A 60948-nucleotide genomic window follows, 5' to 3' on the forward strand; every position below is an offset into this window, starting at 1 on the left:
CAAGATAATACTGCAGAAATATACAGTGTTAAAATTCAAAGGAATGGCAATTGAAATCACAAAATCTAAAAGCTACAGCCAACCAATGTTGTGAGAAAACAAATGCCATGAGAAGATGCTGTCAACTGGATAAAGAAACCAAGCTTACCTACTGAATGATATTGCATTTTCTTAATTGGATTATACTTAGTTTCCACCGTGATTAATTCAGATACAGCACAATAAAGGAAGAAAGCAGGTATGCACTTTATTTTTTGTGTTTAAATAAAGATCATTTTTACTGTTTGTTAGATTTGTAGAATCTGTTTATTTCTCATACAATTTAACACTCAGTTAAGTTACTAACCACAGGTTACAATTTTTATTTCCTGATCATATCTGCTGTTATTAGAAGATCTAACACCAATTCACATGAAAATACCAAAGATTTACTCCAGTTGACAAGCTGCTCCTTCAATAATTATGCAACATTCTTGGATAATAAATCCTAACTTTATGTCAGACTGTCTATTCCTGACACCAGCCATGCTGAGCAGTTACTTTCTTGAAATATTTTAGAAGAAAAATCAATATCCCTTTTTGCATTACCTCTTTAGTATGTATATGAGTTAATATATGTCAAATTACAATCACTCATTTAGTGACAAGAACTACAAATGCATATTCCCAACTTCTTAACTAATAGGCAGTTGAAGGTTTGACAACATCAAAGGTATCAGTTTTCCTTTATGCCTGGAAGGATCAGTTTCTATGAGAACACAGATCCCTCGCCCATGATTAACAGAGGGCAATATGACATCAATGTTAATACACTGTCTCATGGCCAGAAACTAACCCTGATTTCTAGGTGAACTTTTCTAGCTTCAACAGCTTATTTTCCTGGTTAGAAAAACACTAACTGTACTAAGAATCAACAGCCTTCTGCCATGGTGTCTGCCATTCCACCTACTAGTATTGCAACTCCTCCTGGCAGAGTTAGTCCTCAAGAGGCATCTCATACACCTGGTTTCTGGTGACTCCAACTAATATTGTTGGCTTAGCATTAGTGGTTGTTGATTATCTCAGTCACTATCAACATATCCAGACCATATTTAATGGTCATCCTCTAACAGGCAGAAGTAACTATGGGAGACAACTTGGTAAGATTTTTTTACATTTTACACACACAGGCTTAAAGTCATGGTCTCTAGACTCCATCACAGTTTCGGCTAGCAAGAAATCCTCCTTCAATAGCTTTTTTTCAGCTGGATCCCCTAGAGTCAACACAATATTTTAGCCCTCAACACAACAACATGGGTGATACAACAGTAGAATGAACGTCAACTAACTTCTGTTAAAAATACTCACAATATAAATCCATGTGAGCATTATCATTTTTATATAAAAGTGAGGCTTCACTTCCAAATAATCTAAAGTGGACGATTTATTACTTTCGAAAGAACATGAAATCAGATTTTCTTAATTTTCATGGGAGGACTTGTCCATGTAGAAATATGATTGGTAAACATATCTACCTCTAATTCATATAAATATTACCATAAATGCTACACATTCTAAAGACAAACCACAGGAACATTTGTTCTAATTAATCACGACTCCAGTCTCATGAGTTATATCGCTAAATCCAACATGCTAAGTAGGGTACAATCTTTGAATGTTTATATTGACACCAATAGAAGATTGGAAGATTCATTTTATTCCATGAACTAAGATGACCTGCAAGGGATATTTCAGGGAAGTGATGAAGAAGAACTCGTGATCTAATTGGTATTGTATCAGTGCCAGGCTGTTCTTGAAATTCATAGTAATCATACTCTTCAGTTTATAGGGATGAATAAACCAAAACGGTTTTGAATATGGCAACTAATGTGACAGTCAATGCGATATGAAGTCACAGTACAGCAGAATTTATCAGAACTTCTTTATGACATAGTTTAGCATTTCGTAGACATCCTGATGTAATTTTTTTTGTTTGCAAGACACCACAAACTCACATATTAACACATTTTACTAACGTAATATTCCCAAACGAACCTGAGCTTTCATAACTGACATTAGTATAAATAGTGACACCAGCTTTACATCACACTTTACCAAATACAAATTTTGTAAGGGAAATATCAAAGTGAATGAAGCGTAACTCATGGTATAACATTATTGATAAAGAGAAAAACTGTGTGCGATTTCATAAAATTCCAAGTTTCTGTGATTAGTTTCATGAGTTTACTAAGTATATAAAGAAATAAAAGCCTGCTGTTAAGAAACCGTTTTGAAGAACGCGTTTTATTTTTCGCACGAATCTCGCACTATGTAAAACTTTCTATTCCAATTGGTGACAGTAAATGAGCTAAAAAAGATTTAACTTTCTGTTGTTTTCTTCAGTGTATGTTCCAGTAGAAAACCTCACTTGCACTCGAGGATACCGAAGAGATGCTAACAGGTGTTGTAAGTATATATTACACACAATAACGTCAATAGTTTCCATTAAACACAAAAAGATGTAAAACTTTTAATATCATGTAGTTTTGATACAATAAATTTGTTTTTTGATAATAAACTCGTTGATAGAACTATAAAAGTTAACACTGAGTAAATAAATGCCTAGCTATGTACGTTTAACTGTTTTAGATCCATGTCCTCCTGGTCACAATGACAATGGATTACAAACTTACTGCCTAACGTGCCCAGGAGGGACTTATATGGCACATTTTACTTCTGACGCCTGTATACCTTGTCCTGGAGATGAAATTACTTATGAAGAAGGAGCTGATAATAAAGATCTTTGTAGAAGTAATGGAGTAAAACGGTTTACGGTTTTCTTTTATTGTTTCTTTAAAATTTAAAAATGTTCCTTTTTGTTAAAACACATTGTTATAGTTAGACACTTCTTCATAACTTCCATAGTTTGTAGTGTATTAAAAAGCTTTGCATTTTTTGGAAAAGCTTTTTCAGGAGGTAGCAACAATTGTTGTGACGATTTAGTATGTTAATATTTTTGTCAGAATTTTATATTTATTATTACGTATTATTTCCTCTCTTCTTTGAATTATAACATCACGTAGACATTCTATGTACCTAATATTATAACTAAAGTGAAAGTTATTATCGAAACATATATAAACAGAGCTAGTTTGTTTTTGAATTTTGCGCAAAGCTTCACGAGGGCTGAAAAGGCGAGCATGTTTGGTGCGACAGAGATTCGAACCCGCGACCTCGGATTACTAGTCTAACGCCTTAACCCACCTTTCCATGCCGGGCCTCTAAAGAGAGGTTTTCCAAAGTTTGGTTTTAAGAGAAAGATTCCTAACACTATAAAGAAAACGTTTATTCAGAAATACTATGTTTACATAATTGTATTAAGTTATACGACTGAATGTTACTTGGCACAACTATTTTCATATTACGGTCACGGGATCGAACCCCGCCACACCAAACATGCTCGCTTTTTCAGTGATAGTGTTATAAAGTGAAGGCCAATCCCTCTATTACAAAGAAAATAGAGTAGATCAAATGTTTGCCTTGGGCGGTCATAACTAATTGCCTTCTCTCTGGTCTTACACTGCTAAAGTAGGGATGGCTAGCGCATATAGTTCTCGTGTAACTTTGTTTGAAATTGAAAAACAAACAAACTTTACTAGTAATGTATTATGGGTTTCTACCAAGAAGAAAATAGTGGTACAAGTTAGGGATTTTAATATAACGGTTAATCCCTTTTTAGGGTTTTAAGATGGGCTCAAATATTCAGACAAATAGTATTGAATAACTGTGTTTCCTCAAGTATATTATTTCAAAATTAGGAACAGCAAGCGCTGGAAGTCATCTCGCAGCTTTTTGCGAAATTGAACAACAAACAAACAAACATATTGGTATCTCTATCACACACCTGTGTGCTTCACGTCATTACTAAAAAGACCTACAGATATTTAATTAAAATGCTATGTCTACCAAAACAGCTTCCCGCTTGTACAGCAGTACGTCTACGGATTTACAGCGCTAAAATCAGGGGTTAGATTCAACTCGGATAGCTCGATGTGGCTGTTAGAATAAAATATACACACACTCTCAAATCTTCACTTCAGTATACACTGCATACAGTATTTTGTTTTTGAAATAACATAAAAGTAATTTGTCAAAATAAAAACAAATGTTTTAATATAGGATTATAATAATATTTGATCATCAAAACGTTAACAGTTCTGAATAAAAGAATTGTTACCAAGTTAGCGAAAAACGTCGTGATCAGTGGCTACAGCGTTCAATGTTTGTCATCGAAATGCTGTTGTTATTCACATATAAAATTCACACTGAATATCCAGTAAAGAAAACTTTGTAAAATTTCTGTCAATATTTTTGTGCTGTAAAGAAAACTTATCAGACAGTGGATACGATTCATTACATATAAACAAATTAAATATCATAATAAGTGAAAGAAACTAATTATAAAGTTTGAAACGGTAAGTGAATAGCAATCAATCAAAGATGGTTTGTTTGATTTCTGTTATATATCCTTACACCTTTTGTGAGTCGAAGTTAATATAACTAAGTGTTTCACATTGAGTTGTATAATAAGTTAAATATATTGAAGAGAATGGTGAGATATTTGTTGTCTAGTCTAAAAAGTGTTTGGAAAACCAGTTGGATTCTTGTTATATTGTCTAACAAAATAAATGTGATGGAAAACTAGCTGATTTCCTGTTATATAACTATATATTTCTCTTTATAACATAAGTATAAAATACACACTTATTTATATATCAGGGAGAATGATTTGATGAAACTGTGTCTTGGTGATTATCTTAATTGGATTGTAAATAGTGTGCTGTTAATAGTACCAAATAGGATTTAAATCAGTTAGTTGGTTTTTCGCTGTATAATTTATAAAAATGAGTACAGATGTCCTGAGCTTGTTCGATACCTGTTGGAAACAAGTTAAACTCACTAGACGGAACTTTGATAAACAGTTTGTTTGTTTGTTTTGGAATTTCGCACAAAGCTACTCGAGGGCTATCTGTGCTAGCCGTCCCTAATTTAGCAGTGTAAGACTAGAGGGAAGGCAGCTAGTCATCACCACCCACCGCCAACTCTTGGGCTACTCTTTACCAACGAAAAGTGGGATTGACCATCACATTATAACGCCCTCACGGCTGGGAGGGCGAGCATGTTTGGCGCGACTCGGGCGCGAACCCGCGACCCTCAGATTACGAAGCGCACGCCTTAACGCGCTAGGCCATGCCAGGCCCTAAAATTTGTGTGTGTGTTTGTGTGTTTTTCGTATAGCAAAGCCACGAAGGGCTATCTGCTCAGCCCACCGAGGGGAATCGAAACCCTGATTTTAGCGTTGTAAATCCGGAGACATACCGCTGTACTAGCGGTGGGCTTGATAAACAGATATGACAGACTATTATGACATGGTAGTTCTACAAAATACCCTTTGGTGATACTACGACGTCATCATATTTCACAATTTAAAAAGCTGAAGTACAGTAGAAGATACTACACTACAGTTCCTGTTCAATGATCTCTTAAAGTAAGTAACTCAGGAACTAAAGAAACTAACTGAATTCCCTTAAGTGAAATAACTCTACCAGTGAAAAGTTCAAATAATATAATACGCGTTCTTTTTTCTATTATTTATCCGCTTAAATTGTAAAAAAAAATATATATATATATAAGCAGTTTGCAACTTTCCAATGGTTATTATTGTTTAATATGTTTGATTTTTTAATTTCGCGCAAAGCTACACGAAGGCTATCTGCAGTAGCCGTCCTTAAATTAGTAGTGTAAGACTAGACGGAAGGCAGCTGGTCATCACCACCCGTCGCCAACGCTTGGGCTACTCCATTATTAACAAATATTGGGATTGACCGTAAATTAATAACGCCCTCACAGGTGAAAGGGCGAGCAGGTTTGGTGCAGCAGGGATTCGAACCCGCGACCCTGGGATTACGAGTCGAACGCCTCAACCCACTTGGTCATGCCGGGACAAATCAGAAAGAAGTTAATTCATTACAGCGACCTCGTTAGAATAAAATCTTTGAATTACAAAAATAATTAAAATGCATTATAAATGCAAGAAATATCGTATTTGTATCTCACAACGACTGGTACGTGTATTAACGTTTTAAAACGTTATTTTCTGCTTATCGATAAAAGTGTTAATACCCATACCAGCTATTCTGAGATACATTTTTATTTCAAGTGGGTTTTTTGTCGTGAAGAAATATTGTATTTATTGAATTAACATCTTAAATATGTTGAATCAAGATTATTCTTGGGTTCAAAGAATCATACACATTACTATTATTGTTAACTTACATTTAAAGCTCTTTTTTTCTGTTTTACGTAATCGGCAGAGTGCGTAAACTGATTTTGAATGGACTCTGTTTTAAAAACCAACTGAAGCGGTTCCGAAGGCTACGCACCCTAGGCGTCAAAACCTACAGTTCTAAGATATGCTTAGTGGATAGCACTCATTCCGATCTCTCTCATTGCTTTGTGGTAAGTTACATGTTATCTTCAGTTTCTTTATAATTAAAGTATGTGGACCACAGGGATTAATTATTTGATGATATTGGGGTAAGAGAGTATCTGACCTCGAAATCCAATTATCTTTTAACTCAACTGTAGGATTTCATGTTCATTTTTTGAGCTACAAATTTTGTTTCTATACTCGCACTGCTGTTAGAAACATCAGCTTTCACGTGTGGTACTATATTCATATATCTGTCTTCTTACGAGATACAATGTTGATAGATGTGATTTCAAGCAAGGTATTAATATCAGACCACCGCCTTCATATGGCGTATCATGTTGTTACATGTGTCTTCATGTGAAGTACTACGTTACATGTGTCTTTATATGACGTATCATGTTGTTACATGTGTCTTCATGTGAAGTACTACGTTACATGTGTCTTTATATGACGTATCATGTTGTTACATGTGTCTTCATGTGAAGTACTACGTTACATGTGTCTTTATATGACGTATTATGTTGTTACATGTGTCTTCATGTGAAGTACTACGTTACATGTGTCTTTATATGACGTATTATGTTGTTACATGTGGCTTCATGTGAAGTATTATGTTGTTACATGTGTCTTCATGTGAAGTATTATGTTGTTACATGTGTCTTCATATGACGTATCATGTTGTTACATGTGTCTTCATGTGAAGTATTATGTTGTTACATGTGTCTTCATGTGAAGTATTATGTTGTTACATGTGTCTTTATATGACGTATCATGTTGTTACATGTGTCTTCATGTGAAGTATTATGTCGTTACATGTGTCTTCACATGACGTATCATGTTGTTACATGTGTCTTCATGTGAAGTACTATGTTGTTACATGTGTCTTCATATGACGTATCATGTTGTTTCATGTGTCTTCATGTGAAGTACTACGTTGTTACATGTGTCTTCATGTGAAGTACTACGTTCCATGGTTCGAAACATTATGACTGAATACACGTGTCTAAAGAATCCATACAATTATTTGTTGGTTAAGCATGAAACACATTTATAGTTATAACTGTAACCCATTATCCATAGCTTATTTAATAATAATATGTATTTTAATGGTCTTGAAACACGTGATTCTTACTTATTTACTTTTTGTAATGATCGTGCAGCGTTCTTTGTTGTTTCTACAACTGGAAAGGAAAAACTCGGGAAGAACGGAATGTTTTGAAAAACCGTGTCGCATACAAACAGCTTGGTGCTAAAAAGATAACCACTAATGAATTGGATATATTGGAGGCTATGCCACTGATCCCTGAATGTGAGAAGAAGATCTCTACAAAGAACGTTAAGAAGAGAGAAACTTATATCCTAATAAAGCAAAATGAGACCGAACGAACAACCCTGGAGACGATAATTGAAAACTACCTTGAAGTAAGGAACACTTTGGTTCGAAATTCAATTAACTTCTCTTTCATCTTACGATTATAATTAATATTTGATACAAGTAAATTTACATTTTATAGCTAAAACATTTCATTTTAATATAATGTATACTACGTCAAGCTACGTGTACAATATCAAACAGATGTTTAAAAAGGTGTTGTTAATACCTTGGGTTATCCCCAACTAGATGCGTTCAGAGAATCTTTAATGTTCAGAGTCGTTTGAATACATGCGATTTTTCTTCCAAAAGAGACCTACACGTGTTCGATACTATTGAGGTCTGATAAGTCTGTATGCTAGTTCTGGTGAATTACCTCTTATTTAATCTTAGTTCACACTGGAAGACAATTACCATCCATTAAACCAAAGCCAGAACCAAACGTAACAGTATATGATAGTGTAAGAAGTACGCATTACCTTTACTAATGTCCATACCATTAATAACATCTAGAAAACATAAAGATCACAATGTCCTTTCGTAATTTTCTATTCACATACATACTACCACTACTGATTTAGTGAAATATCCAGTTCTCGTCTTTTGAACTTTACTAAAATTATTAAATATTTTAAAACAATATAAAGTGCGTGGTTTACTCCACAATTGTAAAAAAAAAAAAGACAGTTTGAAAAATATTTCTCTCTGTAACATAAAGTAAATAACCAGATATTTGTAGTTCAGATGACATAGCTTTTCATATTTAATTTTTAACAATAAATTGAGTGGAACACTTGACATTTAATTATAACCGTACTTTCATCTTATCTAGACAATAATATAAACAATAGTTATCCTTTGTGAACGTGCAAAATATAAATGTAAAACAGTATTTAAGTTATTGTCTGCTGTATATTATTATTTATTCACTACATGAAACAATGTTTGACCTAAAACCACTTCATCAAAGTTCATGCATAATTACTCAATTACATAAACAATACCAGATGGACTTCTACATGGTACAATAAAATATTTTGATAAAAATTGCCGAAAAAATGAGTTGTTATGCGAACTAGACAGATATTACATACATGATGAAGAGAGACCTAAACACCTCTCTCGTTAAATTTATACATTAGATCATTAAGATAAAATCATTTAAAATCATAATAATAATAGTATTAATAGAATAGAGCTAAAATAAAACAGGCCACCTACGTTCTAGAATTATTTTAAAAAAAATCAAAGAACAATATAAATGGACATTGCCCTGAAAAGGACCTGACTAAACTTATAATATCATTCCAGCCATTCAGTATTTAATCGAAATATATTAATATGGCCACTACAACAAAGTCATGAAAGGAGGAAGAGGTCTAGTGTACCTGACCCTCCTGGGTATACAAATAAATATACCCAAATACCAGAGTAAGAGAGAGATGACTTTATAACACCCCTACGGACGAAACGGCGAGTATGTGTAGCGAAAATTTGTCAACGCGACTCTCAGATTATTTGACGAGCACCCTAACCATCTGGCCAATTAGTGAATTATGAAAAATTCGAAAAATATCGTTCAATTTCATAATATATTATTATATTTATAACAAAAAATCACGTAAGCCACTTTCTTAAACACATTTATCATTTAAACTTAAATAATTAGGTTGCTCCCTTACATTCAGTCAAAACATAATCATATTCAAATAATGACGTTTTGCACTTACCTTAAACAAAATTATCTTCCTATTATGCTTCAAAATTTGGATTGTATTTTATATAATGTATTTTTGACTTGAAGACTTATCAAACTGAAATTCCATGAAGCTTCTTTATTTTTCATTTCATACTATTATTTTGCACGTCTAGTTATATCAAAGTCTGTCATCTAAGTTATTCAGTACATTCTGTAAATGTATCTAGGTATTTATGTAAATTATACAATATATTAAAGAAAAAAATCATTTTTCAGAGTGAATAAAACTAATCTAACAACAAGATCTTAGAAATGAATGTTTTTTTCATCTTATTTTTCTTTATCTTAGATATTTTTCAAAATTTCACCACAAATGTATAATTCACAACAGACAAAAAGTAAAGGTTAACAGAATGTTCTCGCGCTTTCGTAAAGTGCATTCTTTTAGTTCACTAATACAAAACCGGAGTTCGATTATTTAATCTATCGTTTCTTTCTTTACTGAGAGAGCACGTTCTGGTGTAAGCGTACCTGTAGGGTTCATTATTCGCGTCCCGCTGTCAAAAGAGCTGAAAATAGTAGGTGTGTCAAAAATTTGATTTCTTTTAAAATGATTGGTGAGTAGAATTTGTTTATAAGTTGTAATTTCTCAAGCTTATGCATGTGACAGGTTTATGTGTAATGATCCTTTTTAATGATAATTTTGTAAAATTACTCTAGAAAGAAATATTCTGTTTTATTTTTATTCCATTGTCTATTATTTTATAAAAGTATTTATGTTTTTTATTTTACTATTCATTGGTAATACATTGTACCCTTCTGTGAATATTAAAAGGTAGAAAGGTGGATCAAATAATAGTAGTATTCTATCGCATTGTGACGTGAAAATTGAAGCAGAATAATGTAATGTAACATTAGAGTACAATAAGGGACCTTATGGTTTATCTAGGCTGTCCTATGCGCAAAATTAAACTAAAACTTAAAATAACCCTCAAAACCTGGCCTAATCATTCATGTATTTATGAAGTTTCCCAAAAATCAACCGTATCTATCATGTCTGAAGGGAACTCATTCCAAAGGTTAATCATCTTGTCACAAAAATAAAACTGTCTTAGCTGTGTCTTGTAAAAATTTATATTTATGTCAACTAGTCTTACCATTCTCATCACTAAATAGGTGATGCATTGACAATACCATTTCTCTTAAGAATCTCAAACTCTTCTTTCTTTAAGAGTAAACAAGTTCAGAAATCTTAACCTGTTTTGTACGATATTTCCATCCCAGGTATCATTCTAACAGCCATCCTCTGGATCCTTTTAAATAATTCACTGTCCTTTCTCAGGTAAGGAGCCCAAAACTAAACACAGTACACTAAATGTGGCCTAACTGATTACTTATAGAATAACATTATAACCTCTTTACACCTGTATTTACTATTTCTATAGATACAACTTAAAATCCTATTAATTTTGTCACTGACAAGAGCATATTGCTCAGATGGCTTAAAAGACTGATCATACAGAACACCTTTTTCTTCCATAACACTCTTATGGTTATTCCTATTGAAATCATATTCATAATTCAAATTGTGATACCCCACATGTATTACCTTGCAATTATTATAAATAAAATACATCTGTCATATATTCGCCAAAATCACCAATTAATCCAAATTCTTCTGTAAGGCAGCAGCATCCTCCTCTCAGCCAACAATCCACAAAACGTTAATGTCATCAGCAAATTTGAATAATTCCTTCATCTAAGTCATTGATATAGATTAGTGGTTTTTAACCTTGTTGGAGGTACTGAACTCCGGAAGTTTCGTACTTGCATTCACTGAACCCTTCGTAATTGGAAAAATAAAATATGATTTTTTTCAAATTCAAAACGTAAGTAGATATTTTATTAGTGCACAAAATGAACCATGCATCAGTTGCACACAATATCACTGTGTTCAAAGAACAAAACCAACAAAACATGAATTTCACCCTAAAACAAAAACATAACTCAATAAATATTTACTGCAAATCAATGTGACTTTTGCTGTTGCCTTTCAGAGACGAGTTCAGAAATGCGCAGCTTCACCTTAGCAAGTGCCACTCTCATATCATTTTCACAACAAAGTCTGTTCCTTTTTTTCGTTTTTATGTCTACCATCCTCAAAAAGGATTGCTCGCAAAGATACGTTGTAACAAACGGTATGAGTATCTCAAGAGCTTCTTTTAGTAATAAGAGGGTAAGCTACGATTTGGTGACACCAAAACGTTGAGAGCGTTGTTGTTCTGAAAAGTTGCCGTTGAACCTGGCTCTGCTGAAGTTCAATGATTTCGTCGAGGTATTCATCGTTGACATCTGCTGACGCAACAATAAACGTGAACGGCTGTCTCACCCATGATGGATATGACTCTCTGGTGGAGAAGTATCCATCGAGAGACTTTGTGAGCTCATCTAAGTGCATAGCAATTGCTTGCTTCAGTTCCCCGGGTACAGAAATGTCTCCGATTTCAGACACATCTTCGATCTTACTTACACAGTCGTTCAGCAGGAGAAAGTTTGCGAAGTTATCATTCTCTGTTCGTCGTTTCCATAACGGTAGCTTTTTTTTTTTTTAAAGCCTTCAGGTTTTCTTCCGCTTTGATGAATGTTGACTCCACCGCCCTGCATCTGTTGATTAAGATGATTGAGAGCATTGAAGATATCGGCCATTACGCCAAAATAAGAATGAACTCAGATTTTTCGAAGCAATCTGCATGACAATGTTGGTGCTCTCGCAAAAACAGGGCTAATTCCACACACATGGCAAAAATACGATTCAGCACCTTTCCCCGGAATAACCACTAAACGTTAGAATGGTACAGAAGTACCTCGAATTCAGAGCCCATTTCATTAATTCCACACACATGGCAAAAATACGATTCAGCACCTTTCCCCGGAATAACCACTAAAAAATACTTCTGCAGTTTTGAAAGCAAGGTTTTTGTTGCCAACGCATGCCTGTGCAGAACACAGTGCGTTACAATTATGTGTGGTGCATCAACTTTCACCAGTTGTATTCGTGCGCTATGTGACCAAGGATGATATAAATTTTTTTTTTATTTTGTAAGTCTCTTACAACAAGCTGGCTTAGATTGGAAACGTCGGTGGTCTTGTCGAGTTGAAGGCTGAATTTTGCTGGGTTTGAAATCAGATCTGTAACTACTTGAGCAAAGATGTTATCGCTCATGTTATCTATTCTGCTGCTGATGGTGTCATTTGAAAGAGGAATTTGGGATAACTTATTTTCAGCAACTTTTCCTAGCATGATATTCGCCATCTTCAACGCAGCTGGTTTTTCAAGTGCTTCACCAATGGTGTGTAGTTTTCCCTGCTTTGCGATCAAGTCCACAACTTCTTACAATGTTGTTAGGATTGGTTTGTCGATGGGTGCAAAGCCAAGAACAGGCAAAGTAGCCTTTTCATCGAACCTGGCTCTCTTTACCTTGAATTCAGCAAGCGTTGTGTTCTTGTATTTCCCATCTCCATTCAGCTTTAGGGAGTGTTCTCTTAGTTTTTTGCCAATGCTAGACTAGAATTGCTCAACTTGGCATTGCAAGTCATGCATTGAGGATGCTGACTCCCATCATGTTCTGTTATACACGTGAATCCATATTGTACGTATTCGTCCGACCACTTTCTGTTTTTACTCGACACAGTTAGTATGAAGGGATTAAAATATTAGGAAAAAATCACAAATGACGCACGATTACTACAGTCACAAGTCGACTGCTAAGCGCACGAAGTTCCCTGCAGCACAGATATTAAGGCCAAGTGGAGCATGACGTCACGAATCATACGAGTGGGGTGAACGGAACGAACACACACACAGTGTGTGTGTCTTGGCCTCCGCCGACTCCCTGAGACTGACTCAGCGAACCCTTAGGGTTCGATTGAACCCAGGTTAAGAACCACTGATATAAATGAAACAGAAGAAAGGTTCTAACACAGAACCCTGAGATACTTCACTTTTGACATTAATTCAGTTCGTCTGAACTCTGTCTGCATGTTCTTCCATCCAGCCAGTTTTCTACCCAGTTAGTCAACTTATCCCCCACACCTAAAAAAATAACTTTTTAAAAACCTTTTTATGTAGCACCATGTCAAATGTTTTCTGAAATTCCAGATACATCAAATCATCATTTGTAAATTATTAACTACATTAACTGAAAAGAGCAAAAAAATAATTGTATTTAAGTAGAAGAAAATGAATATTAGCTTTACTTGAAAACAAACTCATAAATAAAATACATGTTAGGAAAGGACAGAAGAATACTGGAAGTCCTCCGGTAGGACAACACCAAGCCTATAAATTTTCCATTAAAACAAACACGTGTGAAATAAATGCAAATGAATACTGAAAATGAAGATGTGACTTCAACATTGATTCTTCACTCTTTTAAAATTAAAGAAAAGCATGTCTGAAAACACCAAAACTGTTTTCACAATTCACTTTTTTTTGTAACTGGTTGGTTGGTTGATTTGGTGTTTTATGTCACAAAGCAACTAGGCTATCTGTGCCAAACATCCAGTAAAAAGTTAAAGTAAATTTAGGAAAATTCATAAAAGGAAATTAAGGTAAAACAAAACAAAGTTAAAACAAAAACATAAACAGCACAAAACCAATGTTTACATCTAGTCTACAACGTTCAGAGAAAAACTACAGTAATACAAATTGTAAAGGACTTTCTGTAGCATAATTTTAATTATTATAACTCGCCAGGAAGAGTGACAGGTAAGTTCAAAAACCACCGTCAATCACCTGAAGTTGGCCTTTTCAGTACTGGTTGCGAGTTATTTGACATTATGGCCATTTTCAAAAAGTAAAGTAATAAAATTTCTAAAAGACTTGTAGCAAAATTTTAATAATAACTCGCTAAGATGACTAACGGGTAGTTCAAACGGCAGTGTTAGTCACCTAAAGTTGGCCTTTCCAGTCCTTGTTTCAAGTTATTTCATGTTATGGCCATTTTCTAATTTGAAATCGAACAAGAAGGACTTTGATTCCTAAAAGGGAATCATGTTAAACAAAGTTTAATGTATAAATTAAAAACTTAAATGGCATTAACCAGGAATATCTGTTTTTCTCAGATGACTTAAAGATAGGACACAATGGGGATTGTAATAATACTTATAACAGTACAAGCAAAAATGTTTTATATCTTAATCTATACCATAAGAGAATGAAAAGCTGGTGTTTATTTAATGTAGCTAGGAAAACATACAAACCCAAAGTTTCACCTGCTATGTAAAAAATAGAAAGATTTGTGTATAAATAAAAGGTAAAGCAACTGATTCCACAGTTAAAGATATGAATCATTCTACTTGTTGACATTTTATGTGATCTGTTAAGCATGACTAATAAGATGTGATACCAATTGTATACGTGAAAAGTATAGAAGCTGCCTATACACTTAAAGACATAAAAATTCTACTTGTTGACATCCTATATTATTTGCTAAGCGTGACTGACAAAACGTTCTATCAAGTGTTTAAGTTATGGGACTTCTTTTTTAGTATGAGCACATATATTTTATATCACAAACGTAATTCCCAACATACACTGTACAAATGGTTGCCTTCACAAATAGTGAGGTTTTATTACAAATGAAGAAGTTTTAATTAAGTTGTATTGTCCAGGACCTTACATCTGTAATTATCTGAAGATTTTTGTTTTTCAGAATCATTGTGCACGAACAACCTCATTTAATTGATTCAATACCTCTGGTATGTAGAAACATATCTGATATTGTACTAAATTAATTAACTTTGCAGTTTATCTTTCTAATTAGATCCATTAACAACTAATAAATATTATGATTACTGCACTAGTTATTTCTACAAAATTTACTTATACAAAATAATTACATGAGAAAAGGCAATTAAATTTGATGTTGAAACATTTATAACAAAACTACATTACTCATAAATATTAAAATGTTTTATCATTATTTTACTCTTTTTATGGGTATTTTTGCCATTCTTTTGAGGAACAATGAGTTTATTCTCTGATATGTTTTTAAAGTAGAATATTATTATATAAAGATTAGTAAGTTTTTAAAGATTATTCTGGCAATAAAGCTGTCATGAAATTTCATTAAAGGACATGAACATACTAAATCATGACATGTGCTAGACCACTTTCTGAAGGATATTAATTATTTTATTTCCATGGATTCAAAAACAGTGAGTGAACAGAATCATCTTATGAAGTGATTAGATATCAATAAAGACCCAACTTATCAATAGGTGATAAGTTTTATGGTGATCACTTTTATAAAGATTTTGTGTACATTAGTTTTCTGTAATAACATCACAACTAAATCTGTAATGTTTTCTGAGTTTAAAATATTTTTTACAGAAACTTAACATTTGAATTTAGTTACAAGTTTTTTAGTAACTTAATGTTAAACATTCTACAATTTCATGAATAAATTCTTTATTAAAATATTTAGAATTATTTCTTAGTTTCTCACTTGTCATAAATATATAGTTGTGTTATTTGTGTTATGAGTATATGGCAAGCAGTATCATACCACACGAATCTTGTTTAAACTTAATTCTGTTGCTGTTGTATTGTATTTTAGTAAGAACATTTATTGTCAGGTAAAATATAAATGATGTATGAATAGAAACATAATTTAACCAAACAGAAGGTTGACTACATTATATTAATATGATTTTGAAGCCTCACAGTGTCATTAGAGTCAATATTATTATGTCCAGTCTTGCTCTCTCTGATGACCATTCATCTCAAGAACAGTCCTGCAGTATATTTTCCATTGCAAAAGGCTGTATTATAAAACTATGTTCAAAGCAACTCCACCCTGCAAGATTTTCTTAATTTGTAAAATGTATAACAATGATGATTTCCCATCACTTATTTCAACAGTTTGATTAAAGAAGTCCATAGATGCTGTATGCCTGGCCACTTGGTAGATATGTTCTGGAAGTGTGTGTCAGTTGAAACAAAGGTATGGCTAGAAGCTTCATCATGGTGAACCCATACCATGTTGCTTCATTTCCATATATAGAACTTTCTTATGTTGTATACTGCTGACCAAAACAGGTGGCTTTTGCCACTTACTTCATTGTTCATGGATTCTCACCTGTTTCAAGATACTAAACTTCACTTAAAACATTTGGGAGGTATGACATCTTATAGGTCTCTTTCTGGATTGTCTTGGGTCCCCAAGTTAATCCATATTATCAATACAGTAGATTCCCATGTTTGAAATTCTCAATTCAAAATTTTGTGTAGGAATATAAAATAAAATTCACATCCCAAGAGTAATCAATTTTTGATGGCATAACACCACTAACAAAGTGTCAAACAATATAAAAATGTAATCTGACACATGCCATTCTATTACAACTTTATATTAGCTGATAATGTCACTTGTTTATTTCTATATTCAAAATCATTCTCTTATAACATACTCATCAGTACCTATCTTGGTACTTGTCACATGTTTGAAGTATTTATTTTGTTTAACATTCAATAAACATACTTTTCTCTAGAAAAAATTTTGCTATAAAGAATTCAAAACATTTTATCCAACCTCATTCTAAATTGAACTTAGCATGCATGAAGTGGTTTTTTATGTAAGTTCAATGTTGAGCAAACCATCGTTTATTATAACAAATCAGTTCATACAAGATTTCTCTTGTTTAATTACAGAATTTCTCAGGTTACAGGAAACAAATATTCTGCTCAGTTCTGGCATACCAAAGCTTTTTAGCATTTCAGAAATTTTGAAAATAAATTTCAAATTAAGGCTGAAAGCTGTTGATATTATACTAAACATGAAGCAGTGATTACTAATGTTAACATAATTAATTATTCATAATTAGTTTTCAGTAACTTTATGTTACTGATATTGTTATATCAGTATTTTTTTGCCTGACATAAAACTATTCAATAATAACTATTGTTCTCTATGTATTGAGACTCAACAAGAAAATGCACTATTATTGTATAATAATATATTGTACAACTAGTCAAAGACTCATAACTTCTGTATCTAAAACATGGTTAACGAAAACAACTGAAACCTAGTAACTTGTATAAACTGCTAGAGTATGACAAACAGTTACAACTGAAATGTCCCAACTTCCATAAAAGCACGACTAAAGTATGTTAAACAATTACAACTGAAAAAATAATAAATCATTACTTCTGTATAAGCACTGTTAAAATATGGTTAACATAAACAACCAAAACCTCTCCATTTTGTATGTCTAAAGATTTTGTTAACAAGAATCACTAAAAGTTGTTAACTCAGAATTTTTATTACCTTTAATTAAAGTGAATCTTTTTCTAGAAATGCTGAACAAATAAGAGAGATTACAATATATCTGACATAAACATATCTAAGAAAACTATAAGTAAATAACCTATAAAGAACATGTACTCCATTTCCTTCCAGAAAAATCCTGAAATTACAATATTTAAGTGTGTACTATGTGTGTAGGTTAAATTGTATTATTACAAACTAAAATGTAATTTTGGCTTGATGATAACTTAAAACTGACATACTATAACAACAGATATCAAAATTAGCATTAAACCACTTTTGCCACAAAGATGTATATGAAAATTAAAAGTGAAGGGTCAGCTGTTATACAGTTTTATACAAAATTTGTCTTTTCCTTTTAAGTTATTGTATATTACAAAGTTCTAAATAATATTTATGATTAGCTTAAGCTGCACCTGTTGAATAAATATTTAATGATTTATTGTTGAATATTAATTAGAGGTTAACAATACTGACATACAACATGTGAACAGATTTACTTAAAACCTAAAATATTTCTGTTATTATAGACTGCATATTAAAATACTTCACTTTCTAAAATGAAAGTTAGGGATAAAATTCTTTGAAAAGTATTAAAAAGATTATACACGTTATGTCTTTATATCCTCACAACCTGTGAAGTTAATTTATCAGGTAGTACAGTCTAACCTATCATTTATAAAAGTAGTTCTCTGAATGCAGTTCCAGAATCAGTACTGGTACATAACTCCATGACCAAGCTCAAGGCCTCTAACTACAAACCAATATGCCTAATTTTTATTTTTTGTACCATTCTATGTTTAGTGTCTTCATTCCATAACAATTCCTAAGACAGTAAAAGAAAATGTATTTAAAATATTAGTTGTTATATTGTGAAATGAAACATACATATACCATATATAAATAAAAATGCCAGCAATTCTAATGAATGCATAATTTTGCTTGTCTTGAGTTTATTAGCATCATAATATGTCTACTATAAATATTATTCCTATGCATTTCAGAGAATAAGGCTTCCACATTTGGGAAACCTCCATCAGTGAGCTATAGGTTCTTTTTTACAGATAATAACCATGGACACTGTCAGAGCCCTCCACCAAACTAACCACAATAATCATCCTGGTGGTAATCCATTACTTATAAAAAAAAAAAAAAAAGTGGCTCAGAAGCATATTCAGTGGCCATTATGTACACTGAAATTATTACTGATATACTGTTTAATAGTGGATAGCTAGCCACTTCAGAGCATTGGTAAAGGTCTATACTAATCAAAGGGTGCAGAATTCAACAGTCAGCTGTTTACTGAGATACTGGGAATGATGAAGACTCTTATCTTCAGTCTGGTGGTTCAATTTAGTTGCTTATCCAAACTATACAGTGTATGCTTTCTAAGTCTAAGAACTTGGATCACATCAACTTGGATATATGATACACATGATGAAGGTATGTCATATAAGAGAGCAGCAGTTTATGTTGCTGCTAATCAAACATGTTATACAATGTTCTGATGTGAAGTTACATTCAAACTCCCCTTAATATACTTACAGTTTGTATTTTCAAGCATCTCATACTGAACCTTGTACTGAAACAATTTAATGTCAAGAAAATATTGAGAAAACTGCACACTTTAATAAATATTCTATCTTATACAAAGGAAAAAACACCAGCTTTATTATGATATGTGTTTCTTAATTTAATATACTGCTTATAATTTTACCTAGTTGTAATAATTTTGATTTAGTCCAAGAAACGATTTTGCACTGTATTTACCAAAAAAAAAACAGGAAAAACTATGTTTATTTCAAGTGTTTTGTGAGTTTCATTATCACTATTAACTGCTGAATATTTGGATGTTGAAATTGATATACTTTCTCTGATTATGAATGAAAGTTATAACTTACCAACATTAAAAACGTATTTCAGAGACATCAAATTTCCCAAATGAAGAAGCTTAATGGAAAGCCTCAAGTTTCAGCACTCTTAACAATAACAATTGATTGCTTGCATTCTGCATGACTGTTTTAAAATTCTATTCACCATGTTACTCCCAGGAAATCCAGATGGTCTCAAGCAGGAGACTAGTAATGACATTTGTGAGAATTCTGATAATACAAAATGATTCTAATCTGTCAACGATGTGCAAAAAGCTCTGCCAGAGAAATGTATTCAAAGCCAAGTTATACTTGCATTGCTGTGTTACTCGATGAGATTCAAAGAAGTGAAAGAGAGTTTAAAGATAGGAAAACAAAGTTTTGAAACAGTTAGATGGCATTTTTGTCAACCAAAGTCTGGGTTTCAGCTACAACCTACAGTATGATCTGTCTAGCATTACTGTGAGTTGCTCTCAAGATGATGAAAATTAACCCACTGACTGAAAGGTCAGTCTTTGTATCTACTTGAAAACAAATAACAAGAATGGAAACAAAGAGCGAAGAACACAATAAACTATGCTTGATCTTAGCCAAGAAGCAGAGTGGGCAAGTAAACAACACAAAACCACACTTACATCATCCAAGTTCATTACTGTGTACTATTGGAGTTGAAAACTTTCAATAGCATCACTAAACCTGTAAATATGTTTTTAAAACATTGTGTGGAATTTTAGTTCAGACTGAAAACCCTAAAATTAGAGTTTTAGCTCATTCTGGAATAATGTTACATATTAAATTTTTGACATACAGCCCAAATCCAGAGTGTCTAGCCAATGGAAGCACTATTAAAGAGAATTTATCATAAATGGTGTAGTTTAGTTTGAACATTTTATAGGCTCATTACTTGTGCAACTTGCCTCATAGTAACTCACCATATGGTTGAAAAGAAGATCTACAGAACCACTATGCCTGTATATCTTCCAAGAATAAATATTATTTATTGTACTATATGACTAAAAGAACACACCTAAACATTCATAGATTTGATGGTTTTATATTGGTAAACTTCATCAAGCATAATTATACTCTGAGCATTTATATATTCCCTTGTTTTATAGACTTCATAAAAATTACCTATTTTACTCTATATTATGTGATTAAGACATAAAATAAACATTTACAGTCACTTGTTTTATACACTTTGTCAAGAGAAACTCTTCTACTCTGTACTGTGCGACTAGAAGGATATACCTGAAAATTTAGTCATTCGTCTTATACATTTTGACAAGAAAAATTATTATACTGTACTACGTCACTAGAAGAATCTACCTCAACATTTACAGATTCACTTGTCTACTATACTTTGTGAAGAGAAACTATATGACCAGAAAAACATACCTGGACATTTACAGTTCCATCTGTTTTGTACATTTCCCCCAAAATGGCTGACAACAGAGAAGATTTTCCTGAACCCACTTGATCAACAATAGCCACAAGTTGACCTTTCTTCACGTGTAAACTGACATCTTTCAAAACTGGTTCACCTTCTTTTGACCAACTAAATGTTCCTCTGTCCATGGTTATGGCCACTCCTATGGTTCAAATGTTCATTAACACTGGATCATAAATATTTCACTCAACCTGGTGTGAAAGTTATTGAAATAAAACATTCGTTTACCCATACAAATAGAAAATGTACAAAAATTCCAATTATTCCTTTGAATGTTTAAGTGTTATAAAACTCAGTTGGATGCACTGAAAGGTTTTTTTGTTCTTTTTTGTATTAAATGGTTTTGTAATAAATTTTAGAAACTTTATAATAAACCATTTTCAAAATGTGGATTATTTTTATCATTCACCACTACCTTTTGATGGCATTTTTGTGTCTTAATATGGGAAGTTATGTTCTCACTGAAAACACTAGTCAAAACTGGAAACAAAAACACTTCCAGTTTTATGTATAGTGCATAATAAGAACTGGATAGAGTATCAACAAACATTTGGCAAGTGAATATAAACACAAGTAGATTTCCTTAAAAATAAATACTTATGTATACATTAATTTAGAACTGGCAGCTTTCTAAAAGCTTCAATAAAATGCATCAAACAGTTATTTCTTTTAAACTTGAACGTGTGATGCAGTTCATTATTTATGTAATAATGGCAATTTTAATAAACTCAATAGTGTTGTAATAACACATCATTCACACCTGTGCAATGTTTCTCAAGTTATGTTTGTATTTTAATATCACTGAAATGTATTTGTGTTCTTCAAAGCAAGTTACAAATGTCAAAATGAAGAAACTTCAATTTATAAAATACTGTTATGCATAATTATTGAAATGTAAAGTATATGAATAAAACAACTAAATATAAGGTCTATTTAAACATATCTGTTAGTGTGATTTTATACATCAACTACTTAAATACTTCTGACTCCAAATGTTTGTTCAACTTGTATGTAATTACTTGTACTCAAGGTCACCTTAGCTTGTTAAAATTGCTTAAGATCAAAAGTTCTGCTATTTATTTTATAAAGTGTACTGATTTCAAAAGAGAAAAACCACAACATAAACTTTCTTTCAGATTCTTAATAAAACTGCTGAACACAATTTTAAGCATTCAGTGTTTATATGATTTTAAAAACATTAAATGTTTGATTTGAACTCAATGAAATAACTTAAGGTACAACAAATTATTAAAATACTGCAAGTAGCTAACTTTCCCCTACCAAATTACTAAAAGTGTGAACACAGAACTACAACAAATTATTAAAATAGTGCAAGTAGCTAACTTTCCCCTACCAAATTACTAAAAGTGTGAACACAGAACTACAACAAATTATTAAAATACTGCAAGTAGCTAACTTTCCCCTACCAAATTACTAAAAGTGTGAACACAGAACTACAACAAATTATTAAAATACAACAAGTAGCTAACTTTCCCCTACCAAATTACTAAAAGTGTGAACACAGAACTACAACAAGTTATTAAAATACTGCAAGTAGCTAACTTCCCCTACCAAATTACTAAAAGTGTGAACACAGAACTACAACAAATTATTAAAATACTGCAAGTAGCTAACTTTCCCCTACCAAATTACTAAAAGTGTGAACACAGAACAACAACAAATTATTAAAATACTGCAAGTAGCTAACTTTCCCCTACCAAATTACTAAAAGTGTGAACACATAACTACAACAAATTATTAAAATACAAGTAGCTAACTTTCTCCTACCAAATTACTAAAAGTGTGAACACAGAACTACAACAAATTATTAAAATACAACAAATAGCTAACTTTCCCCTACCAAATTACTAAAAGTGTGAACACAGAACTGCTCCACACAGGTCCAAAAATATGTCATATCTTCTAGACTGTAAATGTCTGCTGAACATGCAACAGTACTTAGACTCAGGGCTCTGAGAACTTCTCTCTCTAACTAAATAATAAGTACAGGAGCATAGATTTTTTACATCCAATGGGGGGATGATTTTTGCAACCACTTATGTGGACTGTTCAATTTACAAATTCGTAATCTCTGATTACGTGAACCTGAAAGCTGTAAACATGCAGTCACAGAGTAATCTTGTTGCCACGATACTTGCAGGCCTATTGACTGATACTTATGAACTATTGCTTCGATCAAAAAGCTTAGAAGCACGCCTATATTAAAGATGTACATTTTGGCTACTGAAAAAGCCTACATCTAGGCCTAATTATGTAATTCGATTGGTAAGAACAGGAAAATCACAAGAACAAACACACAATTTGTCGGTCTGTGATGCAATAAAACAATTCAACAGAACAAACTGTAGGGGGGTGTATACCCTCCCCCCCAGGATCTACGCCCCTGAATAAGTATACTTACATGAAATGGCCAAAGCATTTCTACAACATTGATGCATACCTTTGGATAGAGTCCTAGAAATTGTTTTCCTCATACTCTCCCAAAGGAATTTCTCAACTATGTAATAGTCTTTAGTCAGAGTTCCAGGAAATGTTTCCTCATTCTTTCCCAAAGACACTTCTCAACTGATCCTATCTCCTTGGTAAGTCATGTAATTATGAGACTTGTGCCAGAAACTGATAATTAATGTGTTTCATGCATTTAAGGTCCTGATTTAATATTACCTATGCCATTCTAACATTATTGATGGAAGGCACTCATGGTGCATGAAAAGTGGAGACCAGTATTATTGACCAATGGCACCATGCCTCCAAGATCTCATATCTACAATGTAAAGTACTCACACTGTACTATACCAATATTACATACCTTGATGAAACTTTGTAGAATGGACAGCAACTGCCTGTTGTGGAGACACAAGTGTAGAGGACGACATTTCAAAAGTCTTCCACCTTTTGTCTTCAGGACCTGAAGACAACAGGCAGTTGCTGTCCATTCTACAAAGTTTCATCACAAATACTCTGCCTAAACAATCTGTCAAAGAATTACATACCTTACTTTACAATAATGTATATTCCATATCTGCAAAACTTAAAAATAGTTTTGAAATTTTAATATCTGATGTAATAAAACAGGTTGAGGTCACATCTAAAATTTAGCCTGAAGAGTTAAGAGTTAATGTTTTTCTGTAGCAGGTCCAATCAACCCACTAATGTATTTTTAAGCATTAGTTTTGTAGTATCCTACTTACCTTCTTCAAAGTGAGTTAAACCAGCTCAAATAGCAGAAAATTACATGATACAAGTTCACCAACTCATTTACCAGAAAACAAGTGCATAATACAGGTTCAATAATACAATAAGAGCTCTAGTGAACTACTTACATATTAAGATTTAAATGACATCTTAAATTTCATAACATTTGACAAAATTGCCAAAATTCATAAAAGCTATTAAAAAGTACAAGTTATTTGGTATAATTTTCCAAAAAACATAACTTGAATATAACCACAGAACTAGTTCAGAGGTCAGAACTGATTAATAAAACTGGTGTTGGTAGTACAATAATTATTATATTTTTAATATTATGTTATGTGGAACACTGTTAAACTACGTGACGATAAAAAAAACTTAGAAGGTAGGGAATAAAAGGAGATTCAGGAAGTTGTGCCTACTTTATGGTAATTCCTGCTTGTAATTTATTATACATTATGATATATTTTCATACTTTACATTTCAACCACATCAAACGTATATCCCAATGTGTGAAATTTTATTTTATAAACAATCTGAAACCTACAGTACCTTTAGATGTATTATTCCCAATGACAGATTCATCCAGCTCCTCACATATCAAGAAATCTTTCAGTCTTTTCAGTGAAATTCAAGTCTATAGAAATAATACTGGCAATATAGCATTTATTTATTCATATATTAGGCTTATCGTATTTTCAAGCACTACATTATTTATTCCTTGAGAATTTTTTTCAGAAAAGATAATATACAAGCATTTTATCTACACTATCCACCATTGCTGATAATGCATTTTGCTCAGTAACAGAGCTCATTAAGATGGCTTAAATACAACAAATGTGGCTTTGGTTGGAAGATTATTAATGCAAACCATTGGCTAGAGTAACAAGTGTTATGATGTGAATGCCTGAAAAAGCATGATTTATATCACATCTGTGATAATACAACAGAATTAGACTTATATTTTTATAGACTCTGTATTTGGTCTATTAGTTTTTCTGAGAAGAAGAGTGTGTAATGATATTTAGAGAAATGAGTTTGGTGGAAACAGTGTGGTTGAAACACTATTACACAGAGCATGGAGGTAAGTGATCATTGAGATAGACCAGTATTAATGGTGATCCAGTCTGATTGACAACTTCCATGTTTCATGATACGCCTTCTGTAACTTAGTACAACCACAAACCATCTTACACATGTTACCTGAAGCTTATTCTGAGTATTTTGTCAGTAACAATAAGCAGCTGAACTCTATGAAAGACATATTCCAGACCTATAACTACTACTGAGGTGCTCTGACCAGCTTCAAAGTCTCACCACATATAAGCTGTAAATTCAACAGTATTATCCAATGTTTCCCTTCCATGGCACCTAATGATGAGGATAGGATGTACTTGGTATGATAAGTAAATCTATCTACAGTCTTTTCTGGAACTTGAGCCCCATCTATTGACATATATATGGTTATGTGTTTTTCATCCAAGCTAAATATTACTACCACACAAGGAATGTACTTGTAGTTCAGATAGGGGACTGCATTGACAAGGTCCCAGATGGAGCTCCAGTTCCAGAGAATATAAGAATCACTTCCTTTAAGAAGCTTAGGAATGATACCTTTTCAGTTTGTGTTGGAATATCAACACAGTTGAGTAACTGGTACCATCCATTATCATTATCATTTCAAGTTATGAGACTGATGGAAAACAAAGCATCTTAGAGTACAGCTAGGAAAAGTAAAAAATGGAGAATCAACAGGCAGCATAAAACAAGAAAACCAGTGGTGCAGTAATAAAGAAGCTATTCTCTAAATTATGCAAATTTGCTAGCCTTCACATGAGGAATCAATGCTTGTTAACACAAACCCTAGGATTATCACCTACTACTTGCCTCAAATCAACAGAACAAAAATCCAGGATATAGAATCAGTAGGTGAGTCTAGCTGAGCTACCAGCAAGTTTTCAATAACAACTTAAATCTAGAAATTTGTGACTAATTAAATACACAGTATAGTCATACTATAACTAGATACCTGTGGCTTACATTAGTAAAGTCTAGTTGAATAAACAAAATAATCTGATTCATAAACAAAACAACTAACTATAAGGAAATCTAGTTTAGTGAACCATGTATCCTGTATCCAGTAACAAGTCTAGCTTAGTGAACCATAGAACTTACATCCAGCAATAAATCTAAAATAGGTGGATCTGGCTAAGCTTTCAGAGAAGATCAGGAGAGTGAATAAAATCTTATAATAAATGGACCTAACTAGATCTTCAGTGGGATCAAAGATTAGTTATCAAACTCAACATAAGTAATTACCAATGGTACCAAATATCAGCTAAAAACATAATAGCAGAGTGATATTACCAGGTCCTGAGATTATAGTCAAACAAGTTATTTGCAATTGGTGGGTTTATATCTAGGTGTGTCAAGAACAAATTACAACTAACAGTAGGTGCATCAGAGGAAGAGTACAAGCTGTGAGTAGGTCTAGCATTAGCTATAAAAATATGAGTATTAAAGCCCATCAAAATATCTTACAGTGAGTATAATTAGCTGTAACAACAATAGGATCACTAATACAGCAAGGTAACAGTGAGTTGATCTAACTATTGGAACAGCATTATCAAACACTAGCAAAATATCTAATGGAGGACATGTACAAAATAAAATAGTGATGAGGAGAACAGTTATAGAATTAATATAACAAGTGTCCAAATAGGATAATTAGCATTTGATGAGCCGAAGCTAGAGAGCATATAGGCTTTAAAAGAAATTCCAAGACCAGAAGGGTAGCATATCTATTTGAGTGAACAGTAAGACTAGTGTCTTGTAAAAAACTAGCAAAATGTGGGTTTGGCCCCAGATTAAGAGTCTGGGAAAGAATTGTATAAATCAATAGCAAGATGGGTAAAGTCATTAGAAATTAAATATGATGGAGAATTACAAATAAAAAATTTAAAAATAGTGAAGAAGACTGAATATTTTAAAACTTTGTGAAAATAAAAAAAATTCAAAGTTATAAAACATTGAATGTACCTTAACATCATTTAAAACGTGTGTAGACTAGAGAATTGAAACTTATAGCATGTTAATAAGGTAAGTCAATAACTGAGATAACCTTTACCTTTACTAAGTATGACACCAGATCTGGAATCACAATCAGAGAGAATTTCAACATAGTAAATAAAGTTACAGAAACAAAAGCTGTATTTGAATCCAGAACATTCTCTTCATCCATGAACAGATAGGTCAAAAACCTAAAAATAGTAATCTGAAAAAAAAACCTGAAATACATTATAATTGTTGTTTTTGAATGGTACATGAAATAACAAAAACATAGAAACAAAAATTAAAAAAAGCAAAAATAATTATTTAACAATACTTCAACATAGCATACTAATTAATCATACAAATAATCTATGTGACCAAAAATACTCGGTATCGGTAGGACTTTTTTTTTTCTAATACAAGATGTAAGTGAAAGGAAACTGAAGAAATGAAGAAACTATTTGAAACTGTGAATAATATAGAATATATTATTTTTTAGTACTTGCAGAACTAATAATATTAATTTCAGACCTCAACTTACAAATGAAAAAACCTCTTTCATTCCTTGTCTCTATTCTTCACTGGCTCTGAACAGAACCCCTGAATAAATGAAAGTTTGCTCACTTATAAGCATAGCAGTAAGTTTATGGACTTACAACACTGAAATCCAGAGTCTGATTCCCTGAGGCAGACATAAAATATAGCCTAATTAAATTGTATCCATAAAATATGAAAAATATACTTTATTTAAATTCTGCAGCTCTAAATCAAATGACATTTATAACTTAAAAATAGATTTGAAATCCCTCATTAAAACATTTATTGTACTACTCTCTCCCTTTCCCCTATAAAAGAAAAGTGAATCTCATCTGTCAAGAAGTTATATGTATTACTGTAACAAAAGACCTCCTTTAAAGAAAGATATTGAGATACAGAATTTAATGTAAAATCCAATAAAGATGAGATACTCAAGCAGGATTCACCAATTTAGATGATATGGAAAAGAATAGTGTTTACAACTTTCATTTCTTACTATTAGGTTGTTCAGAAGTCCAGAAGTAAATGTCGGAATTCTCACGATGACATTTAGGAAGCTAAATATTGAGTAACTTATCATTGGTTAGTTGGTTTGATCCAACGTTTGTTGTTTACAAGGTGTCTTAATTGTCTGTTATTTCAACTCTACTCAGAATATGTTTTGCAACCCCCAAGGAAGCATGGAGAAGAAGGACTTTTATCTGATTTTTCTCTGCAACTTCAAACTTGGACATAAAGCTATTGAAACTACATGGAGCATCAACCAGGCATTCAGTCATGGATCTGTTACTGAACATACAATTTAGTGTTGGTTTCGAATGTTTTGACATGGAGATGAATGTCTTGAAGACCACAAAGTTTGAAGAAGGAAGCCATCCTCAGATGAAAACAAACTAAGGGAAGCAGTTGAGACAGACCCTTGCACTACAGTATGTAAGTTTGCAGAAAAGCTAGGCACAAACAAGTCAAGCATTGCCAACCACCTGAGTGCAATTAGAAAGACAAAAAAGTTGGATAAGTGGGTTCTGCATGAGCTGATTGATGATCAAGAAAACGGGCATTATGAGACCTGTCAAGAATGACACTCCAAAAATTGAACGAACTGAGTATTAAGGTTCTGCTTTTCCACCTTATTTCCCAGACCTTTCCCCCAAAGATTTTCATTTTTTAAGCATTTTGACACCTTTTTGAACAATGAACGCTTTCAAAACCAGGCAACTGCAGAAAAAGCTTTCAGGAAATTCATTGACCATAGAAACTCTAATTTCTACAGAAGGGACATAAACAGCATTGTTACACATTGGCAAAAGTGTGTTGAAGCAAATGGTGCTTACTTTGATTACAGTATGTTTTACAACACTGTTTTACACATTTATTTCTGGACAACCTAATATTATATTTGTTGATGCAAGTATAAATATTTTACAAGAAATACACCTCAATAATTAACTGTGCAATGTAAAAACTACTGGATAAGAGTTGAAAAATGATTGATTTACACTAATGAATATGTCATATATTTAAAGTTCAAAAGACATTTAATGCAAGTGCATAAATTACTCTACTTTATAAAAACTGGAATAATTCAGAACAAAAATGATATTACATTTGTTGGTAAAAAATTATGTTATTATCGTATGCTCATGAATAACAACAGTTTGTACTAGTTGTTAATAACATTCCTCTGAGTCAGTTATTGTGTCTACCCTTTAATATAAAGTCAAACAATTAATTATTTATGGTGGTATTTTCCTACAATCAAAGTAATACAACTGTATTTCTATTAAATCAATTAATTTATTTATAATCATGTTTTTAATTAATTTTCATTGAGCAAAGTGTGTGAGGCAGTATAATTTAAAATTTTTCAAACAACCTCAATTTTCAAATTAACTTACCAAGAGTGTTTAAAACCTGAAGAGTTTTTGGTGTTTAGCACAAAAACTGAAACTTAATTACATTAATATACAAATGTTCTCAGAGAGCATATACTTACTGAAATAAAGAGTGAAAAAATAGTTACCAAAAAAAAGGTGAGCTGCTCCAAAGAAAACTTGTTATAGCATTGAGATACTGAAATCTCTTCAAATACTTAAGTTCCTTGCTTCTTATATCCATGATTTGCTTCATAAATGGAGGTTCCCAAACATATAACTTCAGTACCTGAAGGTCAAAGCCAGGAATAATAATGTATGTGATTTAAACCTGCACAGTTAATCCAATAAAAACTATTAAGGTCTTTAATAACATCTGTTACATTCTTAAGCCACTCAAAACTGTTTGCTACACATACAAATATTTGAGATTAATTTACCTTTATTCCTGATAAAATTTCATTTATAAATTTCAATCGAACATCTTTCTGTTTCATCTGCTTTGCCTTTAAAAAAAAAAGTTGGTTTAAGCTCTTTCATTTTCTATTTTGTCAACCATTGCTAATAAAATCTATAATGTACTTCAAGAAAAGACAAAGAAATGTTTTATATACCTTGAAATTTGCCTTTTAACAAATGCTGATTGATATTTCTCAAGAAAACTGAACTTTTGTTCACATAACTATCTCCTGTAAAATAAAATCGCTTACAATTAGTCTAATATACTGAAATTTCTTTGAATTTGCATATTTATTTCTCTATTAGAGAAGAAAATAGTTCAGAAAAATGGTAATTACTCAAAGGAATCAATGAATTAATACTGTGCATGCAGACAACTAATTTTAACTAATCAAAAACAAACAAATTTCAATGTGAAGTAACACAATATTGTGTAGCTTTGTAGGTTTAGTGCATGTTTTTGTTGGAATGTAATGTTTTACGTTGCTCCAGAAATGACTAAGTTAAAGTTTATGTACTTACAGTATTTTCTATGGCTATTCATTCTTTTTCAGCATGAAGGGCATTGTGTTAATTGCATTTAATGTTCTCACATGAAATTAAAAACTTTTCCAGATTTCAGTGTTCTGTGGTTTATGAAGAATTGTATTATACTTTAATCTACAATGGTTGAATTATAAAGAATTTACACAGAGTTGAACATATTACATTAATATTTGGAATATGCAAGTTTGCAAATCAAGTGAAAATCACAAATGGTATAATGTTGCATGGAACATCATGTACCACAGTTATATGCTTACACTGCTTAACATTTTATAGGTAGTGTGATATCATTGAAAATTTATTACTTTTCAGGAAGAGTATGTAACAGTCTTTTTTCTATGCAAAAATATTCATATGCTCGTATCATAAAGATTAATTCAGCTTTTGGAATTAGAATTTCTAAGATGACGGTATCCATTATACTTAATGGCATTATAAAACAAAAAAATATGGATCAATATGAGGCACAAAGATCACATAGAATAAAGCCCTGCAACAATTTGTATCTGAGCTGTGGTAAGTACAATGTGGAAATATATGCTCAAAATGTCAGTAGAAAAAGGCATCCATGAATTACAGGCAATCATTGGATACAAAAGAATTTTCAGTTTAAGAGTTATTATTTAGTTTTAATAATAAAAGTGTTAAAAGTTAATTATTTTTAAAAGCAATAGTTATGACAAATTTTGCTACATAGATGTTGTATAGGAGTTATACGTTGTGTATGCAGTTTGGTTAGTTATTGTACTCGACTTTTGTGATACTGTTGATGTCATTTTACTTGAGGTTTCCTTTTTTTACTGTGTATAATATTGTTGTTACTGGAGGCCTAGATGTTTGTAGAGTTTAGTCTCATGTGCTATAAATATTTGTAGGTAGAGAGAGCAAGTGAAACAAGTTAGTGAAAAGAAAAGTGCAGTTACACTGCATGATTGTTAGTTTAGTTATAATGGGTGATTTATAAAGTGAAAGTTACAAAGTTGTATTGTAATAACAGAGATAAAGAACAATTTGTCTTGTTATAAAGTAAACAAACCCACCTATATAGACTTTGACAGAAAAGAAACAATTATTTAGAACTCTGGATACAACTGTGATAACCAATAATGTAAAAAGGTTTTGTACTTAAGTTAGACTTGTTTTGAATATATTATTTTAAAACAAGTGGATTGTGTGTTTTCCATTTCTTGTTAAAATTTACCACCAACAAATCACAGACACTTGCTGTAAAGAATCCAGCCTTATAAAGCAACACAAGTTACATGTACACCTGCTGCTTACACACCATATCCAGGAAAGGGGCAACAACTGTAGAACACTGTAAAAATAGTACTTAGTTTGGGAAAAATGGCAGCGCATGCTGAGAACCAAATAAGCATATTTATACTGCAACAATTTCCACACCATGTATGAAAAACTTCCAAAAGTGATAAGTAGCATGTTGCAAAACTTTTTCATCACTGGATACTACACCTAGAGAACATTAGTGATCAGACAAGTGAACACAGAGATAAAGGCTGACAAATTCTGCTTCTTATTATGTGAAGAACGGAAACGTCTAACGACACACGTCCGGGAAAAAAGGCTTGGTTTGCTAAACGTGTCGTGCAATTTGACTGATGTACAGAGATCAGTTACTTTCAATCAGTATATTGTCATCAGTAGGAAACGGTAGATGTTGTTTGCTGGTATCTGAACATTCGCAGGCTATTATACATAACAGACGCTTGGTTACATTTGTGAAAGGTTTACCTTATTTGTAGTCTGTTTTATTCACTGTTATGTCACCTGAAAGTAGACACAGGTTTAACACGATAGAACATCGTAAGTAAAATGAAATAGTCTAAACAAAAGAGAAAATATAGCGATTTACGAGCGCGAATATTTAAACCACATATCGAGAGGACCCCTGGTATAAAACTTAAGTGACATCACTTCATTTTAACCACATATCTGGAAGAATCCTGATATAAAACTCAACAGTGACATAACTTCATTTAAACCAACGACCGGAGGACCAATGGAATAAAACTCAAAAGTGACGTCATTTCATTACAACCAGATATCCGGAGGACCCTTGGAATAAAATTTGAAAGTGATACCATTGTATATATGCACGAGACCACAATAATTCCAGCGAGAGGGTCTAAGAAGAGTTTGACCTCAGATCCAAGATAACGAAGCCCACTACTGACCAAATAAGACGATTTTGTTATCACAGAAAAGCAGGGTTAGAGAAGAAGAGAGAAGACGAAATTATAGTGAAAAATACACTATTAAACCTCAAATCAAAAATAAACAATGGAAGAAGTATCTTTTTACCGATCATCAAAACCTAGAAGATGAAGGTCGCGAAGAAAAGAAAGTTGGGGTTATAGGAAACTCGTGTTAAACCCATGTACAATAAGAATCACGACTTGACGTGTTCGTAGAAAACATCTAAAATAAGATGTCATATTTACAGAAAAGGCGAACCATTATCAGTTGGTGGTTTAGCTTGTCTTCCTTGATGTTCACAGGTAATTTTTAGAATATGTTAATGAATCTTGTAAACTGTTTCATTTGGTGTTAGTTAACCATATGTTATCTCTGGACGTTCATTAGTTAATGCTAACAACAGGGAAGTCAGTTTTTATTTCAATATTCTTCACAAAACTTGTGGTTTATTCTAACATTTGTGTTTAGAAATAAGAAATACCTCATTACGTATATAAATAATTCATAAGTATAATTGTTATAAGATTCATATTATAATTGTTATGTAATTTGTAGATATAACTGTTATATGATTCATAGGTATAATTATAATATGAAGAAACACCAATTATTAACTTTTCCTTCAGTTTAGATAAAATTATAACTGAGTAACTAATTGGTGTATAAGTGATGTGCGTCACACTGGTAACTAACTGGTGTATGATCTACACTGAATAACATCATCTGTAGTTGGCTAAAGGAATTAGAGCATGAAGTTATGTTGTGCGAACTCTGTTTTTCGATGGAAAGAAACTTCTATAAATGTTAGAAACAGCGTAACCTCGTTTAGCAATGTTTCCAACAGAAAGTATCAGAACATGTGTTGAGTCTAAATACGTGGTTCAGTTGTTGTAGTTCGAGAACTTGAATATATTATACACAGTTAGAGGTTATTTTGTTTGTTTAATTGTTTTTGAATTTCACACAAAGCTACTCGATGGCTATCTGTGCTAGCCGTCCCTAATTTAGCAGTGTAAGACTAGAGGGAAGGCAACTAGTCATCACCACCCACCGCCAACTCTTGGGCTACTCTTTTACTAACGAATAGTGGGATTGACCGACACATTATAACGTCCCCACGGCTGAATGGGCGAGCATGTTTGGCGCGAGGGGGATGCGAACCCGCGACCCTCAGATTACGAGTCGCACGCCTTAACCCACTTGGCGATGCTGGGCCGCATACATTTTCGTTTCTTACCATTACTGTCAGAGTGCCCAATAATAATACAATAACAACCAGATAACTTCATCTTCTTTCCTCATATCTCGACAACATGATATTTCTATTTTTTGTAAGGGTCCTGACACCATAACTCTATCTTACTCTCATCATTATCTTGACAACATAACTCCATCTTGCTCATCAATATCCTGACAACATAACTCCATCTTATTCATCAATACCCTGACAACATTACTTCATCCTATTCATCAGTATCCTGACAATATAACTCCATCTTACTCATCAATATCCTTACAACATAACTCCATCTTAGTCATCATTATCCTTACAACATAACACCATCTTAGTCATCATTATCCTGCAATATAACTCAATCTATTTATCAGTATCCTGACAAAATAACTCTATCTTACTCATCAATATCCTCACAATATACTCCACAACGATTTATTTAAGGCAACTTGTCCAATAAATCTTAAAATTAAAACCTGGATAAACATTTGGAAGGTAAAATACAAATTGTTGATTTAGTTGACAACCAACATGTTACGATATCATCTAATGAAGTGTAAACCTCGCGAAAAATGTAGTCTTGTCAGTTTGGCCCTCAGCCAAGTAATTTTTTTTACTGTCACATATAATCATTGATGCATATTTTAAATTAAAAATAATCCCATAATAACCATCTTATCCTTCAATATTTCTGAGAATTTACATAAAAATTATCTTCTTCATCGTTACCATGACAACACAAATACGTTTTCGCTGTTTGTTATTTGACAATCCAAAGCCGAGATTGTTTCAAAAACGTGTCGTATATTTTGTACAAACCAGACAAACATGTAAATAAATATAAAGTAAAATAGTGGGAGCGTCAGGAAATTAATGAAAATGACACGTCAGTAGCTATATATGTTCCGAAATAGTTTATAAAACAAAAACATGCAAGAAGCTAGACTTTATTTATATTGGTGTCACGACCTTCTCACCGCCGAGGAAAATAAAGGTTTAGACAATAGAGTCTTTTCACCCATGTATCCTTCCGTTTCGAAAACGAGGACGTGACAGCTCAGCTGTCCAACTTTCCAACCGTGTCTCCAAGTAACGTAATAAAACGTTACACGTGGGAGAGGTCGCTGACAGAGGCAGTTTATAGAAATGTCTGTTAGTTATGTACCGGGTTTCTAACGTTTACAGAACTGTGTGTACGTTATCTGTCGACGCACAGCTCAACCTGGCAATAAAATCTTTCTCTTCGTCACATGACCAGGTAGTTAGGGCGTTCGACTCGCAATCTGGGGGTCACAAGTTTGAATCTCTGTCCCATCAGACACCTTCGCTCCTTCAGCCGTTAGAGTATTTTACTGTGACTGTCAATCCCACCATTCATTGGTAAAATAGTAATCCAAAAGTTTCATGGTGATAACTAGCTGCCTTCCCTCTAGTCCTTCACTGCTAAATTATGGACGGGTAGCGCAGGTAACCCGTGTGTAGCTTTGCGCGAAATTCAAACTAATATTCGACGTATACACATGACTCCAGTCGTTGTTTGTAGATCGGTGTTGACAGCTTGTTTTACTAAAAATTGTACATAATAAAGCTAACCACAATAAGACCATGAGGGTGAATCGTAAGTCCGTAAACCTAGCACCTGATCACTAGAGCACTTTTACAATTGTATTTGTGTCTATGAAAAACGTATCAGTCACCAGCACGTTACCACCCATCAGCAATGTTTAGGCATTGACTGCTATACTTATAACCCATCAACAGCCTAAAAAGCGGGAAATATTTTAAAATGTGTGCGTTTTTTTCTTATAGCAAAGCCACATTGGGCTATCTGCTGTTTCATCCGAGGGGAATCAGACCCCTAATTTCAGCGTTGAAAATCCGAAGACTTGCCGCTGTCCCACCGGGGACAATAATTTGTGGTATTGCTCGGATTTAAACGCTGGTCGCCAGCTTCGAAATCCAGAATTCTAACATTGCGCCAAGCCTTGTCCTTGTAGAACGATTAAGAGTTGAAATAATCATATGTATGTACTATGTGATACCTTTATTTCTCATTGCTTATATCGAACATTCATTTTAGTGTAAAGGATGAAACGGTGATTAAACAGATTGAACCTTATTGTTATCAACATAGAACTAATTCGTAGCTATGCTTGAAATACATTAGACCCTAATTAAATTTGTAATCATGACCGAACACAGTAGTGCACTTCTAGGATGACGGCCGAAAACACCGTTAACATTGAAAATACTCGAGAGTTGGCTTAATTCAGTTTGATAAATTTGTTAACGTTTAGCCAGCTAATGTTATGTTCGTATCATTATTAAATTTCATTTAACTTCAAACTCTTGTCATTGGCCGTTTAAAACTAAGCAATTTATTTTGATTATAAATGTTACATTTTTGAAATTAAAATATATTCATTTTTTTCACTTTCAGGCTTAATTTCCTCTCCCATATTTACGTATTTACTTTCTCTCACAAGAAAACGAGAAACATTTTATAAATAATTCTGATCAAATGTAGCTATAGATAATGACACGGATAATAAAACGCATCATTTCTCTTTTCAACTCCTCACCACTACCGTGAACTCAGCGGTATGAGTCATGTCTCCTGGTTACAATCAGAAAAGTTAATTCCAACCGGAAGGAGGTGAAGGGGGGGTTGTGTTTCGACCATGTAAATCAGACATCGCCCAACTAACATATAGCGACAAACAAGCATTCAGCATATTTAAATACCAGGGGAAGTTAACAGCAAACCAGATGGTAATAAACTTTTACTGTATGAATATGTATCCGGTAACAACCTCAGTGCTGTACAATACAGGCTAGTATTAAGTACGTAAAAGGAAAATATTTCTTTCCTGAAAACTGTTATGTTGGTCCCTTTCCCGTCATCGAACGTGCTCGCCCTTTCAGGCGTGGATGCGTCGTAAAGTTATGGTCAATCACACATTTCGTTGGTGAAAGAGCAGCCCAAGATTGTTGGTTAGCTTCTTTCCTTCTAGTTTATCACTTCAAAATATTAAGGGCATGATATTGAAACTGTTCTACAAACGAAACAGGCTGTTATAATAACAAAATGATTTTCGATACAAGTAAATGATTATAAAACAACAAATTTATTTGTGACACAAACAATAAGTAATTTATTTTGATATAATAAAATCGTTTCTGACACAAACAATACATAACTGATTTTAAAATAAGTTTGATGAAGAATTTCGATCTTTCCATGTGTACAGGATTCAACCTTTTGATAAACATTTCTATCACGTAGGGTGTATATAACTAATGGAAGGTATTTAACTCGTAGGGGATATATATTCTTTCAGGTGTATCTAACTCGTGGGGAGTATATAACTCATGGGGGTATCTAACCTATGGAGTATATATAACTAATGGGGGATTTTAACCTGTGGGGTATATATAATTAATGGGGGTATCTAACATGTGGGGTATATATAACTAATGGGGGTATCTAACCTGTGGGGTATATATAACTAATGGGGGTATCTAACCTGAAGAGTATATATATATAACCTGTTGTAACGTTTTTAATTGCCACTTCTCATGGATTTTATCCATGTTTACGATACGTCCTCTTTCAGGTTTTTAGAAGAATTAAGCCTCATTATTTCCAACAAGGTTTATTAAAAATTAAAAATATTTTCATAAGTTTAGAGAGTTTTATAAATTTTATAAATTTATAAATGATAAATTAGATATGATATTTGTCAATCCATTTTTACGCTTGAGACCGGTGATTTCCACAAGTGTAGTTTTATAATTTAACATTAAAAAATAAAACGTTTTAATTTTCTTTCGTTGTTTCTAAAGTTAAATTAACCTGAATACTTTGTGAATTTGTCTTATGAATATATATATATTTTTTTAATTTAATGCCCTTACTGCTACGATACTTATTATTTTATTTCCCTAGAAATCGTTTCTCTAGTGTTCACCAGGAAATTTGTTTTCTGAATTTCGCGCAAAGCTACACAAGGGCTATCTGCGCTAGCCGTCTCTAATTTAGTAGTGTAAGACTAGAGGAAAGGCAGCCAGTCATCACCACCCACCGCCAACTCTTGGGCTACTCTTTTACCAACAAATAGTTGGATTGAACGTCAAATTATAACGCCCCCATGGCTGAAAGGGCGAGCATGTTTGGTGCGACGGGGATTTGAACCCGCGAGCCTCAGATTACGAGTCGAAAGCCTTAAACACCTGGCCATGTCAGGTCTCACCAGGAAAGTATTGTAACAAATAATTCTATAAAGCCTTTAGATACTGAAACTTTAAAAAGTATAATAACTGTTCAAAAACCTGACGTAACATTTCATAGAACAAAACTGTTCGTCACTTTCTCACAAATTTAAAAGAAACTGTAAATTGTATAAAAATTATAGTTTCAGACGTTTTGCTTCTATTTTTAATTTAACAATAGGATAAAATAAATAGTGAGGCTATCTGTGTTATGTCCACTAATGGGATCAAAATCCGGCTTTTAGTGTAATAGTCATTCAGACTTAAAAGCTGAGCTACTGTATGTGTATATGTGGGGAAGGGGGTGTTAAGAAAAGCTGGAAAAAATTGTGAAAATTAAAATGATTTACAAGGTTAATATATACTTATGAACTTTATACTTGTTGAACATTTTGTGATTAATACACACTCAAAATCATTCATATGTACTAAAAAATTACTTTGAGTTGCTTCTGTTTATACACGTGAGTCATCCTGCTGCCAGTAAGGGTAGCCGTCCTGACGTGTATCGTAGGTTCTCTCAATTAAAACGAGCTGATCTAGTAATAGGTTGGACGATTACGTTTTAAGCCTAACAACTTAAGTAGCTGTTAGGTGAGAGGATATCTGTCTATATTATTCAAGGTTTAATTTAATTAAACTAATTTGTTTTATCTTAATTTTTCACTCCCTCACTTTTTATTTATATGTAGAATGAAGGTAAAATATTTTAATTGGATTAGTACAACAGGAATGACCACCTAAGATCGATTAAAATCGCCACTCTAGTCAAGATTACGTAAGCTGAAACTGTGAGACGTTGGTAAAGTTACTGTTTCTCACAACATAGTATGAAGGATCTCGGTCCGGATACGAGACCAAACACAAAGTTTTCACTGAAACGTTCCATTCAGTCATTGTGTACTTCAAACAGTTGTAGAAATGAAATGGAAATTGATTTTATTTCAAAGGAAGAAATACCGATCACATCAAGAGATAAAACACGTACATACCTCTATGCAATCGGGCTGAAACTGACACTAGATGGCTTATAGAAAGAAAACATGAAGCACTGATGTGCTTTGGACATGATAGCCTTACCATGGAGCTTTTTTACAAAAAAACACAACGCTTCAACACTATTACTAAGATGCACGGTCTTCAGACAGAACATGATAGGGCGTTGCGTTCTGTACTTGATGATGTGGTGACATTGCTGAAACTTTTAAAATAATAATTTACTTTACCTCCGTGATTTAAAACTGTGAAATGTTGGGAAATAATTAAATTCTTACTACTAAAGCACCAACTTTATTGGCACGGATACACTCTGTGTAAACATTTTAAAACATTATTCATCTATTGATAATTATTGTTTGTTCTTAAGGGCAAAGCTTTTATAATGGATTATCTGTACTATGTCCTGAGAGAAATCAGTGTTATAAGCCTTCGGACTTATTTATTAACATTTTATAATTGAAGTATTATTTTATTACATTTCATTTCAGAAAAAAAAAAATCTTAATCAGTTTGTCTGAAAATAAAAGTCAGGCTTAAGATATAAGACAATTACTAATGCCTTTGAAGGAATATCTTCTAACAGAAACATCTGTAATTTTACAGTTTCTGAAGTATGTTATTTTCCTGCGGAGTTACAAGGTCCATACGTTGTTCAATCTCGTGCCTCTCCTGACTTTGGTGGACAGTATGTAACGTACTCTGACGTCATAGTAGAGGTGGATTCGGTAATACCTTGGGGGCGCTGTCATCGACGGGATGGGAAAAATGTTATCCTTTCTGAGAAGTAAATCATTTCAACTATTTTTACAAAATCTAATTAAGAACCAGAAATTACCAACTTTTGTAAGAGTTTGGCAACACATCTGCTTTGTTTAGAGCCGACGAGGCCGTTCGTTTGTAAAAAGGTTATTCAGACCGGCTAATTACGACAGACTTTAGTTGTGGTTGGTGAGGCGTATACGTTCAGTAAATTTATTTATGTTACAAATACATCAGAATTAGGGTTAATACTTATTGAACACTATTCATTTTAACAACATTCATTATTAGTTCGTTATTTTCTTGAATAACCCGCTTATTATGTAGAACTAACAGAATTACTGTACACTTTTTTTTCATATAAAAATAACTTTTTTTTATAATCAGTGAACAAGGCTAAAACCAGTCACATTTGCAGATATACCATTATTATTTTCTCATATATGTCTCGTGAGTGATAATTTCATGCCTGTCTGTCATGTATTAGATGGAAGAAATGTATGCGATGTTTCCACCTGACGTGGAAAACACCCAACTTTATCCAGGTTCACATAAAAGGTAACTTCTGTTTTAAATCTGTTTTTTTTCCTTCTAAAGTAAGTTTCGTTTTATATTAGGTACACGTTGACCTGTCAATAGTTAGTGTTAAAATACTGAACATACTCAGTGAGATGGACCTCACAAAATATTGTATTTAGTATACGTGGACGTGTCAACAGTACGTGAAAAGGAACTGAATATACTCGATAAGTTAGACCTCACGAAATTAGCCATGATTGGTACTAAACATATTATAATATTGTGGTCTATTCATTATCCTACTTCATACGTAGAATCAAAACTCTTGGTTTAAAGCAACAATTGCTTGTGTTAAGCGAAGTTACGTAATGAGCTCATTTGTCCTGTATCCATCACAGGTATGTAACCGCAGTTGCTAGCGTGATAACTCCTCAGAATTACCTCTCATGCAAAAGTAATATGAACACTACAATCAAAACTCCTAACAAAGTAATTTAATATATAATGAACTCTCAGAACTTTCTTTATAACAGTTTCTTTTCTCAATCACGAAGTAATTTAATATTTAATGAACTCTCAGAACTTTCTTTATAACAGTTTCTTTTCTCAATCACCTTTGGAACGTTCTGATTTTCGATAAAACTTATTTTATAAATAATTTAAGGCCTAATTAATTTTAATTTTATCAGTGTATGGAAACCTCTTTAGCTCCCCAACAAGAAAGACAAAATTATAAGTACAGTGTGTAGAAAAAAAACCAACAATACATATCGGGTGAATGAATCAAAGATAAGAATTTCCTCAACAATATTTGGTCTTTCTACCATCAGCCAATCAACAACAATATTTATATTAAAGTGCTAACATCCCCGCTAATTTTTTAACTTCTCCTAAGATATGATACTGGGGTGCCGTCTGAAGCCTATGCTATGTGATAGGAGTTTCCTAAATTAACAATAAATCAATTTTATTATTATTACCGTGTAAATTATTAAACAACTTGTCTTACTGTGTAATTATAATCGAATAAAACGAGCAAATATATAACGTTCCTAAATGACTTAGTGTAGATGAAACGCGATATTTTGTGGTAAAAGAAAGAATTACGGAAGTTAAATAATTATTTTAACCGAATAGTCAACGGCTTTTTTTTATATAATTTGGAATTTATTTACTTTTCAAATGCTCTGCATATCAAATAATAGATATAATATTTAAAATAACAATATACTATTTAGAACTGGAGACATGTCACCCCAACGAAGAGGCAGCTCTTGTGTCATGCCCTGATGGAGAAAAAGGGTTTACGGAAGTCATGTTATACAGTAAGTAAAAATGTTATGATTCGGAAGCTCACAAAATGGTATCATAATTTTGTTTCTTTTGATGCAGTTTTTGTCTGCAACACAAAACAGTATTATGTTATTGATAAAATCGTGTTTAGTTAGAGACAGGGCAGTGTCAATGATTCCAGGAATACAGAATTTAAAACTAACAGATATTTTTAAGCAAATCTTTAATATGTTTTTTTTATAAACCTAATGAATATTTTAACATAATAGCATTATTTAAACAATATGGCAATAAACAGTGCCAACTAATGAGGATAATTGCAATATTTGCTATTTGTCTCAGTAAAAATAGCTAAACAAGCCAGACAATATAGACAATAAATAGATGTAAAGTTTGTCCATGTGATAGTATCATAAATAAATACAAGTAGGTTTTGTCCATGTGATAGTATCATAAATTTAATGTTTGTTATAGGAAAACAAGACCACCAAAGTGCATTTACTATACAAAATGTTTTCTGTCCAATCAACGGAAGATTCCGTTTTACATTTCATGGCAGCAACGGAAACTACCGTTGTGACCAACCATACTCTGAACTCAGCAATTGTCCATACGGAAACGCTTTGGAGTTACACTTTCACCAGTGTAACTTTCCAGATACTTGTAAGTTAGATGTTTACACAAGTGATTTGACGATATCTTAGCAGCTGTCGTCATGGCAACACTTTCTATTTCTTATCATACCTTTCCAATTATTTATGTAAAGATGACGTATTGTGTGTACATTGAAAATAACTAAAGCTAGTTGTAGGATGATTTCTCTTCTATAAACAAATTACTGTTGAAATATCTTGTGTTGTAACAAATAAGAGGAAATTTCACTTTCAAATCTAAGTGTTTTCTGATGGTATTTCTCTAGTTGGATGACAGAGGATATGTTGATTGTACTTCCTCCACTAAATGTGCTGGAACATATACTTGTTCATTAACATTCACACTGTTCACAAATTAACAAAATTAATTCATGTAGTTCTCCTTAACTCTAACAGAGTTACTGACTATTACTTAGGCCATATTTCTTTATTTAGCCATAAGTTATCTGTGTCTGGGAGACTGGCAAGGACCAAACAACGATCGATACGTGGCGCTGATGGACTTGAGTGGAAAATCAGAAAGGAAACCAAAATTTCGGTGTGGGGTAAGTTTTTACTATTTGTATAAGTGTATTTGGTGTGTAAATATAGGACAGTCACTAGTTTTCCAACTCAAAACTTTATTATAGATTTGATTAGGTGAATGTAAAGATATTGTCAAAATCAGTTTCTTTATTGTCTTACTATTTACTTTAATTATATATTGTTGACTTGGTTTGTTTAAAACTGAAATGTTTTAATATCATCAGAATACACGGTTAGATAATGTTAAATATAAAACACCGTCGTAGTTAACTACTGATAGTAGTAAAGGAGGTGACGTAGTTGTTTCTGGAAACTCTGTATATCAGTATGAAAATAATCTCACTTAGACATTTGTGTGAACTCTATCTGAGGAAATAAACTCATTTTGCGGTTGGAGAGATTAGTATAAAAAATCTTGAGCGTCATTCCAGTGTCCTCCAATGGGGCAGCAGGAAGTCTTTGTGTACAATACTATATGGTCCTATACACATCAGATAGACCAGTGTGGCTCTTCTTTTAAAGAAACAAACATATATCTAACATCAAACTGATCCTTAACGTAGAAATAATTTAAAGATAATTATTAATTCAGTTTCACAACTACTGACCCTGTTTTCAGCTCTACAAACAAGATACGATATCTGGCCAAGTGTATTTTTCCCTTTCGGAGGACTCAACTTGCGTCTCGGGTCTTTTGAGTTCTTCTGACGGTTATGAAACGTTCATTTTAACTCCTCGTAAGTATCAGGTTTAATGTTTTATAAACTGGTAACATGAATGGATGGTTAACATTAACTCTCAAGTTAATGACTTGTTTTCACACATGCTGATAATTTTGTATTCCTGCCTATTACAACTCTTAAAAGTAATTCTGTCATGTTAAGATTTAGAGCTAAAATATTGTCCGGAATTACTTATTATCGCTTTTTAATATTCACGTACAAATTCATGAATAACTTCTAGATATTATTTCAGTTCCTTCTCGGAGTCTCCCAGCTCCAGTTCTCACTGCCAGATGCGAATTTCCCTCTTGGCTTCAAGGTCGGTGGGAAAACCTCGAAGTGAAGGGAAATAAATTTATCTATGAGGATCACCGAAGATTTCAGATGATCATTGGATGGTGCGTTGCCAAGGAAACTCATACTCCATTTGAGCATTACCACATCTATACTATCACTCAGTGGTGAGTTAAATAAATATAGAATGAAAGCTGTATTACGTTGGGCAATATTTAGTTTTTAACAATTTTTATGTTAAATCTAGATGTAAAACATACATAAGATAAAATTAATCATCTTTTATAACTACACAGTATTTCCTTTTATAAGAATACCTATAACTACACAGTGTTTCTTTTTATAACTATAACTATAACTACACAGTGTTTCTCTTTATAACAATAACTATAACTACACAGTGTTTACCTTTATAACAATAACTATAACTACACAGTGTTTCCTTTTATAACAATACCTATAACTACACAGTGTTTCTTTTTATAACAATACCTATAACTACACAGTGTTTCTTTTTATAACTATAACTATAACTACACAGTGTTTCCCTTTATAACAATAACTATAACTACACAGTGTTTCCTTTTATAACAATACCTATAACTACACAGTGTTTCTTTTTATAACTATAACTACACAGTGTTTCCTTTTATAACAATAACTATAACTACACAGTGTTTCCTTTTATAACAATATCTATAACTACACAGTGTTTCCTTTTACCACAATATCTATAATTACACAGTGTTTCCTTTTATAACAATACCTATAACTACACAGTGTTTCTTTTATAACTATAACTATAACTACACAGTGTTTCCCTTTATAACAATAACTATAACTACACAGTGTTTCCTTTTATAACATATAACTACATACCTATAACTACACAGTGTTTCTTTTTATAACTATAACTACACAGTGTTTCCCTTTATAACAATAACTATAACTACACAGTGTTTCCTTTTATAACAATATCTATAATTACACAGTGTTTCCTTTTACCACAATATCTATAATGACACAGTGTTTCCTTTTACCACAATACCTATAACTACACAGTATTTCCTTTTACCACAATATCTATAATGACACAGTGTTTCCTTTTTACCACAATACCTATAACTACACAGTATTTCCTTTTATAACAATATTTGTATAATGACGGAGTCACAGGTTCTTTGAATATCTGTAAATATCTTAGTAAAAAGTTTGAGTTTGTTGTTTTTCTTTTTTCTGTTTCTTTTTTATTACGTGATGACAAAAAACAATGGTTTTTTAAAACCACTGTCACTGAGGTGACAGTTTTAAACGAAGTATCCGCTTTTATAAGTATTTTTAATAAGTAGTAGTAATTTAAAAAATTCATAATTCTAGTGTAAACGATATTATCATTACCCCTTGAAGTTAGCTTTCTTACAGAAATTCTATGTAACTTTAAAAAGCTTAAGAACAGGATGAAACAGGAATTACCAACCAATAATAGATAAACAATAAATAGCACAATTGGAACCTCATTATATTTAGAACTTGGTTATAAATATAACCTTCCTGTGTCTTTTGAAACACGAAATTAAGAAAATACAAGTAAATAAAAACCTTTAAAAAAAGGAGGAAGTTAATATAGGAATGCATAATATAAATCCTTCAAACATAAGACAGTAGGGATGGTATTTGTATCAACTCAGTAATAACTGAATAGTTAGATATATGTTAATTCTTGCTTGTGTTATTATGTAACGATGATGCAAATGCCATCCATACATTTACTTCACTTTTGTGAAAAGTGTTTACTTTATTTGTAACTCTACAGTCTTAATTCAGATGTTTATTCAATATCATTTTTATTATATATTTTTAATCAAGGTGTTTCTTTAACCTGTTGATTGCCAAATATTTCAGCTGCTATAATACAACTGTAATGCTTCTTCATTTTGTAACGTTTTTCGGGACGCCATTTTGGATCGAAAGTGAAACGATTTGTAAATAGGTCAAATACTTGTATGGTGCTGACATCTAGCGTTGTAGTTAGGTATTATTGAGAACGAAGTAACTCGTCCGTGGCACTGTGTTACCGATCGGCTTGGACGAGTTATCTCGTCTACGGCACTGAACAGGTTAATATCCCATTTCTAATACGTTGTCTAAATTCACGTGTTTTTTTCACATCCTTTTATCACAATGTGGTTCTTTACTGAAACATTTTCTAATAACCTCTTCTTATCTTTATTTGGTTAACTTTCACAGTGGACAAGAAGCTTATAACTGTATTTGGCTTCAGAAACGTTCCAGTAACGTCCTGGAGCTACAATTGGGAGATAATCCAAGTAGTGGATACGTGCAGTTACTTTGTGGTCATCACATGTTCCGGTCAAACACGTGGGTCACTCTAGGAAGTACGTCAGCCTTCCTACTGTTTATTTTAGAATTATTCTATGTAATATGATGCAATAATTTATTCATTGGTTTTGTATTTGACGTAAAGACAGGTGAATCTCTAGTCCAAGCCTCATCATCTGACATAAATCTTATAGTGTGAGCACGCTTCCAAGCTTTAAACTTTGCCAACTTTCCACCAGACCTTTCCATATGTGTGGTATTATAAATCTTGGGAGAATGAATTAAAGTGGAAAATACTGCACTTTAATTCAAATAGTTAAAATATTTCAGAGATAATTTTTACTCGGGGTGAAATTACCCATGTGCACCCCGTAAAGCCAACACTACTTTCCACACTGTGTGTATTTAACATGTTAATCTCACCTCTATATTTAGAATTTTAAGGTCTAAATTTTATTGTGACTTCTTATTTTTGTATAAATGTGAAATAACAAATAGGTAGTTTATGAAACGTCCACTAGGGAGACTGTACTTCTCTAAGTATCAGTGTGAGAAAACTTTGATAAATTACTAGAAAAAGCTGCACTGTCCTCATTGCAGGGATCACACCCTGGATTTCAGCATTTTAATCCCTAAGGTTTACCGCTGAGCCACTCAGTACTAGAGACATACTTTATTAAATAGTTTATTGCGTGAGTCACGTAAACGGTAGGAACAAAAGCATAATACAAAGTTTAATGTACGACAAAAATACTATACTAGGATTTGTGGTTTTCAAGTACATACTTGTAACTCCTAGCTTCGTCATTTCTTGATCGATTAGAGATTTAATTACATTTTAGACTCAGGAGGTCAAACTCTTTCAGTTGCTGTATTTGTCCACGACCATAGATTAATTTACTCTAATCCTGCTTAAAAGAATTCCAAATTGAAGTTAGGGTTGCTAATCTTGACAGTAAAGGGATTGTTAACCTCAGTAGTAAAGAGTTAATATTTTGGTAGTTAGGAATTATTAACCTTGATAATTTAATATCCAAGCGATAACCTTAACTGATAAACGGAAATATTAAAACTGACCTTTAGCCTGCTTTAGCTGAATCTGCTCTCTTTTTTTTTAAAGGGTTAGATGTCACTCATCCTGAATCCTGTCCAATCACAGGAAACTACAGTGGAATGACATCTGGTGGAGGAACATTATGTGCTAAACTGGCTACCGACTGTAATAATCCTGATATTTTACATTACTCAATTCGGGATTGTGGGAACAACTTGTATTCAAACGAAGGTTAGTGATACTCAGACGGTTAAGCCTAATGAAGTAAGAAATATTGCAAATTCAGAATGAAAAACCAAATAAACAAAAAAAGACGAACGCCTTTCTGTTATAAATATTTTAGTAAACAATCTTGGTTGTCCTAGATTTTTCTATTTTTATTAGAACAAGGCCTTCATGTTGTTTTACATTGATGTTAAAGAACTGTTTTCGGTATAATTTATACATATTTCTTTATTAATTACTTCTGAAATTTCCCTGAAGGATTAAAAAAAGACAATTCTGAGCCACTCATTGCTGCTAAAACAAAACAACAATAAAACAAAAAATACCCCCTACAATCTGGTGTTCCAGGTGACTGACCTCCAAATCTTGCTATTCGTTCAGACGGAAGTAGCTCAAGAGTTAGCTGGAGAGTGAGGCCAACCTGCTGCTTTCCGTCTATATTCTATCAGTTCATAATTGAGGAGCTCTTCATGTAGATGTACGCGAAAATTGTGTAACAAACAAACAAACTTGCATAGTCCAAAATAAACATGGACTTATAATTGTTGCAATAAAAAACTCTGAGTTTGAAGACAACGAGCAAAGTTTTATTTTAGAAATTCGTATAAATCTAGATTTCATTATTAGCTACCACAGTAAGTACCAAGAATAAATCTAGATTTCATTATTAGCTGCTACAATAAGTACCACGAATAAATCTAGATTTCATTATTAGCTCCCACAGTAAGTACCACGAATAAATCTAGATTTCATTATTAGCTGCCACAGTAAATACCACGAATAAATCTAGATTTCATTATTAGCTGCTACAATAAGTACCAGGAATAAATCTAGATTTCATTATTAGCTGCCACAGTAAGTACTACTAATAAATCTAGATTTAATTATTAGCTGCCACAGTAAGTACTACTAATAAATCTAGATTTCATTATTAGCTGCCATAGTAAGTACCACGAATAAATCTAGATTTCATTATTAGCTGCCACCTTGAGTCAATCAGTTGACATTTTGGTTTAATTATTTCTTCACCTTAATTATAGTTTTTGCAAATACAAAGATTGAAACAGTGAAGCCAAAGACCCCAAAAATCAAGGAATAATCGTCCTAAACTGTTGACTAGAGGAAGAGTAATTTGGCAGCACCTGCCACTTGAAACGGCTACCAATAAGAAAGAAGTGGGAATGACTGTCATTCTAATGACGCAACCCCAATTGAAAGTGTTCAGGTTTATATAATACAGTTTTATTATCATCTGTAACATTTATTTTAAGCTCTTATCATGTTACGAATTTTTGCGATGGCAATGTTTGACGTAAGCCTAACTGCAAATGAAAAAAAAAAATCTTCAAAATGATTGGTAAATTACTGACTAAACATTAACTTAGTAACCATCACACGAATACTTTAATAATAATGTCCAGCTTGGTGGGTAGGGGGCACTCGAGTTGCAATATGCGGGTGCAGATCTAAAACTCGTCACACCTAACATCCTCGCCATTTTAGCCATGATGGTCATTCCCACTGTTGGTTGGTGAAAAGAGTAGCCTAACAGTAGGCGGTGGGTAATGTTGACTAGCTGTCTTACTTCTAGTCTATCACTGCTAAATTAGGAACAGATAACCCCTTTTCCACGAAAGCCAGGCCAAAACAATTTTCAGTTCCCCCTTCCCCAATTTCCTTTAGTAAGTTACTCCTGCTATCATTGTATTCTAAATTTAAAAATTTAAAGTTTTCCTTTTTTATTCTTCTTCTAAATGAAGTGTTTAAATTTAGCTACCAAGAGAAGAGACGACTGGTACCACCAGCCACAACTCCACAATGTCAGACACCAACAACACAAACCTAAACGTAAGAACAAATATTTATAATTTTAAAGTACTTCACTTTTGTGGTCTATCCATTTTTTACTGGAAAATAACAGTGAAAAATATTCTATGAAACTTCTGTTATTAATATATAATTTCACACTTTAAAAAAACATTCCTGTTTTTATTCAACATATTTGAAAACTTTTCAAGAGAACTTTCCTCTCGTTTTTCAGGATGAATGAATACCTCGCTTTCGACGTTTAAAATATTTTCAAACGTTGCCACATTGCTAGTGAACTTTAAAGAACAGATTTGTATTTCATTTAAATAATTAAGTTTATCTGTAGAAATATTACGTCAACTTATATATATATTTTTTTATCGAATTTCAAAACTAATTTTAAAAAATATACTGGGAATACCTTGCAAGATTAAATTTTTCTGTCTCCTAGATCCGCACGAAAGATGAATCGAGGCGAGAATGGATTTATTATTGGTGTTTGTTTTTTGTTAGTTAAAAATAAAAATATTTGAATTAATAAAGATTTATTTTTCTAGAAGGAGAATATCGTTGTCTTGGCAACTGGGAAGAAAATGGAGTTCTGTATACTTATACCCAGCGACGTGATACTCCAGGTTTCCAGTGTTTCGTAAGTTATTATTTATAAAAAAAAAAATGGAGTAGAACGTTCACTTACCCAAATAAACATATATAAAAACACCTTATGCACATGGCGGGTTTAACTCTAGGTTTCGGGGATACGTTTCCTTGTGTTTGAGCTGTGAGCCATCGGAAAACAACCAGTCAGAAACACCCGCCACCAGAAGTAGCAACTTTTAATCGAATGATAGGATTGACTGTTACTCTGATAACGGACTTACTTAAATTGGAAACTGTCTACATTTTAAAATTATTTTGTTGAATAACGCATCATTACAATAAACTAATATATTTGTGAGGAGGACGTGGAACCTGAATATCTCGGAAGGTTACCGGGGGTGCTCAGTGGCTCTTTAGTTCCTCTTTAGCCCCTATTCTTGATACAGGTGAGGGGCTGAACTTGATGTTTGAGGTTTGGGCAGATGTGAAGTGAATTCCTGAGTTATAGAAACAAAAGGCCTTTATAGGCCATCAGGGCGTGGATACTCTATAAATTAAATGTCTAGAATTGGGGGGCTCGGCATGGCCAAGCGTGTTAAGGCGTGCGACTCGTAATCTGAGGGTCGCGGGTTCGCATCCACGTCGCGCCAACATACTCGCTCTTTCAGCCGTGGGGGCGTTATAATGTGACGGTCAATCCCATTATTCATTGGTAAAAGAGTAGCCCAAGAGTTGGTGGTAGGTGGTTATGACTAGCTGCCTTCCCTCTAATCTTACACTACTAAATTAGGAACGGCTAGCATAGATAGCTCTCGAGTAGCTTTCTGCGAAATTCAAAAAACAAACAAACGAACAAACTAGAACTGAATGTGAGCCGAAAGGGGAGTGACCCGAAAAATCCTACTTTCATTGGTCACACGCTGAAAAGTCTACATGACTACTGTCCAAATCTGGATACAACATATAATGGGAAGGGCTTCTGTTTTTATTTAAGACGATCCTGTGGATAGCATGGATTTTAGAGTAGGTATCTCGTTTGTAGTGATGGATGCGTCCTATTTAGGGTATGTCTCGTCTGTGGTGATGGGTGAATCCTGTCCAGGTATATCTCGTTTGTAGTGACGAGTGAATCCTGTCCAGGGTATATCTCGTTTGTAGTGATGGGTGTGTCCTATTCAGGATACGTCTCATCTGTGATGATGAGTCAATCCTGTTCAGGATATATCCCGTTTGTGGTGATGGAACTCGGCCTCCCCTAGTAGTTTGTTTACCCCCAATAAAAGCCAGATCAGCCTCCACACAGTCTTTCTCTTTGAGAAAGCTTTGAATACCCACAGCTTTGAGGTCATCGTGGGTTGGAATGATCCAGCTCTATGAGAGTGGGCGTACTTGAGGCTTGCACCAGCGAACCGAGTCCATGATTCGTGGGGGAGAGTAGTCGTAGAGTGTTCGGTCAATCATGACGAGAGATATCGTAGTAAGTGGCGGCGATGGTGGTCTGTGTACAGGAAGACCAACAGCGTGATTGGACAGCGCTGGCCGAAACGTCTGCGTGGCCTGACAGCCAACATCTATACTGACTCGTGATGACGAGAAACCTACTTGAAGTACCCATACTAGCCGTTTTGGGAATGCATCTATACTAACTATATGTTCACCTTCAGGTTTGTAGTTTGTCTGAAACTACTCTATTCCGATTTGATCGTTTAGATTTTTTAAATAACAATGTGCTTTTCATTTTGAAAATACCAAATAGAAGGAATACGTTTTAGTTTGGACTGAATTATGTCAAGAACTGGCAACCATTTGTTCATATCTTTGTAGTTTCTGTTGTTGTTGTAACCCTATCAAACTAAATTTATTTTAAACATTCTTCGTTCTTCAAAGTTAAAACTAATTTCCAATTGTTGAGATTCATTGTGGAACCTTAAAACCTATTAGAGGGAGTAATAACACTGGGAGTGAATTCATCTACAACCATAACTTTTGGTTCACTGCGGGGAGTAAAAGACAACTTGAAACAGCATACTTGTAAACCTCAAACAAAGAATATATAAAGACCCGTTTAATTAAATTAACTGACGTATCAGACTTCACCACACTATAAGTATCACCACAGCACTTGATTATCTTAAATTGAAATATGTTTTTTTATTGCTTGTGAGACAAAGTCTACCGTTTCTTTATTTCTTACGCCAATAAATATTTATTAATAAACTTAAGTTATAACTCAAACGATTTAACAGTATAACTTGAAGTGTTTTTGATACGTATTGGCAATTTGTGTTTTCTTATACAAAACTAATAAAAATATTCTTTATTAGTCTGGTAAAATATCACGAAATGGTGAAGAAGCATACATAAAGGAAGTTGGACAAAACTGTCTTCGAGGAGAAGATCCTTTCCTCTATGGAATAAAAGTCACCAGGAATGGTAAGTTGGACATAAGACGTAGGACAGATATGTCTCTTGGGAGAAATGTTTACTTTATGATGGTACAAAACTGACCAGGAATGATAAGTTTGCAATAAAACATAGAACATCATTTTTTCTTGGTAAACGTGCCCTATCAATAATCTTGGCTGTGAAGTTTTTAGCTTCCTTATACGATTTTTTTTTTGCTAAACGATGTTTGTCCCATTTCTGTTACCTAACTAACAAAATTATATTATCGTAACCCACGATGCCAAATAAAAGAAAAACATTTTAAAATATTCTACTTATCTTGACCTGTACTGACCTTTGAACGTGTTCCAAAGTATAAGGAGCTTCTGCAAAAATAGGAAAACCACTCTTAGAAAACAGAAATATTTCAAATAAACACGTCTTGACAAACTTTCCAAATAAACTATATTGTACCTGCACTGGGGGAGTGAGACGTAACAGATATATTATGATCAACTAGAATTACTATAAGTAAGGATGTCTGGGGCCATCTTTCACATAAAACAGCCATCAATTGCGAGGAATGACTGAAGGCTTGTTAGCCTGTGCTAACTTCAATGATACCAGGTGGAAAGTCCAGTTCTACCAAAATAGTATTTTAGGTTGGAAGATTCTCTTTCCTCGTGTGTATGGAAGGCATTATTCCTGTTTGATTTTAGTATACAGTTTCAGAACCTTTTGCTGTGCCAGTTTTTCTGTTTCCATGGAAATAACTAAAGAGTCTTTTCATAGAAATATTGTCTCTTTTAATTCTACGTTTTCTTTTATGAAACAAAGTGTGCACAAGTGCTAAACATGTCACCCATGTGTCAAAAACTAGGAATTTGACTTTATGGTATAGAACTAACATTGTTTAAAACCATGGTTAAATCCACATATATTATTATATTACACAGCAAACGACATCATTGAAGTTTGTTTGTACTTTAGAAGAATATTAGTAAAATAAAATAATAAAAACCTCAAAATAATATCATGCAGTGATGCCTTCATCTAATGCTGGACATTGAAGAAATATATACTGATTTGTGATTTCACGTTTCAAGTCTCGTCCACACTTCTGTTTAACTTTTCAGCCACGTGTCCATGGAACCCTCTAACATCATATATGCCAACAAGAACTCCTTGGAGACCTTCGCCTAAAGTTAAGTTGCCCAAATATCCTGTAACTTTTACCCCTTCCTTCAGACTCACCAGATGGCCATTGAATCCACCCTATGTAACTCAACCAACAAAAATTAATAAGTCAGGTTTACCTCACGAAAGAAACAGACCTTCATGGAGACCCCCTTACGTAACCCAGCGACCTCATAATGATCCAGGGAATAGACATCAACTAACTAGACAGCCATGGAGACCATCTGGTACCATCCAGCCCCCTCGGAAGAGCTTTCCTCCTACTGTAGTGCTACAGACAAGGAAACCATGGAGACCTGCTCTAGTCAGTCATCCACAGCATCCAAACCATGGGCCTAAACAACACACGAGAAACTCTTACCAGTATCCGGGAAGGTTCAATACCCCATCATGGAGACCCATCACTGGTAAGTAAATACACGTTTAACAAGTGCAGACCACATTATCATAGAGACTCAGGTTTTTTTTATAAAAGTTAAGGTACAGGATTGTAGAGACCCAGATACCAGGAGTTATAAAAATTAAGGTATAGGATTGTAGAGACCCAGATACCAAGAGTTATAAAAGTTAAGGTATAGGATTGTAGAGACCCACATACCAAGAGGTTTCTTTGTTTTTTTGTAAACGTTGGGGTATAAGATTGTTATTTTTTCTCAGTATTCAGTTCTTATTGTTTCGTCGATGGTTTTTAGGCAGTGTTTGACTTGGCTAAGAGCGTGGTTTGATGATCTACGAAAATTAGACCTATGAACTTCTGATTAATAAATAATACGACTCAAACCTGTAAACTTTGTAGAATTGATCTGATGGACATGTTATATTACTTTTTTTATTCAAGATTTGTCGGACTAATTTCTCAGTATCGTCGCTTAACATTAATCTGTACAATAAACTGTATGTATTTTTCCTATCATTGAGATCGACCCTGAATTTTAGTGTTAGTCGATCCAAACTTATTAATGGGAGAGATTCTTACAATTGTAATAATTCTGATACTCAGTTTTAGGTTTGGTATGAATGCACATCTGTGACTTACCTTTAATACATCCACTCCAGTAAACTCCGTTATATTTCAGGTCGTCCCAGGTCAAGAAGAAACAACAAGGGTGTGTCTAGCTCTTCAACACCTTACACCCTTGTGCTATGCTGTTCGACACTTTTGTTCAGTCACAGACGCCATGTTTATTTAGGGTGAAAAGATTATTTCAGAATATTAAACTGAGATTCATCAAGCCCAAACTCATACGATGGAGAAGAATTAGTCCTAACAAAATCCATGGTGCCTTGAGAATACTCAGTATTTCTTGGTGACTGAATCTTTGAACACCTACGAAGGTTGATTGTAAACAAATATCAATAATAAAAAACGGATAAAATACAGCAAGGTTCGACACTTTAAAATAATAATACAAAACTACTAGGAATAAGCATGCGTATAATACAGTACAATGTCGATTATCAAATAATTTTCACTAGAAGATTCGCTTAAATCGTCAATAAAAATCTTAGTTTACATTATGAGTGTCGTTACTAGCGGTGTTTTCGGTCGTTATCCCATGAACACCTGATAAAGTTAGGCCTGTTGAGCAATATTTCTAAAAACCAAAGCAAGCTTGTCTCATGCAAAGATACACATATCATGCCTATCACTTAGGCCAATATAGTTGTTACTGTTTAAGAAATTTACTGTAATATATTAATCTAGCTATTACTATAAATAACACTATGTAACACAAATTTTGTTCCTGGATAGTATGTGTTATTTTTTAATTGCTTATGTTGTAAAAGTACAGAAAATGATCATTATTCCCTTCAAACTTTGCTTCTGTGACCTGGATAATGAAAATTAGAAATTAACCTATTTTCTATGTAAAAAAGGGCAAATTTACACATTTTCATTTACATAAGGTCTGAAAAACAACATATGAATCAAGATTTACATGTATTTATATTAAAGTTATAGAAAAATGTTTAGAAGTGAGTAGTTTTTTGAAATTTGCGACTGTAACGTAAATCACTTTCACTTATCAGCCACCAAATATAGTCTCCGTCGGGTCGGGAGACGACGTTACCTTCGTATATTTTGTCTGATGTGGTTTGGGAGCAGAAAAGGGCGTTACAGTTCTTAGAATAGGAAATACAATTGAAAACAAGTTAGTATATAATCTGAAAAAAATAACACATTACAGAACATTTCACAGGACGCCTGTCCTGTGAAAGTGGGTTTTCTAGGGGCACTCCAGTCCCCCCCCCCCCAAACAAATTCTGAGGCACTTGGATTTATAGATTCCAGCCACTACGTGGCCCTGATTATGGGATGTTCCACTGATTATCGTGGGGTTGTTCAGCGGCTTACTTCTTTTCTGTCGGTGGGCTCCAGACTTGTTCACTTCCTTTTTGCCGCCTTAGTCTCACCCGACATTTTCATACTGCCCCACCTCACTTCATTGCCTCAAACAAGCCAAATTAAAATACAGGAAACCCCACCATGTACAGATAAATAATCTTCCATGAGCGGCGACGAAGAACCACAATGTTCCTGACCACCTATGTTGGGGAGAGAATTCCTCAGACTTCTTCCTCTCTAAACTAAACCCTTACCAAGGTTTCGTTTTGTAACATAATAGATATAGTTCTAAATATCTATAGTGAGATAAATAGACAGTGTAATATTAGGACAAAAACAGATATTTATATATCCCATAGCGACTGTGTTAAGTGTATGATCTGTACTGAGTCAACGACCACCGTTATGAGTTGGATAAAATTGTAAGATCTATCTGCTTAGACTTGTGTTGAAGTATATACATCTATTATAAGGAAAACTGTTTATATTCTACACTGACCGTGTTAATTTTGTGACAATAATACTAAGTTCGTGGCTAGGCCGTGGAAAATAACCAACGCAGTAGATTTTACGTTAGTGGTGAATGAAATAATCTGAAACAATGAATCTGTAGATTATGTAAAGTAAGGGTTACTTGATTATGTAAGGTTAGAGTAAAAAAGGTATATATAATCTGTTGCTATTATGTTAAGTTGTAATATCGTTAGGGTTAGATTATGTAAGTTAAGGTAAGAAGGCGATGTAATTGGCAGTTTGCTAAGTGTGAATTTTATAATTAGTGTTAAATTCTGGGCGTGTATAGGGGGACCTCTTCCCCTTTGCAACCTTTCTCAAATGTAGCATTTTTCAGTTTGTCGAATTTTAATACATTCTTTTCCCAACTTTACCCCCTCATGGTAAATTAAATAAACATTGTTCATAATGTGTGTGTGCGCGCGCGCACCAAGGAAAAAAGATATTTAATCAATTCTATGTTCTTCAGATTGTTCGATGAATCTTTTTTTTTTGTCTTCTTTTAATGAACAGTAAATGTCTAGGTATTGTTATTTTAATTTAGTATCTGCATACATGAATTTCAATAGGCATGCAATACAAAGTATTGCTGTTGAAAAATAATATTAAAATTTGTAAACACATTATTCGAATTTCAGTTACTCTGTTTTTTTCTCTTGATATTACTTGTATTTCAGCTCTAAACTTTACGGTTTTTTTATTATTTAGAGTAATTCATCAAACTGAGTCGACGTTTCCAACATTCGGAAGTAGAATTAAGGAAAACATTTTTAATTATGTTTCTGTGACAATCTTTATTAAGTTCATGTCATCATAATTATCGATTAATGAACTAATAAATGTTTGAATTTTCTATAAGTTGTATTATTTACTTAACGATGAAAGGAAATTCAAAGACTAATAAATATGTAAACCGAAGTCAATATAAATTTGGGCAAACAAACAAGGTACGTAAGTGGATTCGGACTAAGTGCCATCTGTCGGACGGATAAGGTCTTGTGTAAATATCAATATGATAATAATTCAGAGCACATTATAAAAATATATATTTACTTTACATTTTTTCATCCAAGCCGTTTATTCCATTAACAGTAATTTCACTGCCTGTTTACTAATAATAAATAACAATGTTTTAACTTTGTGTTTATTCAACACTAGTAGCTTGAATTTATAATTAAGAAATAAATTAGCCTGATCAAAAACTGATGTTATGAGTAGTTTGTACCTTATTTTGCTATAAATATACCTTTTAATGGTAGATCCCATTTTTTATATTAAGTCCACTAGACTGACTGGGAAAGGTCTGAATAGGTTTGAAGGTATTTTAGTTATAAATAAACGACTTCGTTACAAAGGAACCTAGATGTCGAACTAACTAATCAGTCGTGAGATGCAAACGGTGGTACATATAAAATAAAGAAAAACTTTACAAAAAGGAAGTAAATGTATGGATGGGTGATATCGTAGTAGGGATGGCGTTTGTATCATTCCTACATAATAGTACATATTCTGTGTAATAGAATGTTAACAGATAAAAACATGATAAATTGAACTCGATTGCGATTGAATATTTATATATTAATTTTTGCCTGTACTATTATGTTCGAATAATACAAAAGCCACCCCTACCATCTCGTTTCCATTGTTGTCGAAGGACTGGTGTCACCCACATCTACCATCTCATTTCATTGTTTTAAAATGGTTTATATTAGCCATCTCTATATTTATTTCATTTTTCAAAATATTTTTCTTTGCCTTTGCTTTTAATGCACCGTTTCAATAGACAAAAAGTTCTACTTATAACGAAGTTCTGAAAACAATGAGATTACAACGGTAAGTTTTATTAATTATCTATTATTGGCTGGTAATTCTTGTTTCACCCTCTTTAAAGTAACACCAAATTTCTGTAAGAAAGCTAACTGCATCGTTTACATAAGAATTAAATTATGAATTTTTAAATTACTACAATTTAGTAAAATTATTTACAAAAGTGGATACTTCGTTTGAAACTGTCACCTCAGTGAAACTTGTTAACACCATTGTTGGGTTTTCCAGTTACCACATAACATAAAAGAAACAGAGAAAAAGAACAAGAAATTCAGACATTTTCTTTGATTATACACTGCTGGCCAAAATCTTAAGGCCAATGAACATAAAGAAAAAATATGAATTTTGCGTTGTTAGACTCAACCACATATTTGAGTAGAGCTTCGAAAGATGAAAATAAGAAAAGGGAAAATAAAAATAAAAAATGTTTTTAGCATTTAATAGGGAAAATGTGAACACGATGAAATTAGCCTAAATACTAGCTGGTCAAAAGTTTAAGACCATACTAAAAAGAAGTCCTAAACAGGGTAGGAAATGTCTAACAAGAGGTCTCAGTAGTGAGTTGGATGGCCGTCATTGCGAATAACTTCAAACATTTGCTTTGGCATGGTCGATATAAGCATTTGCAGAAGACTGGCTAGAATGTTATTCCAAGTTTTGAATATGGCTTCACGAAGATCATGCACTATTTGGAAATGACGTCCATTTCTATAGACTTCCCTTGCCATCCACCCCCAAACATTTTCAATGGGATTCAGTTCCAAAAGAATCACGTTATTCGTTATGAAAAAGTCCTTTGTCCTGCGGGCATTGTGGATTGCAGGGTTGCCCTGCTGAGAGATCCAGTCATTTCCACTCAAGCGAGGGCCTTCAGTCAATAAGGATGCTCTATCCAACATGCCAATGTGGCCAGCTGCTGTTTGACGACCCTGTATAACCTGAAGTTGCATTGTTCCATGGAAGGAACAATGATCATGATGGAACCTCCTCCACTGTGTTGCGTAGCAAATGTCTCCGGTGGGATATTCTTATCGTGCCAGTAACGTTGGAAGCCATCTAGACCATCCAGATTTCTCATCAGAGAACAAAACCTTCTTCCACTTTTCTACGACCCATGTTTGGTGCTTCTCAGCAAAGTTTAACCGAGCTATTTCGTAGTGTGGAAGGAGGCGTGTCCTTTGAAGACGTTTACTGTTTTTAAAGCCTTTCTCTCGTAGATGTCGTCTTATTGTTCTTGAGCTGCATTCTGCGTCCTTAAGGGCTTTAATCTGGTTGGAACGATCGGTTTGTGTCTTGCTGGACAACCCGTCGAATCTTCCTACTCAAAGCCAGCGAAATTTTCTTGGGCCGACCACTTGAAATTCTCATTCCTTATCCCTCAGGGTCTTTTAAAACATTTGCAACAGCAGTTTAACCAGCTAGTATTTAGGCTAATTTCATAGTGTTCACATTTTCCCTATTAAATGTTAAAAATGTTTTTATTTTTATTTTCCCTTTTCTTATTTTCATCTTTCGAAGCTCTACTCAAATAAGTAGTTAAGTCTAATAACGCAAAATGCATATTTTTTTTATATTCATTGGCCTTAAGATTTTAGCCAGCAGTGTATGTATATGACCCTTAGTGTAACAGCGACAAGTCTGCGGATTCACACTGCTAGAAATCAGATTTCGATACCCTTGATGGGCAGAGCACAGATAGCTCATTGTGTAGCTTTGTGCATAGCTCCAACCACTCACACACCAGATATTTACAGATGTTAACAGAACTTGACTTATTCATTACAAACATATGGAAGGGATATTTTAAATACCATGTCAATGAACAATCCGAGCCATTCCTAAATAGACAGTGCTGCCACCTATTTGACAGCATCACTTATTTACAGTTTTGTAAACACCAAACTGTAATTTTTACCTCCTAAACCTAAATCTTATTATTAGTTTTGGAATATTAAAGATAAATTTCATGTCAGGTCACTCATCACAGTGGACACACCATAAAAATAGCCATCAACTTAATATTTAATCCCCCCAATTATTACTTTTTATTGTGTTCTTCAAGAATCAAATTGTCATCATCTTCACCAGTTGAAGCTTGGTTATCACGTGTTTCTATATTCATCAGTAGTTACATCAAATGTGTTCTTCAGAAGCCATATTGTTATCTTCCTCACATGGTTCCAAAAGACAATCTTTATTGGCATTTAAAACCATTATTTATTCATCTACAATTTGCAATTCACTATTTTAATACTTTTCCAAAAGTTAGAAGACCATTCATCTTGTACAT

General features: G+C 33.3%; 1 protein-coding gene across 2 annotated transcripts; it reads left to right on the top strand.

Moving 5' to 3' along the window:
• Window positions 1-31766: 31766 nt before the first annotated feature.
• Window positions 31767-57902, top strand: LOC143238801 (uncharacterized). Of its 2 annotated transcripts, XM_076479341.1 has the most exons (15): window positions 31770-33393; window positions 40200-40380; window positions 40843-40913; window positions 42113-42199; window positions 42642-42830; window positions 43256-43365; window positions 43965-44082; window positions 44321-44528; window positions 46609-46757; window positions 47822-47986; window positions 49754-49828; window positions 50347-50438; window positions 52714-52822; window positions 53911-54378; window positions 55048-57902. In XM_076479341.1, the coding sequence occupies exons 1-15, from the start codon at window positions 33324-33326 to the stop codon at window positions 55164-55166; spliced, it is 2211 nt and encodes a 736-aa protein (XP_076335456.1). In that variant the 5' UTR covers window positions 31770-33323; the 3' UTR covers window positions 55167-57902. The 2 variants fall into 2 exon arrangements, with proteins under 2 accessions (XP_076335457.1, XP_076335456.1); XM_076479342.1 differs by lacking the exon at window positions 49754-49828 and having other exon boundaries at window positions 31767-33393.
• The last annotated feature ends 3046 nt before the right edge of the window (window positions 57903-60948 follow it).

This window comes from Tachypleus tridentatus, chromosome 13, assembly GCF_004210375.1.
Source record: "Tachypleus tridentatus isolate NWPU-2018 chromosome 13, ASM421037v1, whole genome shotgun sequence".
Classification (NCBI taxonomy): Eukaryota; Metazoa; Arthropoda; class Merostomata; order Xiphosura; family Limulidae; genus Tachypleus; species Tachypleus tridentatus.

What these genes read in the sequence shown, in the direction of transcription:
- LOC143238801 (XM_076479341.1), top strand. Translation starts at nt 33,324, where the DNA reads ATGTCATATTTACAGAAAAGGCGAACCATTATCAGTTGGTGGTTTAGC. An exon ending in CAACTTGTATTCAAACGAAG is followed by an intron (nt 47,987 to 49,753) that starts GTTAGTGATACT and finishes GTTTAAATTTAG; the next exon opens with CTACCAAGAGAAGAGACGAC. An exon ending in ATCATGGAGACCCATCACTG is followed by an intron (nt 54,379 to 55,047) that starts GTAAGTAAATAC and finishes GTTATATTTCAG; the next exon opens with GTCGTCCCAGGTCAAGAAGA.